Source organism: Salmo trutta, chromosome 18 (genome assembly GCF_901001165.1).
Source record: "Salmo trutta chromosome 18, fSalTru1.1, whole genome shotgun sequence".
In the NCBI taxonomy this organism is placed as follows: Eukaryota; Metazoa; Chordata; class Actinopteri; order Salmoniformes; family Salmonidae; genus Salmo; species Salmo trutta.
Window position 1 is genome coordinate 26697711 of NC_042974.1, and position 72089 is coordinate 26769799.

At 42.5% G+C, this 72089-nt stretch overlaps 1 protein-coding gene across 1 annotated transcript; it reads right to left on the bottom strand.

The window, feature by feature from the left end:
* Positions 1-7303: 7303 nt before the first annotated feature.
* LOC115153089 (extracellular tyrosine-protein kinase PKDCC-like) lies at positions 7304-47060 on the bottom strand. Its single transcript, XM_029698142.1, has 7 exons — positions 45680-47060; positions 36528-36650; positions 30908-31173; positions 20779-20858; positions 18462-18569; positions 8926-9099; positions 7304-7558 (listed from the first exon to the last, which is right to left on the bottom strand). Exons 1-7 carry the CDS (start codon positions 46478-46480, stop codon positions 7473-7475), a joined length of 1638 nt encoding a protein of 545 aa, XP_029554002.1. The 5' UTR covers positions 46481-47060; the 3' UTR covers positions 7304-7472.
* Positions 47061-72089: the final 25029 nt, after the last annotated feature.

The window sequence follows — 72089 nt, forward strand, 5'->3', positions numbered from 1 at the left end:
GGGCGTGCTCGGTCCTCCTTTTCCTGTAGTCCACAATAATCTCCTTAGTATTGGCTACGTTGAGGGATAGGTTGTTATTCTGGCACCACCCCGCCAGGTCTCTGACTTCCTCCCTATGGGCTGTCTTGTCATTGTCGGTGATCAGGCTTACCACTGTTGTGTCGTCAGCAAACTTAATGATGGTGTTGGAGTCATGCCTGGCCATGCAGTCGTGGGTGAACAGGGAGTACAGGAGGGGACTGAGCACGCACCCCTGGGGAGCTCCAATGTTGAGGATCAGCGTGGCAGATGTGTTGCTACCTACCCTCACCACCTGGGGGCGTCCCGTCAGGAAGTCCAGTATCCAGTTGCAGAGGGAGGTGTTTAGTCCCAGGATCCTTAGCTTAGTGATTAGCTTTGAGGGTACTATGGTGTTGAACACTGAGCTGTAGTCAATGAATAGCATTCTCACATAAGTGTTCCTTTTGCCCAGGTGGGAAGGGGCAGTGTGGAGTGCAATAGAGATTGCATCATCTGTGGATCTGTTTGGGCAGTATGAAAATTGGAGTGGGTCTAGGGTTTCTGGGATAATGGTGTTAATGTGGGCCATTACTAACCTTTCAAAGCACTTCATGGCTACGGACGTGAGTGCTACGGGTCTGTAGTCATTTAGGCAGGTTGCCTTTGTGTTCTTGGGCACAGGGACTATGGTGGTCTGCTTTAAACATGTTGGTATTACAGAGTTATTAATCAGGGACATGTTGAAAATGTCAGTGAGGACACCTGCCAGTTGGTCAGCACATGACCGGAGCACACATCCTGGTAATCCGTCTGGCCCCGCAGCCTTGTGTATGTTGACCTGTTTAAAGGTCTTACTCACGTCGGCTACGGAGAGCGTGATCACACAGTCGTCCGGAACAGCTGATGCTCTTATGCATGCCTCAGTGTTGCTTGCCTCGAAGTGAGCATAGAAGTGATTTAGCTTGTCTGGTAGGCTCGTGTCTCTGGACTGTCACCTTACAGTCCATTAAGTCTTTGTTCATTTTGGGCAGGATCTCTCTCCATGCTCACTCCACATGGACCCATGTCACACTCCTGAGAGAAAAAGCATGAGAGACAAGGCAGTTGATAGCTTCTGGATGCTGTGTACAGGTTGCTGGCTCTGACTCAGGTCTCACATTAGAAGTGGTGAAGTACCATATTGAAGGTCATTTTAGCCATTTTCAGCTGGTTAGAGGGGGCGTTGAGGTTCACACTGTTCTTGGTCGAATTGTCTTCCATGCATCTAGATACCATCTGTGGCCACCTTCACCATAACTTCAAGAGAGGACAGACCAGAACAACAGTTTAGTTTAGAATAACAACACACAGTTGAAACCATTTTTTGCTCCCCAAAATTGGGTTATACTCCCCTATGATCTTGGTGATCTCACTGCAGAGTTACAGGTCAGAGAGTCAGAGGACTAATCCTCAGGGAGAAATCCCGACCATCCAGCAGACCCAATCCGGTGAGATTTGTTTTGAAGCAAGACAAAAACAAACAAAACAAAGCAAAACAACAACAGAAATACACATATATCACTCGAGGTGGGGAAAACTTGAATTCATTTGGAGTAGCAGTCATCCATTACCAACATCTCTTTTTTCCTTTTACAGGCAGACATGTGAAGAAAAAACATTTGCATATTCACCAAAGGGCCCCAGGGGACTGGTAATTCCCCCTTTGGAAACATGACTCACATTGTGATTCATGCATATAAAAAAAACCCATTCACCGCCTGTTAAATCAAAAATAAACATTAGAACAACACATCAAATTATCTCTTAATAACTCCATAAGGAAATAATTGTATCCCATAAGGGAATGGTAAAATATACTCTCTCTCTCGCTGTCCTTCTCGTGGTCCGATCACACATTAAGTTTATAATGTGTGGTCCAATCACACATTATAAACTTCTTCTTAATTATTTGTTTTTACATAGCCCATAAAAAACAAAACAATGTCTGCTGTCTTTCTAGTGAGGGTGATCAGGCCTCACCAGGAAGTAAGAACAGAGGTCAGAGGTCAGTCAGCCCTACTAAGTGAGTGCTTGTTTTCCTGTACCTCAGATATTATTTGGATGAAATACTGTAACTTGGAATGGATACCCCCTTTATATGTCAAGTTTGCATCCAATATGTTGTGCATAGGATATGAAAAAGGATGAATATATTTGTGTTAAGATAGGAATGTGATTTTAGAAGTCATAAGAGATAATTATATCCTTTGCACAGTAACTAGCCACACCCTGAGTGAGGTCAGAAAAGTGTGTCAGTGTGATGGAACCGCTCTTTTCGACCAGAGTGCTTAAAATGACTGGCTAAGAATGAACATATCAGACCAGAAAGACGTGAGACCGTGGTCCACACGTTTGAAATGGTTGAAACTCTCAACCTCAACACAAGGTGAAGAAAATGACCTTACCAGACCAGGATATTGCCAGTCTGCGGCTAAATTGGTTTGGAACTTTGACTATCTGCCCTAGGAAGAGGAGAAGAAAACTCCCCTCTCAGACAATCACTGGTATGGCTAAGTAGCTGTTCTTTGGAAACAGCCCATAGGAGACTGGAAAACTAAGAAGGACATTGTGATCTCTGGTGGACAATCAAAGCATGTACAAGTAGCCCACAGGAAAGGCTCACCAAAACAACATTCTTCCGAAGGAGGGCTCTTTCCGACAGAGAAACGGCGAACGGCATTCAACACGTAAATACATTCATTACTTCTTATTCCAAACGGGCGGCGGTTCGTGTGTAAGTTATATGATTAATGTGAGGACAGTCCAATAATGTATCCACTATAAATGTCCCTTTCTTTTCTCCACCCCCTCTCCATATGTGTGACAAGCCGTCCTATCTTGTCAGTCTATTAGGGACCTTTGTCTCATGTAAGTTTGTATGTGTATTCTGTCTTATTATTTAGTTAGCTAGTAAATAAATAATTAAACAAATTTGTGTAGTACTAAATAATGCTCAAGGCTGGGGTTTTTGCGGACCCAGGAAGGTTGCGACCATTCAGATTATGAGACTGATATGAGGTAATGATTAATAAGTGACTGTTATCGACATATAACTTATATATCTTATATATCTATACATCTAGTTTAATTCGGGAGATGGCAACTCGTTAAACAACTTCTTCCGTGGTGCCCCAAATCCTAATGAGTTAATTTTTACATGATTAATTTGAGTAACAATTAAACATTATGTATTTAATCCACTAACTGTCATCAGATTAATGAAAGTAAAGTCACGACAAAAGTGTTTGTAGAATATTATTGGTGCGATGTCGCTGAAGCCAATACTCAAGTTCCCTGTCTCAACCTGCTGCATTTAATATAGTAATAGTAGTTTATTTCATTTTTACATTTAGGCCATACTTGGCAGCTAAAAGCTGAATTGCAGTACAGAAGTAAACCAAAACAAAAATAATATTACATTGCTTAAACGTAAAACAAACAAGCATCAAGTCTATATCTTCAGAGGGTGAAAGCGTTTGGTGAAGGCATCTACCAGTATTCTGCTTGCAGTCTACTTCGATGGTAGCCAAGTTGTATGGTAGGGACAAGGTTGGTGATGATAATGGTGGTGGTGATGGAGTTGGCTCACTGGAGTTGTCCTCAGACGTTGTTTTCATCAGTCCTCAGCTCTCTGTAGCTACTGGACGACTCCTCCCCCAGCGACGTGTAGTACCCACTTGGGTGATGCTTTTTCTCCTGCCTATTCTGGAGCTTAAAGCTCACCACACATACGTCCAATGTATAAAGTAATCCAATAAGGGAGCCCTCTTCCATCTCCACACTGCAGTCCTCACACTTTGGATGGTGAAACAAGAAGCTGTGTCAAGAATGTGTCTTTTGAATGCAAACAGGCAGCTGGCTAGCTAACATGCTAACTAACTAGCTAAGCAAACCAAACAAATCAACCTCCAATCATTTCTGCAACTCCCATGAGCAAGACAAGTAGACATTTTGGATCAAAATGTTGAATTAGCAATAAAAAAAAACCAGATTTCGAATAACAAAACAAATAAACTAAAATCAAGTAAATATGTACAATATTTACAGGAGTCTATGCTGTATTTGCAGCATCATGGCAACCAAAATAAAAATGTTTTACTGTAACTCAAATAAACACACACACAGATGACTCACTTGCCACAAGGTTTTTATTTTTTCATATAAAAATAGCCATCTCATCGTTATCATCAAAAAGTAACAATGAACAATGGACACAAAGTATTAATGCTTTTGTAGAATTCACTTTTGATTCATTCTTTTCACAAGGAGTGCTTTCACTGAAAGCAATGTCTCTTTGATACTGTCTGTTGAAGGTTAATATCACATTTCCTTAGGAAATTAGAATACAGCGAGATTACGTCCTGCTTTGTTCGCTCTAAACCCAGGGTCATATACATTACTGTAGCAAAGTTTCTGCAATGTAAATTGAAAATGAGTTTTTATTGGACAAGTTTGGGTAGGTCCTCCCTGTTTTAGTCAATTTTCTTCCGTTTGGTACCTAATGAATACGACCCAGGAGTGGCACACACTCTCAATAAATACACCATAAAATACACCATAAAAATGTACCCTCTCAAGGAGGTCTCTACACTAAATTACATTTGGTCAACATGCAAAATCAACAATGACACAATATTCCAAATTAGTCCTTGATTTGCCGATATGAAAACAATTTCTTAATTTCCATCAACATTGGATTGAAAAATAATATTTTATCTGATAACTCAGATGTAACAATCATCTGTGTTATAAACGCAGATTCTTCATTCACTAAGATTTGGAATCAATCACACTTTCTGAGATGCTTATTGAAAGCATAGAGAAACCCTGGTTGAAAAGAGAAAGTGCTGTGGGTCTAATACAAGACTGAGGGAGGGAATGGAAACAGAGAAAGAGAGACAGGTGAGGGGATAAGGGAGGAGGGAGAAAGTCTGAGTAACACTCAGCATGAGAGAATCTAAAAATAAGGGCTGAAACATCAGTCCTTTGCCAATACCTTTGTTTCCATCTGGAAAAAAGCCTGAGCATTGGTTTGTATAGAGGCTGGCTTGAAACCTTCACAGACAATGATAAAACATGCTACAGTACTATAGGGAGATCCTTTTGACCAGACTCCATGGAAAGGTACAAAAGTATGTGGACAGCCTTCAAATTAGTGTAGTCGGCTATTTCAGCCACACCCATTGCCGACAGGTGTATAAAATCGAGCACACAGCCATGCAATCTCCATAGGAAAACATTCACAGTAGAATGGCCCGTACTGAAGAGTTCAGGGACTTTCAACGTGGCACCGTCATAGGATGCCATCTTTCCATCAAGTCAGTTAATCAAATTTCTGTCCTGCTAGAGCTGCCCTGGTCAACTGTAAGTGCTGTTATTGTGAAGTAGAAACGTCTAGGAGCACCAACAGCTCAGCCGGGAAGTGGTAGGCCACACAAGCTCACAGAGCGGGAAAGCCAAGTGCTGAAGAGCGTACGCATAGCGCATAAAAATTGTGTCCTCGGTTGCAACACTCACTACCGAGTTCCAAACTGCCTCTGGAAGCAACATTAGCACAAGAACTGCTCATTTGGAGTTTCATGAAATGGGTTTCCATGGACGAGCAGCAGCACGCATGCCTAAGATCACCATGCCCAATGCCAAGCGTCGGCTGGAGTGGTGTAAAGCTCGCCGCCATTGGACTCTGGAGCAGTGGAAACACATTCTGGAGTGATGAATCACGCTACACCATCTGGCAGTCCGATGGACGAATCTGAGTTTGCCGGATGCCAGGAGAACGCTACCTGCCCGAATGCATAGTGCCAACTGTAAAGTTGGTGGATGAGGAATAATGATCTGGGGTTGTTTTTCATGGTTCGGGCTTGGCCCTATAAGCCGGATGTACACAGATTTAGCTGTCCCAGACAAGTTGTTGAGAACAGAGACAAAATCCTCATCCCTACAAAGGGGCGCACAGCAGTCACCGACGCTCGTTTAATGTGAATGGGTCAGAGATGCAATCTGAGGGCTACTGATCTCGTCTTTGAGCAGTCCCAGACGTCCCCATATTTTCAAACATGTTTGATTTTATCAGCACAAAATCTGAAATGCTCTTGTTGTGTGCGATGTGCAATGAAATGTTTTGAGAACGGTGATGAGCAATAACCAACGAGAGCTCGCCACAGAAGAAGCCAGTGAGATGATGACGTTGTTTAGCGTCACCCAGAATGTGTAGACTCTCGGGAAGGTGTGATGAATACTACTAGTATGCGTTTGCACTTGCCTTTAATCAACGTCTCAAATCATTACAGCTCTGAAGTTCGAAAGCAATGTTATTAAATTAGATATTTCAACTCTGTATGGCAAGCGTGAAAAGATTTGATGCTGCTTTGAGCCACAGCTCGTTATAGCTACATTAAATCTAATCACATCATTGTTTTCGCGAGACAATGTGGTATCGATAATCCTCAAGACCAAGTGAAGAATCTTACAGTGTGTGATCCACATCTGTGCAACATCATTTTGTGTGCGCACCACTACGTGGGCAAGACAACAAAAAAAACGACAGGAAAGATGGTTGTTCAGTGTGAGAGGTTTAGCGATGTTAGGATTTTGAAAGTCGTGTAGTGTACTTTAGTTCCAGTGATTGGAAATCGTAATGCTACAGCATACAATGACATTCTAGACGATTCTGTGCTTCCAACTTTGTGGTAAAAGTTTGGAGAAGGCCCTTTCCTGTTTCAGCATGACAATGCCCCTGTGCACAAAGCGTGGTCCATACAGAAATGGTTTGTTGAGATTGGTGTGGAAAAACTTGATTGGCCTGCACAGAGCCCTGACCTCAACCCAATCGAACACCTTTGGGATGAATTGGAACGCCAACTGCGAGCCAGGCCTAATCACCCAACATCAGTGCCTGACCTCACTAATACTCTTGTGGCTGAGTGGAAGCAAGTCTCCGCAGCAATGTTCCAACATCTAGTGGGAAGCATTCCCAGAAGAGTGGAGGCTGTTATCGCAGCAAAGGGGGGACCAACTCCATATTAATATCCTTGATTTTGATGAGCAGGTGTCCACATACTTTTGACAATGTAGTGTAGTTTAGGGGGCACAGGAGGGAAATCTCAGGCGTTCACTGTCACCCTTCTTAGCGAGGAGTGTAACCCCACTATACCCTGAGCTATAGCCTTGCACAACCCAGCATTTTCCTTTGGAGAACACATATGAAGAGCAATATTGTAAAATTGTTCTCCAAGTGATATTATTGCACTTCAGTGTGAGCTGGTTTGGGCTTCTCTATGCCCCATGGAGGGTGTTGTCTAGGATCCATCTTCAACTCTCTCTGTCCGACCCATCCAATGGGGTGACTCACTAAGCCGTGAGGGCATGCCCCAGGAGCAGGTTAGCCAATCAGAGCGAGGTTTGGCAGTTAAGTCTCCTCCCCCTCCATTGATTCAGCTGCCCACTCTGACGTAGGTGACATGTCCCTTAGCAGAGCTCAGACTGGCAGTGCCCGTCTTGAAGAATACAAGCTGGTGACCTGGGGACAGAGAAGAAGAAAAAGAATGTCAATAAATGTGAATAAAAAGTGGAAAAGTAGAAGAGACCGTAAGAGGACGACATTGTGTTAAAACAGCTGAATGCGTACCTTCTACAATGTATTACCTGTTAATTGCATGAAAGCCATGACAATTGTACAATGCCAGAAATGGCCCAAAAATTGAGAGACTGAAAAGAAAGAACTGCGGTGTGTAGAGGAGGTAGAGACAGAGACAGATACTGTATGGTGGGGGAGAGGAGGACGAAGAGTGAAGAGAAGGAATATGAAAGTGCTGTGGGTCTAGATGTGCCTGGTTCAATAAATAGTGATTGCCATGCTGATGTGCTCCCCTCAGACTATGCTCTAATGAAGTGTGTGTGTGTGCCACCTACTAGAAAGGAGAGGTTAGTGATGAGAGACGACGGTACAGTAAGCCCTGCCTCTGTTTGATCAGAGAGACGTCTGACAACGCTGGGTACTTTACCTCCCACATGCACACAAACACACACACACACACACACGCACACGCACACGCACACACACAGGGTACTTTATGGACAAAAACACAGACACAGACACACACAGGCAGCCACACAAATGCAAGCCACACATTGTCTTCAACCATACAATGATAACACTGTAGCGTGAACAAATATTCACTTGCTGTTGGCTGGGCTCCCCGCTTGTGCCATCCAACCCCTGCAACTTATCCAGAACTCTGCAGCCTGCCTGGTTTTTAACCTTCCCAAGTTCTCTCATGTCAACCCGCTCCTCCGAACACTCCATTGGCTTCCAGTCGAAGCTCGCATCCACTACAAGACCATGGTGCTTACCTACGGAGCAGCAAGAAGAACTGCCCCTCCCTACCTTCAGGCTATGCTCAAACCCTACACCCCAACCCAAAAACTCTGTTCTGCCACCTCAGGTCTCTTGGCCCTCCCACCCCTACGGGAGGGCAGCTCCCGCTTAGCCCAGTCCAAGCTCTTCTCTGTCCTGGCACCTCAATGGTGGAACCAGCTTCCCCCTGAAGCAAGGACAGTCCCTGCCCATCTTCCGAAGTCCTCCTCCCCTTCCTCCTCCTCACCTCGACCCCCCTCCCCCGAAAAAATATCTAAATATATATATAAAAATAATAATAATAATAATTAACCGTTGATTAATGTGCACTGTCCCTGTAACAAAAAAATAAATAATAATAAACCCTTGTAGCTCTGACTCTACTGATAGCTATGTTAAGCAAAAATGTACCTTCTATTCCTGTGATATGTGCTTGTCCCACCTAGATACCTTAAGATGAATGCACTAAATGTAAGTTGCTCTGGATAAGAGTGTCTGCTAAATGACTGAAATGTACATTTAACTCTTACCTGTCCAGGTGGTCTGATTGGTCAGTACAAATGCTTGGCACTGGGCGTGGCTCTCACACACACCAATAGCCTCTGTGATGCTGAAGACTGATAGCAGACATCCATCGTGCTGATAGGATGGCCAGCAGCGGTAGTTCTCATCAGGAATAGAGGCATCCACCACATGCTTATAGTCTGGAGAAGACAAGGAGAGAAGTAATTTAGTTAGCAAGGAAGGGTGTGTGTGTTTGTGCGTGTGTGTGCGAGCATGTGTGTGTGCATATTTGTCCCTGGCTGGGGGAGATGCACTGAGGGTCCTGAAAAAGTATTTGATCCCCTGCTGATTTTGTACGTTTGCCCCCTGACAAAGAAATTATCAGTCTATAATTTTAATGGTAGGTTGATTTGAACTGTGAGAGACAGAATAACAACAAAAAAATCCAGAAAAACGCATGTCAAAAATGTTATAAATTGATTTGCATTTTAATGAGGGAAATAAGTATTTGACCCCCTCTCAAGCAGAAAGATTTCTGGCTCCTAGGTGTCTTTTATACAGGTAACAAGCTGAGATTAGGAGCACACTCTTAAAGTGAGTGCTCCTAATCTCAGTTTATTACCTGTATAAAAGACACCTGTCCACAGAAGCAATCAATCAATCAGATTCCAAACTCTCCACCATGGCCAAGACCAAAGAGCTCTCCAAGGATGTCAGGGACAAGATTGTAGACCTACACAAGGCTGGAATGGGCTACAAGACCATCGCCAAGCAGCTTGGTGAGAAGGTGACAACATTTGGTGCAATTATTCACAAATGGAAGAAATGCAAAAGAACTGTCAATATCCCTCGGCCTGGGGCTCCATGCAAGGTCTCACCTCGTGGAGTTGCAATGATTATGAGAACGGTGAGGAATCAGCCCAGAACGACACGGGAGGATCTTGTCAATGATCTCAAGGCAGCTGGGACCATAGTCACCAAGAAAACAATTGGTAACACACTACGCCGGGAAGGACTGAAATCCTGCAGCGCCCACAAGGTCCCCCTGCTCAAGAAAGCACATATACATGCCCGTCTGAAGTTTGCCAATGAACATCTGAATGATTCAGAGAACAACTGGGTGAAAGTGTTGTGGTCAGATGAGACCAAAATGGAGCTCTTTGGCATCAAGTCAACTCGCCGTGTTTGGAGGAGGAGGAATGCTGCCTATGACCCCAAGAACACCATACCCACCGTCAAACATGGAGGTGGAAACATTATGCTTTGGGGGTGTTTTTCTGCTAAGGAGACAGGACATCTTTACCGCATCAAAGGGACGATGAACGGGGCCATGTACCATCAAATCTTGGGTGAGAACCTCCTTCCCTCAGCCAGGGCTTTGAAAATGGGTCGTGGATGGGTATTCCAGCATGACAATGACCCAAAACACACGGCCAAGGCAACAAAGGAGTGGCTCAAGAAGAAACACAATAAGGTCCTGGAGTGGCCTAGCCAGTCTCCAGACCTTAATCCCATAGAAAATCTGTGGAGGGAGCTGAAGGTTCGAGTTTCCAAACGTCAGCCTCGAAACCTCAATGACTTGGAGAAGATCTGCAAAGAGGAGTGGGACAAAATCCCTCCTGAGATGCGTGCAAACCTGGTGGCCAACTACAAGAAATGTCTGACCTCTGTGATTGCCAACAAGGGTTTTGCCACCAAGTACTAAGTCATGTTTTGCAGAGGGGTCAAATACTTATTTCCCTCATTAAAATGCAAATTGATTTATAACATTTTTGACATGCGTTTTTCTGATTTTTTTTGTTGTTATTCAGTTCTATTCAAAAAAACCTACCATTAAAATTATAGACTGATCATTTCTCTGTCAGTGGGCAAACATACAAAATCAGCAGGGGATCAAATACTTTTTTCCCTCACTGTACCATGCCAATAATTATTATATCAAATTACAGAGAGAATGACAAAATGCTCAACATTGTTTCAACCAGATTCAGGGTTCCCCTAAGGATCCACAAACATAATGAGTGTGTTCGACGGACATTTAATAAAAGCAAAACAGAAATCGAAAAATACAAAATAAATAAAATTAAATAGGTTCGCTTTGCCAAGGCTCATAACAAAATACTGCTTCTAGCCAATAGCTGTATGTTGTAGAAAATAGAATAGCCTGTTTTGTGTCCTGGGTTTTATGCTCACTAGAGCAAGTCTTATTTCTCAGAGTGTTGTCAAGTGGAACAATAACTCCATAGATATACTGTACAACCACAGTAAGTTACTGATTAAGCCTGACCAGACATGGTTAGCTGGATCTGATGTGGAAAATAGAATCTTGAGTGCATGGCTACCCAACTTAATTGCAACTAACCATATACAAGTATCAATAAGTAGTTTTAATCGTCAGACTTTTGAATTTCAACAATGAATATGATAATGTGTAGTATCCTGTATATAACACAGTCATGATCTTGATTTAAGTGGGCTAGGGTCATGTGGGGTTTTGGTTGGTGAGTAGCTTGATTGACGTGTGGCAATTGTCATTTTCAAGTATAATTAACAAAAATATAAACGCAACATGCAACATTTTCTAAGATTTTACTGAGTTACAGTTCATATAAGGAAATCAGTCAATTGAAATAAATGAATTAGGCACTAAAACTATGTATTTCACATGACTGGGCATACAGATATGCATCTGTTGGTCACAGATACCTTAAAAAAAGGTAGAGGCCTGGATCAGAAAACCAGTCAGTATCTGGTGACCACCATTTGCCTGATGCAGCGTGACACATCTCGTTTGCATAGTGTTGATCAGGCTGTTAAATGTGGCCTGTGGAATGTTGTTCCACTCCTCTTGGGTGTGCGAAGTTGCTGGATATTGAGGGGAACTGGAACACGATCCAGAGCATTCCAAACATGCTCAATGGGTGACATGTCAGGTGAGTATACAGGCCATGGAAGAACTGGGACATTTTCAGCTTCCATTGTGTACAGATCCTTGCCTGCCCATGCCATAACCCCACCACCACCATGGGGCAAACTGCTCGCCCACACAACACCATACACATGGTCTGCTGTTGTGAGGCCGGTTGGAGATTCTGCCAAATTCTCTAAAATGACATTGAAGGCGGTTTATGGTAGAGAAATTAACATACAATTATCCGGAAGCAACTCTGGTGGGCATTCCTGCAGTCAGCATGCCAATTGCACACTCCCTCAAAACTTGAGACATCTGTGGCATTGTGTTGTGTGACAAAACTGCACATTTTAGAGTTGCCTAAAACAAGGTGCACCTGTGTAATGATCATGCTGTTTAATCAGCTTCTTGATATGCCACACCTGTCAGGTGGATGGTTTATCTTGTCAAAGGAGAAATGCTCACTAACAGGGATGTAAATAGATTTGTAGACAACATTTGAGAGAAATAAGCTTTTTGTGCATATGGAACATTTCTGGGATCTTTTATTTCAGCTCATGAAACATGGGACCAACACTTTACATGTTGCATTTATATATTTGTTCAGTATAGTTAAGTCTAACGAAATACAGATTTGTTCTATGCTACGTTCTCTAGAGGTAAGCAACATTACTGACTATGATTACAATTATTGGCTATTGTAATGCTGATCTTTGTATGCTAATAGTGAGGTTTCCCTGGTTTCATCCCAAATGGCTGTCATTACGCTGTGGTTCTGATGACTAGAAACTACACTCTACAAGGTCCAGTCAGCAATATGGCTCTGTGTGTGCGTGTGTCTTTCATCCCAAATGTGCTTACTTGTACAGTACTACACCTACTCATTCAATGGTTTTTCTTTATTTTTACTATTTTCTACATTGTAAAATAATAGTGAAGACATCAAAACTATGAAATAACACATATGGAATCATGTAGTAACCAAAAAAACGTGTTAAACAAATCAAAATCTATTTTATGAGATTCTTCAAAGTAGCCACCCTTTGCCTTGATGACAGCTTTCTCTCAACCAGCTTCATGAGGAGTGCTTTTCCAACAGTTCTCACATGTGACTCGTTTCAGGAAACTAGGCGAATGTCGCGCATCACTACTTCACAGGAGAGCAATTTGAACAGAATTGCCTTCTCGAACATGTGAACGTTCATGTGCCTTAATAACAAACTTGTATGGCACCTGTAAATATTAATAAAATTGTTAAATTACGAGCCTAGCTGGTTTATCCACATAAAAAGACAGCAACATGATTGGCTGAGATGAGTGTGCTGGACATGCCGAGAGATGAGTTCAGATTGGTCTGCCATGTAGAACGCTTCTGTCTATTTGAGCGTAGTAAACCTGCATAACTGTTGCACTCCACTTTCTGGAGGACCGAGTTTTAAATTCAGTTGAATTAGACTATGATAGCTAAGGAGATGGAGAAAACACTTGTCTCTGGATTACGTCTTCAAACTAAGGGCAACCATAGCATCCGTGACAGAGAGCGAGAAGAGTACATCCATGTATATGGGTAAGATACATTTTCAGATATTAAACATTTCTAATGTTGTCAGAAAGTAGTTTTCATTTCAAGTTCAAATGTACTGTTAGCTAGCTAACATTAGCTGACTGGCTCATTAGCTAATGTTACGTGTATGATCTGTGTAGTAATATTATTTGTATATCAGAGCCATTTGCTTTGCTAGTTGTAGCCTAATGTTAGCTAGCTAACATTGAACCTGGTTGGTTATCTACCTTCTGATTCATGCATGGTAGTAACGTCATGAGTTGGGATTAATGTTCATTGTTTAGCTAGCTACATGTCTTAACAAAAGACTCTATTATGCAAGTATCCATTTCAATAGAATGTTCATGATGTCACTGCGACAGCTGTTGATAGACGTAGCTGGTAAATTCGCTCTGGCTATCTACTCCGATTTCAGAGTACTCTCCTCTGAGTGTGCCAGAGCGCAGAATATCTGACACATTTATGAATGCTCAACACCCATTGAATATGGCCAGTGTCAGTAAACGTTGGCAAAAAAGTGTAAATTGTTACCAACAGCACAGTTGCAGTCACCAACGCTCTGGATAACATAAAAACAGCCCAACCAGCTCTGCAAGGGCGAGTAAAATGGTCAGAGTGAGCTGATCTCTCATTTGTGTCTGGAAGTAGCTAGCAAGCTAGCCAACTTTAGCCAGCTAGCTTGGGTGCTTGACTGCTGTTGTTATGACAGAACGCTCGGATCAACCCTTAAAGAGATGGGTGGGCTAAAGCTTAAGAGAGTGTGAATGATAATGAATGGATGTAGACAAAGAAGAACTCTCCAGTAGGTGTACCAACACATTCAAAGGCCATTTTCTCAAAAGTGAGGTTACAAGTTTATCAACTTTCAAAGCAGAATTACTTTTCCATTGTTCCTCACCTGTAGTGTATGATATACCATTTTCTAGCTCTGAGTCTATACTTTTATCCAATGTAAAAAACAACATTTCAAATGTTGCTTTATAAGACCGAATCGAGCTGGTCAGTCACATATGCTAAGCACTTGTTGGATGCTTTTACTTCACTCTGTGGTCCAACTCATCCCAAACCATCTCAATTGGGTTGAGGTCGGGGGATTGTTGAGGCCAGGTCATCTGATGCAGTACTCCATCACTTTCCTCCTTGGTCAAATAGCCCTTACACAGCCTGGAGGTGTATTTTGGGTCCTTATCCTGTTGAGAAACAAATGATAGTCCCACTAAACACAAACCAGATGGGATGGAGTATTGCTGCAGAATGCTGTGGTAGCCATGCTGGTTAAGTGTGCCTTGAATTTTAAATAAATCACAGACAGTGTCACCAGCAAAGCACCCCCACACCATCACTCCTCCATGCTTCACGGTGGGAACCACATGCAGAGATCATCCGTTCACCTACTCTGCGTCTCACAAAGACATGGAGGTTGGAAGCAAAAATGTAAAATTTGGACTCCTCAGACCAAAGGACAGACCAGTCTAATGAATATTGCTCATGTTTCTTGGCCCAAGCAAGTCTCTTCCTATTATTGATGTCCTTTAGTAGTGGTTTCTTTGTAGCAATTCGACCATGAAGGCCTGATTCACACAGTCTCCTCTGAACAGTTGATGTTGAGACGTGTACTTGAACTCAGTTTACTTGAACACAGTTTACTTGAACTCTGTGAAGGATTTATTTGGGCTGCAATCTGAGGCTGGTAACTCTAATGAACTTATCCTCTGCAGCAGAGGTAACTCTGGGTCTTCCTTTAGTGTGGCGGTCCCCATGAGAGCCAGTTTCATCATAGTGCTTGATGGTTTTGGCGACTGCACTTGAAGAAACGTTCAAAGTTCTTGGAATTTTCTGGATTGACTGACCTTCATGTCTTAAAGTATGATAGACTGTCGTTTCTCTTTGCTTATTTGAGCAGTTCTTGCCATAATATGGACTTGGTCTTTTACCAAATAGGGCTATCTTCTGTATCCCAACCCCTACCTTATCATAAACACAACTGATTGGCTCAAATGCATTAACAAGGAAAAAAATTCCACAAATTAACTTTGAACAATGCACACCTTTTCATTGAAATGAATTCCAGGTGACTACCTCATGATTATGGTTGAGAGAATGCCAAGTGTGTGCAAAGCTGTCATCAAGGCAAAAGGTGGCTACTTTGAAAAATCTCAAATATAAAATATATTTTGATTTGTTTAACCCTTTTTTAGTTACTACATGATTCCATATGTTATTTCATAGATTTGATGTCTTCACTATTATTTTACAATGTAGAACATACTAAAAATAAAGAAAAACCCTTGAGTAGGTGTGTCCAAACTTTTGACTAGTACTGTATTTGTATGATAATGAGCATGTGTCCCGATTCAGGAAACTAGGCGTATGTCGCAAGTCACGACTTCACAGTAGAGCCGTTTGAACGTAAAAATGCATTTTGGCAGAAATGTCTTCTCGAACATGTGAACTTTCATGTGCCTTAATAACAAACTTGTATGCCATCTGTAAATATGAATACAATTGTTAAATTATGAGCCTTGTTGGTTAAGTCACAGAAAAATACAGCAACCTTCCAACTAGCCATGATTGGCTGAGATAATGAGTGGGCCGGACATGCAGAGAAAGGAGTTCGGATTGGTCTGCCATATTGAAGGCGTCTGTCTAATTGAGCTCGTCAGTCTGTGTTGGTAATAAGTGTTGCTGTGGTTCATTGTTTACCTAGCTAGCTATATGTCTTAAGCTAAAGTGTACTGTAAGCTAGCTAGCTAACGTTAGCTGGCTGGCTCCCTAGCGGACATTATTATTCATTTCCCAGAGCTGTTTGCTTTTCTAGTTAGAGCCTAATGTTAGGCAGTGTTGGCACTTTGTTCATGGTTGTTTAACTAGCTAACGTTAGCTGGCTGGCTCGTTAGCTAACGTTACGTGACGTGTGTACAACACCCGTTGAATATGCCAGTGTCAGTAAGCGTCTGCAAAAAAGCGTAATGAAATTGTTGCCAGCGGAGCTGGTTAGGCTGTTTTCATGTTATCCAGAGGTAAACAAATAATCGGCCAGAGTGTCGTGTGGGCTCCGAGAGCAAAACGAGATGGGTGGGGCTAAAGCTTAAGAGGGTGTGAACGATGCTGAATGGGTGTAGACAAAGAAGAGCTCTTCACAAGATACCAAAACATTCAAAGGCTGTTTTCTCAAAAGTGAGTTTACAAGTTGATCAACTTTCAAAGCAGAATTACTTTCCCATTGTTCCTCAAATGCAGTGTATGATATACCATTCTGTAGCTCTGAGTCTCTACATTTATCCAATGTAAAAAAACACCATTTCACATTTTGCTACATAAGACCGAATCCAGGTGGTGAGTCACATATGTGAGTACTGGTTAGTGTGTGACCCATGAATCAGCAAAGAAAAAGATGTTTCAGTAGCCCGTAGGTTGTGTTTTTAACTGAGACAGACACATATACCATGTACATCAAGCAGTGTAAGCATCTGTACTTATCCTACACAATCAGGATCCAGTTGTCCTATGGTCTGTGGGTTTAACTAAGCTTCACAGGACTGTGACAATGGGCCAGATGAGAAGAGGAGGGCAGCTTCAAAGCAAGTCCCCACCCCCCTTTAAAAGCCTCCCAGCCTGTGAATCATTGAGTCCGTTTTTCCTCTTTCTCTGTTACTTATTCTCTTTCGTCGTCTTGGAATCTAGTACTTTTAAAATTTCCAGACTACTCTTTTTGGTGTTGGAATAAGGAATAGACATCACAACACTGCTCTCTCTCTTTCTCTGTCACTGTCTCTCTCCCCCCCTCAATCTCTATACTGTATATATATATATATATCAGTGTCATGCTTGGCTGGGCCAGGAGTAGTCCTGGTGATTTACAGGGAGGGTTTACACACCTGCTTGAAGAGGAAGAAAGATGGCAGGAGGGGAGCAGGACAGAATGTCTCTGTGTACGACCTCTTCAGGATTTACTATGTGGAAGTACACACACACGCATGTACGCACTCACACACCCACGCGCCGGCCCCCCTGCATGCGTGGCAACAGACAGCAGTGCTCCGGGTAGTAAATAACTACTGCTATTAGACGCTTTATGGCTGTAATTAATGCTTTATGGAGCGCTCGCTTTCTCTAAATGCAGGACTTAAAAGCTCCTAGAAATGGCATGATGGGGAGAGAAAACAAGGAGAGCAGGGGAGGAGGAGGGGGGCTGAAGGGAAGCATGCACAGGAGTGTAATCGCGGAAAAAAAGCACATGACGCAAGGCCACATTCCACAAGGAAGCCCTGCATGGGCGAATACTAGCCACTGAGAATGACCCTATCAGTGTTCCTGTGTGATCGTGCTGTTCTGTGTCAGTGAAAGAGGAGCTCAGGTTGGAGACGGGCGAGTGAGAGGCCTACTGGAGCAGCAGTGTCTTTGTAAAGGTTAAGCAGACACTGTGTTCGGCCCTTGGGCTGTGAGCACTCGTCGGTCAACAACTGTCTGGGTTTACTTTACACTGCCAATGGAGCGAGGCGAGGAGACACCGAGGGAGGCCAGGAAGGGAGAGAGAAAGAACATGTGAAAGTAAAAGACGACGAGCAAGGGGCACCAAGTGAATGTAAGACAGTGAAAACAGAATCCTCCAGAATGGAATGGAAAAAGGTGAAAGGACAGAGAAGGAAAGCTGTCGAGCAAAGATGAGAAGGAGATGGACTGAGCGGGAGAGAGAGAGAGCTCACACGCACCTCTCTCCTCCCAATGCACCCTGCAATTAGAAGACCTGTCAGTCTCTCCCATACCCCATTGAGTTCCCTCCCGTTATATACATTTTCATATTTTTAATCTCATTACTATTATTTGTCTGGAGTATATCTGATCATAGCTCTCTCTCTCTCCCCATCCCCTGGGCACGCACACACACACACACACACACACACACACACACACACACACACACACACACACACACACACACACACACACACACACACTTCTTTAACTATCCTTGTGGGGACCAAACATTTGATTTCCATTCAAAATCCAATTTTCCCTTACCCCTACCCTAACCCTTAATCTAATCTAACCTGAACCTGTGTGTGTGTGCGTGTGTGCATATTTACCTGTTATGTGTGTCTGTGTGCTGTTCTGCAGGTAAAATCCATTTCTGTACAGGTGCAACACTTTCTCCAACTGAAGCAGCGTCTCATCTATCCCCCATATCAGCTCTCCTGAAACCAACACAGGAAGTAACATTCAGATAGTGCAACACAGTTTAAACTCTACACGTCAAACAAAATTCCACAGAACAAAGGTTATGACTTATTATTATAGCGACATTAAAGCATACCATTCAACCAAATCTGTGAGGAACAAAAATGGCGTACAATAGCACAGACAAAAGAGGCCCAGCTCAGTCTTTGAACATGGATCAAGGGACATGAGGCAGTGTCTGTGTTTGCTTCCCTTATAGTAGACACTGATCGGAGGTCGTTAAGCGCTCTGTCTGACTAGGAGAGATAGGATCACCTGACCCATCCCCCAGTTTGTACACACACGCACAAACACACACAGATGTGCACAGATGCACATACACACACACAGCCCGCCCACGCGGCTTGCATCTTCACGGCCTGTTGTGTCCCAGTAAAACAGATCTCAAACACCCGGCTGACATACCAGCACTCTGATGAGAAGCCCGATAGGAGGGAGAGGAGTGAGGAAAAGGAAAGAATGAGTGAGTGAGTGAGTGAGTGAGTGAGTGAGTGAGTGAGAGATCCATCTCAGGCATATAACATGGATAGCACTGAGCCAGTCTATGTATAGTGGTAGCTGGTAGCTTCATATCTTAGCAAAACAGTAACTGGTGAGAAGCAGTGAGAGAGCACCCACACCCACTGGGCACAACCTGGTTGAATCAACGTTGTTTCAACATAATTTCAACAACAACAAAATGTTACGACATTGAATCAATGTGGAAAACTGATTGGATTTGCAAAAAGTCATCACCATCAGACATTTCACGATTTCTTGTCTCTTTTCACCCAACTTTACCCTAAATCCAGTGACATGGTTGAAAGTTTTGCTGATTCACTTCTAATTCAAGTTAGTTGACAACTTAACGAAATGTACACTACCGTTCAAAAGTTTGGGGTCACTTAGAAATGTCCTTGTTTTTTAAAGAAAAGCTAATTTTTTTGTCAATTAAAATAACATCAAATTGATCAGAAATACAGTGTAGACATTGTTAATGTTGTAAATGACTATTGTAGCTGGAAACAGCTGAGTTTTAATGGAACATCTACATAGGTGTACAGAGGCCCATTATCAGCAACCATCACTCCTGTGTTCCAATGGCACGTTGTGTTAGCTAATCCAAATTGATCATTTTAAAAGGCTAATTGATCATTAGTGTCTAGTTTGAGAAACAGACGCCTCACAAGTCCTCAACTGGCAGCTTCATTAAATTGTACCCGCAAAACACCAGTCTCAACGTCAACAGTGAAGAGGCGACTCTGGGATGCTGACCTTCTAGGCAGAGTTCCTCTGTCCAGTGTCTGTGTTCTTTTGCCCATCTTAATCTCTTCTTTTTATTGGCCTGTCTGAGATATGTTTTTTTCTTTGCAACTCTGCCTAGAAGGCCAGCATCCCGGAGTCGCCTCTTCACTGTTGACACTGAGACTGGTGTTTTGCGGGTACTATTTAATGAAGCTGCCACTTGAGGACTTGTGAGGTGTCTTTTTCTCAAACTAGACACTCTAATGTACTTGTCATCTTGCTCTGTTGTGCACCGGGGCCTCCCACTCCTCTTTCTATTCTTGTTAGAGCCAGTTTGCGCTGTTCTGTGAAGGGAGTGGTACACAGCGTTGTACGAGATCTTCAGTTTCTTGGCAATTTCTCGCATGGAATAGCCTTCATTTCTCAGAACAAGAATAGACTGATTAGTTTCAGAAGACAATTATTTGTTTCTGGCCATTTTGAGCCTGTAATCGAACCCACCAATGCTGATGCTCCAGATACTCAACTAGACTAATGAAGGTCAGTTTTATTGCTTCTTTAAATCAGCACAACCGTTTTCAGCTGTGCTAACATAATTGCAAAATGATTAATGATCAATTAGCCTTTTAAAATGATAAACTTGGATTAGCTAACACAACGTGCTATTGGAACACAGGAGTGATGGTTGCTGATAATGGGCCTCTGTATGCCTATGTAGATATTCAATTAAAAATCAGCTGTTTCCAGCTACAATAGTTATTTACAACATTAACAATGTCTACACTGTATTTCTGATTAATTTGATGTTATTTTAAATGGACAAAAAAAAATAGCTTTTCTTTAAAAAAACAAGGACATTTCTAAGTGATCCCAAACTTTTGAACTTTAGTTTATATAAAAAATGTGACGTTGACATGACGTCTGTCCCCAGTGGGCACTCACCTGTGGAGTTGACTATCTTGTCCAGTAGGGGTCTTAGAGTGGGTGGGGCACTGTGAGGCAGCAAGTATGTAAAGAAGAACCTGGAAATTAAAATCAACACAGGAGTTAACACAATAGCTGTATTATTTGACTTCAGTTCTAGCCTGGTTTAGATCTTATCGGTATATTGGTTTGTTTTTGTGTATAGTTTGTCCTCCGACAAATCAAAGGTAAGTTTCGGGGTTCTTCAAGGTTCCATTCTAGGACCACTAATGTTCTACATATGCTACCTCTTATGATGTAATTTCGAAACACAATGTCAACTTTCACTGCCATGGGGGTGATATACAGTGGTACATTTCATTGAAACACGGTGAAGCCTCAAAATTGCCTACCCTGGAACCCTGTGTTTCAGACATAAGGAAGTGGATGGCGGATAATGTTCTACTTTTAAACTCAGACAAAACAGAGATGATAGTTTTAGGTTCCAAGAAATAAAGAGATCTGTTGTCGGATCTGACAATGAATCTCCAAGGTTGTGCAGTCGTCTCAAATAAATCTGTAAAGGACCTTGGTCTTACTCTGGACCTTGATCTATCTTTTGATGAACATAACAAAAATACTTTAAGAGCAGCTTTTTCCATCTTCGTAGCATTGCAAAATGCAGAAACTTTTTGTCAAAAAATTATTCAGAAAAGCTAATCCATTCTTTTGTCGCTTTAAGATTAGACTACTGCAATGCCTTACTCTCTGGCTACCTGGATAAGGCACAAAATAAACTTCAGCTAGTGCAAAATATGTCTGCTAGAATTTTGACTATAACCCACATGTTTTATATTTTTTTATATTATTCCAGTGCTAGCCACTGGCTCCCTGTTAAAGCTCCCATGCAGTCATTTTAATTCAATGTATTAATCATCACTGTATGTCTAATAAATCACTGTGTGTGTTTATTTCATTAAAATACTGTAACTCCAAATATACTTATAGCCCTTTCAGTCAAATTACCTAGTGGCATGGGTGGAATGATATTAATATCTTTCATAATTTCATAATTCATAAACATAAAAAAAGTCAGTGTTTCTATGTCAAACGGTTTTATTATATTTCAGTCTTCTGTGATATAGTGTAATATTGGGATGCAATCTCAAAATTGAATACATTTCAACTCTATATCTGACATGGTACAGGTGTCTTATTTTTTAAAGCCCATAACCATGTGTGTGAGGTGTATACTTTTGTTTCAAAGTAGAATTCTTTAAGACTACCAAGTAACACACTGTGACCCTGGTTTAGCCCACTGCAGTAAAAGGTTACCGTTTATTTCCCTGAGCCTCCTTTTGCCATTGAAATGCTCGGTCTAATCGTGTGCGTGTTGATACAAATGTTAATATATTTACAGACACAGCCCTGATTGGCAGATAGGATCATCTAGACTCTAGAGCAGGGGTCGGCAACAGGCCAAAACCGGCTGCAAGTTGTTTTTTGGGGCCCTCTAAAGTTTTTGTAAATAAATACTAAAATCACTGGAATTCAGCTAAAAATGTATTTGATTTAAATTTGTTTACCAAGTATTCCCACAAATAAAAAAAAGAGACATACAGTGCCCTCAGTAATTATTGGGACAGTAAAGCATTTGTTCTTCTTTTGGCTCTATACTTCAAAACTTTGGATTTGAAATCAAACAATGACGATGAGGTTAAAGTGCAGATTGTCAGCTTTCATTTGAGTGAAATTACAGTACTTTTTGTACATAGTCCCCCCCCCCATTTTAGCAGAGCAAAAGTATTGGGACAAATTCACTTGTGTATTAAAGTAGTAAAAATGTAAGTATTTGGTCCCATATTCATAGCATGCAATAACTACATGAAGCTTGTGACTCCAGTGAGTCAAGACCAATTCAAGACTAAGACCGGAGCAAATCGGGTCTGAGTCAAGACCAAGACCGGGGAGGGCAAAACCTAATCAAAAACCGAGACCGGGAGGGGGACAAGGATTCCGAGACCGAGTCAAGACCAAGACCAGAAAAATGCGAGTACAATTCAAGACTATGATTGTAATTTTGCCAAATCACCACCGTAATAAAAGTTCAAAATGTCCAGTATTTCTGTGTTCAAATTTCAGAACAACATATGGATTCTTTAGACATCGAGAATAGTGAAAAAAATGCATGCTGAGGGAATTACAAATGATTACTAACCCAAACAAAGTGGGGACCAAAGGGCCTTCTACACCTTCAGAGAAGTGCTAAGAATGTCAAAAATATTTATAAGAATAATAAGAATAATATTATTATTTTCAATGATCTGATTTAATCTCTTCAGTTTTTGTTGGAAAGGAAAGGGTTAACATTGACGCTCTGATTCAGGGGGGTTGGGTTAAATGCCAAAGACACATTTCATTTGAATGCATTCAGTTGTACAACTGACTAGGTATCCCCTTTTCCCAATCAGAGCTACAGTATGCCTTTACACAAACAAGCCATTTGCCACACGGGCCTGCCATCATTCACTTTGAACTGGACTGTGTGTTTACAGGCAGTTGTAACAGCGCAACTTTAGATCATTAGAACACATTTTTCACAAGCGTAAAAATACACCTGAATGGATTTCATTCATAAACCTTCTCAAACTTTTTCAGGTAGTTGGCCATCAAAATTGCACTGATAAACAACAAGGAATTGTATCCTCCTTGACTTCTGCAGCTTGCTGCCAATGTATGCTTGTCCCAACCAAGCATCCAAGCTAACTGGCTAAAGTTGGCTAGCTAGTTACTTACTTCCAGACACAAATGAGAGAACACCTCACTCTGACCATTTTCTAATTGCACTGTCCAATTTACAGTAGCTATTAGTGAAATAATACCATGCTATTGTTTGAGGAGAGTGCACAGTTTTGAACATGAAAAGTTATTAATTAACAAATTAGGCACATTTGGGCAGTCTTGATACAAAATGTTGAACAGACATGCAATGGTTCATTGGATCAGTCTAAAACATTGCACATATACTGCTGCCATCTAGTGGCCAAAATTGAAAAAAAGGGGCAGATTCTTTAGAGGTTCAACTTTAGGTCACTTGTTACTTTGTGAAATGTTTTTTTGCAATGGGAAGTATACTCTAATGGTTGTGTTTTTGTATTCTTATGATTGGGACCTACTGGCTTATTATGTCTAAGTTTATGGACTGCTTATCCTTTAACATCATGCTGAGCAACTGCTGTCTTTCCATCGGCCCTATGCACTGGTGTAGTGGGTATACTCTAATTTTGCCAAATATTTTACCATCTTTATTGATTTATCAAAAGCATTTGACTTAGTTGATCATTCTATTTTACTCTGAAAACTTCAAAACATTGGTTTCTCTAATAGATCACCAAACTGATTCCATGCATATAGCAATAGAAAAAAATGTGTTTCATACAAGGACACAAATCGCATCTTCTTGGACTCAGAAGTTCAGTATTTGTTCCCCTTCTTTTCTCTATATTCATAAATGAATTGCCTCCAATTTGTCAGAATACAGATGTTCACTTGTACGCTGATGATAAAATGCTCTAAACATCAGGTTCAAATATTTTGCAGACACAAGCAACTCTCCAAGTAGATTTTAACACTTTATAAAAATGGTCTCTAGCAAGTAATTTGGTTTTAAATCAAACAAAGTCCTATATCATGCTGTATGGTACACAGCAAAGAATAAACTAATTGCACCATTACTGCAAAGGCAAGTGGAAGGGGGAGCAAGTAAGGAACTTGTCTGTCGGCCCTGCATTAAAGACCAAAATTGGTTAAAGAAAACTGCGATGAATAAAAAGGTATACGAATTTCATTTAAGGTCCAAAACATGTACAGTTGTGCAATATAGATTGCTAAATACACTGCTCAAAAAAATAAAAGGAACACTAAAATAACACATCCTAGATCTGAATGAATGAAATAATCTTATTAAATACTTTTTTCTTTACATAGTTGAATGTGCTGACAACAAAATCACACAAAAAGAATCAATGGAAATCCAATTTATCAACCCATGGAGGTCTGGATTTGGAGTCACACTCAAAATTAAAGTGGAAAACCATACTACAGGCTGATCCAACTTTGATGTAATGTCCTTAAAACAAGTCAAAATGAGGCTCAGTAGTGTGTGTGGCCTCCATGTGCCTGTATGACCTCCCTACAACGCCTGGGCATGCTCCTGATGAGGTGGCGGATGGTCTCCTGAGGGATCTCCTCCCAGACCTGGACTAAAGCATCCGGACAGTCTGTGGTGCAACGTGGCGTTGGTGGATGGAGCGAGACATGATGTCCTAGATGTGCTCATTTGGATTCAGGTCTGGGGAACGGGCGGGCCAGTCCATAGCATCAATGCCTTCCTCTTGCAGGAACTGCTGACACACTCCAGCCACATGAGGTCTAGCATTGTCTTGCATTAGGAGGAACCCAGGGCCAACAGCACCAGCATATGGTCTCACAAGGGGTCTGAGGATCTCATCTCAGTACCTAATGGCAGTCAGGCTACCTCTGGCGAGGACATGGAGGGCTGTGCGGCCCCCCAAAGAAATGCCACCCCACACCATGACTGACCCACTGCCAAACCGGTCATGCTGGAGGATGTTGCAGGCAGCAGAACGTTCTCCACGGCTTCTCCAGACTGTCACGTCGGTCACATGTGCTCAGTGTGAACCTGCTTTCATCTGTGAAGAGCACAGGGAGCCAGTGGCGAATTTGCCAATCGTGGTGTTCTCTGGCAAATGCCAAACGTCCTGCACAGTGTTGGGCTGTAAGCACAACCCGCACCTGTGGACGTCGGGCCCTCATACCACCCTCATGGAGTCTGTTTCTGACCGTTTGAGCAGACACATGCACATTTGTGGCCTGCCTGGAGGTCATTTTGAAGTGCTCTGGCAGTGCTCCTCCAGCTCCTCCTTGCACAAAGGCGGAGGTAGCGGTCCTGCTGCTGGGTTGTTGCCCTCCTACAGCCTCCTCCACGTCTCCTGATGTACTGGCCTGTCTCCTGGTAGCGCCTCCATGCTCTGGACACTACGCTGACAGACACAGCAAACCTTCTTGGCACAGCTCGCATTGATGCGCCATCCTGGATGAGCTGCACTACCTGAGCCACTTGTGTGGGTTGTAGACTCCGTCTCATGCTACCACTAGAGTGAAAGCCCCGCCAGCATTCAAAAGTGACCAAAACATCAGCCAGGAAGCATAGGAACTGAGAAGTGGTCTGTGGTTACCACCTGCAGAACCACTCCTTTATTGGGGGTGTCTTGCTAATTGCCTATAATTTCCACCTGTTGTCTATTCCATTTGCACAACAACATGTGTAATTTATTGTCAATCAGTGTTGCTTCCTAAGTGGACATTTTGATTTCACAGAAGTGTGATTGACTTGGGAGTTACATTGTGTTGTTTAAGTGTTCCCTTTATTTTTTTGAGCAGTATAGTTGGGAAGAGATTTGATGTACTGATTCCATGGAACATCTCAAGGATGATCAATGGAAACACGATGCACCTGAGCTCAATTTCGAGTCTCGTAGCAAAGGGTCAGAATACTTACGTAAATAAGTTATTTCTGTTTTTTAATTTCAATAAATGTGCAAACATTTCTAAAAACCTGTTTTCGGTTTGTCATTATGGGGTATTGTAAGTAGATTGGATAGAAAATATCCTCACTTTACAATAAGTCAAGGTGTCTGAATACTTTCCCGAATGCACTGTATATACAGTTGAAGTCGGAAGTTTACATACACCTTATTCAAATGCATTTCAACTCAGTTTTCAAAATTCCTGACATTTAATCCTAGTAAGAATTCCCTGTCTTAGGTCAGTTAGGATCACCACTTTATTTTAAGAATGTGAAATGTCAGAATGATAGTAGAGAGAATGATTTATTTCAGATTTTATTTCTTTCATCGCATTCCCAGTGGGTTAGAAGTTTACATACACTCAATTAGTATTTGGTAGCATTGCCTTTAAATTGTTTAATTTGGGTCAAACGTTTTGGGTTAGCCTTCCACAAGCTTCACACAATAAGTTGGGTGAATTTTGGCCCATTCCTCCTGACAGAGCTGGTGTAACCGAGTCAGGTTTGTAGGCCTCCTTGCTCGCACACGCTTTTTCAGTTCTGCCCACAAATTTTCTATAGGATTGAGGTCAGGGCCTTGTGATGGCCACTCCAATACATTGACTTTGTTATCCTTTAGCCATTTTGCCACGACTTTGGAAGTATGCTTGGGGTCATTGTGCATTTGGAAGACCCATTTGCGACTAAGCTTAAACTTCCTGACTGATGTCTTGAGATGTTGCTTCAATATATGCACATAATTTTCCTGCCTCATGATGCCATCTATTTTGTGAAGTGCACCAGTCCCTCCTGCAGCAAAGCACCCCCACAACATGATGCTGCCACCCCCATCCTTCACGGTTGGGATGGTGTTCTTCGGCTTACAAGCCTCCCCCTTTTTTCTCCAAACATAACGATGATCATTATGGCCAAACAGTTCTATTTTTGTTTCATCAGACCAGAGGACATTTCTCCAAAAAGTATGATCTTTGTCCCCATGTGCAGTTGCAAACCGTAGTCTGGCGTTTTTATTGCGGTTTTGGAGCAGTGGCTTCTTCCTTGCTGAGTGGCCTTTCAGGTTATGTCGATATAGGACTCATTTTACTGTGCATATAGATACTTTTGTACCTGTTTCCTCCAGCATCTTCACAAGGTCCTTTGCTGTTGTTCTGGGATTGATTTGCACTTTTCGCACCAAAGTACATTCATCTCTAGGAGACAGAACGCGTCTCCTTCCTGAGCGGTATGATGGCTGCGTGGTCCCATGCTGTTTATACGTGCATACTATTGTTTGTACAGGTGAACGTGGTACCTTTAGGCGTTTGGAAATAGCTCCCAAGGATGAACGAGACTTGTGGATGTCTACAATTATTTTTCGGAGGTCTTGGATGATTTCTTTTGATTTTCCCATGATGTCAAGCAAAGAGGCACTGAGTTTGAAGGTAGGCCTTGAAATACATCCACATGTACACCTCCAAATGACTCAAATGATGTCAATTAACCAATCAGAAGCTTCTAAAGTCATGACATCATTTTCAGGAAATGTCCAAGCTTTTAAAGGCACAGTCAACTTAGTGTATGTAAACTTCTGACCCACTGGAATTGTTATACAGTGCATTATATGTGAAATAATCTGTCTGTTAACAATTGTTGAAAAAATTATCTGTGTCATGCACAAAGTAGATGTCCTAACCGACTTGCCAAAACTATAGTTTGTTAACAAGAAATTTGAGGAGTGGTGGAAAAATGAGTTTTAATGACTCCAACCTAAGTGTATGTAAACTTCCGACTTCAACTGTATTATAGCTCATTCGCTTTATTAGTTGCATTAGTAGTTGTAACAGTAGTTTTTATTAGTAGTTGTACAAAACGTATTTATGCCGTTAAAATGAATGTCATTTTTGAAATGACTATTACTATTTAATTGTTATTATAATTATTAGACAGTAGTTGGCATAATATTATTGTTACTAAGTATAGCTTTAGTTTTTTTTCATTTAGACACTTGAAAACGAGATGGTGCATCTCAAGAGATTTCATCCTGCAAATGTTTTCATAAATAAAAAAAATAATCAAGGTATGAAATAATTGACATTTTCAAATAGAATCTCTTTTGGGGCTTAGTTGTGGTCAATTGGCAGTGTACCATCCACTCTTAAAAAATCGTCCCATGGCTGAATCTAGTTGCCTACCCCTGCTCTAGATCCTACCCCTCTTACCCCTTCAAAGTAGGAGGATACATATGCAAATAAAAGATGACTGGTCATTGGTCAGAATAATCAGATCAGATTGTGATGTCATGCTGTGAGCCAAAAATGCCATCCCACCTGAACAGGCTTTTTTTTTCACTAAAAGGGGATTATCATGACTGCACTGCCCCGTTACGACTAGGGCTGAATTCAAGCCCTTGCTACATATCTACATGGCCCATCCACATTTCTGCAAGCCCACACATTAAAGATTTCTGGCTACATCCCAGCACAGGCCTCCTTTCGAAGCAAGCAGCTGGATGGAGGGCTAACTTGTCCCTCGAAGGCGCATCATGTCATGCCAGCCTTTTTTCGCTATACTCTACTTGAGTGGGTTGAGTCACTGACGTGATCTTCCTGTCCGGTTTTGCGCCCCCTCGGGCTCATGCGGTCGGGGAGATCTTCGTGGGCTATACTCGGCCTTGTCTCAGGGTAGTAAGTTAGGTCTGTTGATATCCCTTTGCTGGTGTGGGGCTATGCTTTGGAAAAGTGGGTGGGGTTATATCCTGCTGAGTTGGCCCCTTCCGGGGGTAACTTTGGACGGGGCAACAGTGTCCCCTGATCTCCCGTCTCAGTCCCCAGTATCTATGCTGCAATAGTCTATGTATCGGGGGGCTAGGGACAGTCTGTCCTATCTGAGTTTGAGTTTATTTTTACAGGGACAATGCACAGTAATCAACGTTTCAGTAAAAGTGCCGGTTTTAGCCAGCTGGCTAATTTTCAACCGCAGTCCCTGGACAGGTTATTGGTATACTGTGTGATCTCAAATTCTCATGTCCTGTCTGGGGCAGGTCCTGATCTTAGGCATGCTCCCTCTAATTCTCCTCTCTCTCTTTCTCTCTATGTCTCCCCTCCTGCAGGCTCTAGTTTTGTCTTATCTTGATTATTGTCCAGTCGTGTGGTGGAATGCTGCAAGGAAAGGTCTAGTTAAGCTGCAGCTGGCCCAGAACAGAGCACCACGTCTTACTCTTCATTGTAATCAGAGGGCTGATATAAATACTATGCATGCCAGTCTCTCTTGGCTAAGAGTTCAGGAGAGACTGACTGCATCACTTCTTTTTATAAGAAACATTCATGTGTTGAAAATCCCAAATTGTTTGCATAGTCAATTTACACACAGCTCTGACACACACACTTACCCCACCAGACATGCCACCAGGGGTCTTTTCACAGTCCCCAAATCAGAACAATTTCAAGAAAGTGTACAGTATTATATAGAGCCATTATTGCATGGAACTCCGTTCCATCTCATGTTGCTCAAATGAACTGCAAACCTGGTTTAAAAAAACAGATAAAGCAACACCTCACGGCACAACGTCTCTCCCCTATTTGACCTAGATAGTTTGTGTGTATGTATTGATATGTAGGCTACATCTGCCTTTTGTAAAAAAAAATATATATATATATATTATATATATATAATAATATTGGTGTAGTTCTGTCCTTGATCTGTTCTTGTCTATTAATGTTCTATATTATGTCATGCTTCATGTTTTGTGTGGACCCCAGGAAGAGTAGCTGCTGCTTTTGCAACAGCTAATGGGGATCCTAATAAAATACCAAATACCTCCCGGAAGGACCTGAGCCCTAGGACCATGCCTCCGGACTCCTGGCCTGACGACTCCTGGCTGTCCCTGTACCAATCCATCTGGTCGTGCTGCCGATCCAGTTATGCCTCTGGCTATGGAACCCTGACCCGTTTCACCGGACGTGCTACTTTGTGTGTCTCTCTCTCTCTCTCTCTCTCTCTCAATGCTTGGCTATGAAAAGCCAACTGACATTTACTCCTGAGGTGTTGGACTGTTGCACCCTCTATAACCACTCTGGTTATTATTTGACCCCACTGGTCATCTAAACGTCTTGAAGAACGATCTGGCCTTAATGGCCATGGACTCTTATAACCTTCACCTGGCACAGCTAGAAGAGGACTGGCAACCCCTCGGAGCCTGGTTCCTCTCTAGATTTCTTTCTAGGTTCTTGCATTACTAAGGTGTTTTCCTAGCTACTGCTTCTGCATCTGCATTGCTTGCTCTTTTGGGGTTTTAGGATGGGCATATGTGTATAACTCTTTTTTTAGCAATTGCTGACATAAAAAGTGCTTTATAAAATACATTTGATTGAATTTGATTGATTTCAACAGAACCACTCTAATCATACTATGATGTAACTAATTCAGTGGATGCTGATGTCCCTTTAAATCGGAGGAAGAGCTCATTGTCATGGCTAAAATGCAATTAACCCAACCCACCATCCGATTTCTCCCTCCCCACCAGCCTCCACCTCAAATAAAGAGATTATCCTTTAACATGGCAGAGGTCTTGCTCCTCCTCACCTGTAGGCGTTGTAGAGGTTGCGCTTCTCGTTGATGCCCAAGCAGCGCCCTCTGCTGCAGGGGAGGGTGAAGTTGCGGGCGGGAAACTCCATGACGCAGTCGGAGGGCGAGCAGGGGGCCTCCTCTGTGCTGGCGTCATCCAGGTCTGTGACTTTGAGCTCCCCCGCCACCAGGACAAACTGGCGAGGCCTGAAGTCCAGCAGGGTGACAGAGCCCAGAGGGGAGTGGGCCAGGTAGTGGAGCAGACGCACCAGACTCAGACAGATCTGCAGCAGACCGAGAGAAAGAGTTTGTGAGTGTAATGTTTACTGTTCATTTATGATTCACTTTTGTTTATTTATTTATTTATTTTCACTTGCTTTGGTCATATAAACATATGTTTCCCATGCCAATAAAGCCCCTTTGAATTTAGTTGAATTGCGAGAGAGAGAGAGAATGGTGGCTCCATATCTAAATCTGTTCAGGGTACATGCATCTACTTCTGTGCCAAATGTGGAGCCCTTATCTTATAACAGTCCAGTTAGAGTATCCGCCCTGAAATTGTAAGGTTGGAAGGGTTTTAGTGTAATTCTGTAGCAGATAAGAGAAATGACAGTGGAGATGAGTCAGTCTGTCATTATTTCCCTGATTCCATCTCTCTATTCCATCTCTATTCCATTGCATTGTTCTCTTTTCCACTGCATTATTCTCTTTGGGGTTGACAGAGAGCAACCCCCCCCCCCCCCCATTTCCTCTGTGAACACTCATAAATCCCTGAGAGAACCACATGAGTCTGTGTGTTTGTGTGTGCCCCTCTCCCATTGTGTGTGTCCAGGGGTCGAGGGTAAGGGCTGAAAGGGGCAAGAGAACGCGTGAAAAGGGCAAGGAAACACGTGAAAGGGGAATAGACACCTATATTATACAGACTATAAACCAAACATCTACGTTCCCAAGAGCAGAGAGGGGAGGGAGACAGAGAGAAAAGACGAGGAGAGGAGGAGGAGCTGAACAGCTCCTTTCTTTTCAAGCGAGACAAAAGCTGTTTTTAATGTACTGTGGATTAAGAGTGAGTGGGAGAGGTGAGACACAGAGCACTGAGGCATGAGATAGGGGCTGGAGTCTCTTTCTAACCCTAGTGAAGTAACAGTAGTGCTGGAGGAATGCAATACTATGTCACACTATGCTTAAATGGGCAATTTGCAGTTGCTACATACATTTGTGGACTTATAGATGAATTATATGTATATAAAAAAACACTGTTCAGCCTCAAAACATGGTAAAAACTATAATGTTGATATCATGGATGGTCAGTCCTTTCATCTATAGCTCTGTCTATGAATTTGGGAGTGGTTACATTTCTCCAGCACCATCCCTCAGCTTTTTACTGAAACAGTGGTGAGGAATTAGCTTTCTTGTTGTTTCAACTGCTGATTGCCCCTTTAAATACTGGGTCATTTTTTTATTGATTTGATTGATAGCCATGGGTTTTTAGAGTACCCTAACGATTCTGTCATTCTATTTGACCATACTGCGTATTGTAAATACTGCAATACAGGTTCGATAGAATGTATCTATAATTTATCATTTCCATAAATGTAAATGAGCCTGACGTGAAGGTTGACAGACAGACTGCTGGGTGGGTGTGGTTAGTGAGGAGGGAGGGGTTAAAGGGGATATGGGTGTGTCTGTCTCACTGACAAGGGCTGCAGGCCAGGGCCATCAAAGCCTTTGTCAACGCTCACAGGAAATGGTTACAGACCTAAATGGAGCATTTGAAATTCAGTGGGTTTACAGCGCGCCTCCCTAGAGTCTATTAATGCCTCATACGAATTGCAAATGCTCAGAGAAAAAGCATATTTTTCTTTCATTTCGCCCTCCACATTTCAAGGGAAGGATCTTGGGTGACAAGGGAGGCAGACCTGACGCTTATGTTGTGGGGAAACAAAGGAGCAACCAAAAAACAGCACACACTGATGCTGCATGAACACACACAGCACACACTGATGCTGCATGAACACACACAGCCCACACTGATGCTGCATGAACACACACAGCCCACACTGATGCTGCATGAACACACACAGCACACACTGATGCTGCATGAACACACACAGCACAAACTGATGCTGCATGAAGACACACAGCACACACTGATGCTACATGAACACACACAGCACACACTGATGCTGCATGAACACACACAGCACACACTGATGCTGCATGAACACATACAGCACACACAAGATCCAGAGATAGTAGGTGGTGACACTCCATTGAAACAGTATTATTATATTTAGGTAATAAAAATATTAAAATAAACATCTAATTGAATTTGTCTAACCTCATGCTCTGTTATTGCGTTACGGTAAAATCGAGTTACATAGACAAAAACCAAGACATCTTGTTTGAAATGTGTGTCTTCATGGTTTCTCTCAAAGCTAGACAAAGTCCTTTTTCACTGTGCTTCAGAACCACTGACTGAACCACAAAGACATTTACAGAGCCATTCATAGAAAAGCAACTGATTTCTACGTGCAACTTAAACTCAAAAAGGAACAAGCACTAGGAAGGAGTCTTTAAAAGCATGGTCGCTGTTTAAAAGTGGGAATTATTTCAATTTTACTTGCACTAAGCCAGCGTTTCCCAAACTCGGTTCTCGGGACCTCAAGGGGTGCACGTTTTGGTTTTTGCCCTAACACTACACAGCTGATTCAAATTATCATAGCTTGATGATTAGTTGATTATTTGAATCAGCTGTGTCCTGAGGACCGAGTTTAGGAAACCCTGCACTAAGCACTGGGTATTGTTCTCTGTGGATGTACTCACAGGCTTGGAAACTTGTGTGGCTATCATTCAAGGCCCAGGAAATCAAAGTGGAAAGTTATCTCAGTCGATTTATTTACCAGAAGGCTGATGTTCGGTGGCGGTCGGTGCCGTTTAAGATGAGGAAGGACGATTTTTGTATTTTTATGAGCATGTACTTATTTCTATTAGCTACAGCATACTGGATAACTGTCATTCATATTCCATTCACCCAGCTCAATGTAACATCGATTGGTTTAGGCTACTACATGAGTCACATTTTCCCTAAACCCATCATGAGGTTGCTACAAGCTAGGAGGTTGAGGGAAAATTTTGAGTAATCAAGGTGACAGACAGTGACACATTCAATACCACCTTGCACACTATTTGCTGCATCTATCTGATCTAGGGTGTGTAATCATTAGTCGGAAGTTGCAAACAAAGGTTTCTATTGGACAAATTCAGTTATGTTTTCCCCGTTTTTGTTCCGTTTTCTTCCATTCAAGAAATGTTTTTCAAAAGACTTCGGCAGAATGAATACACCCCTGATCATCCGCAAACGCAGTTCACTTTCATAGAAACCTTTCCAAGCCAAACCTTCATACCACATCCAAACAGCATCGTCACTTTGATCTTTATATAATTCCTTCTGGCATCTACGCACTCTCCTCATCTCACCTTTTCCCTTCGCTTGTGGACTTCAGTGCGCAACACAAAAGCTGTCTGTGACCAGGCGAACAAACCTTTCCAAACCTTCATACCATAACCACTAACTTCTACACACAGCCTACATCATTGTCAGCATATTAGCTAACATCATAGTCAACATACTAGAACTAACATGTTCGTAAACCCACTACAATCATGTAGTACAGTGTACAGAATGCAGTTTAGCAGTTCACCGGCAGGCCCTGGTGGCAAATTAATAAACTCAAAAGCTTACCATGACTTGGAAGAGTTCCAGTGTTGGGTAGCCATAGCCAGCTAGCTAACATAGCATCCTTCTCTGTTTGTGCTGGGTGTTTGAGTAGGCTAAACTTGCTAGCTGCATTCATTAGCTAAGTAAGTGAAACTGAAAGTGAAAACACACAAAATAGAGCTCGCTCTCGCTTCTCCTTCATTTTTGATTAAATTAATTCATTCAAAACTGTTCTACTATTGTCTGTCTTTCTCTTTGAGTCAACCACATGTTATGCACTGCAATGCTAGCTAGCTGTAGCTTGTGCTTTCAGTAATAGATTCATTATTTGATCCTTTGATTGGGTGGACAACATGTCAGTTCATGCTGCAAGAGCTCTGATAGGTTGGAGGACGTCCTCCGGCAGTTGTCATAATTACTGTGTAAGTCTATGGAAGTGGGTGAGAACCATGAGCCTCCTAGATTTTGTAGTCAATGTACCCAGAGGACGGAAACTAGCTGTCCTCATGCTATACCATGGTGCTACCCCAGAGAGTGCTGTTGAGGCTACTGTAGACCTTCATTGCGAAACAGATTGTTTAAATCAATTATTTGGTGACGTGAATATATTCAGTATAGTTCTATCTAAAAAGGATAACTTTTTAAATATTTCACAATTTTTATTTTTATGAAATTTACTGAGGAGGATGGTCCTCCCCTTCCTCCTCTGATGAGCCTCCACTGGCTGATGTATTTGGTGTGGCGAACTACACTATGAAGCTCCGTGAGGGAGCTCTGACTGGTTAAAGGCCGCCTCTCCATGACAAATACAGTGTTGATTAGGGATAAAAACAAAGGATGCTTTAGGAGGTCATAGACTAGTGTGATGACATGTAGATAGGCTTAATGTGTAGTGTTATAAATGACAGTGACGGCACATCCAAGGACGTGTTGAGCTGTGCATGTGTCAATGGTTACACTGGGAACTCTTTAACTAACTTCCCCATGCCCAATTCCAAACCCACCCCTAGCCCTACCCACCAGGCACTTGTACAAATCTGAAAGGATTGTATAGATGTAAATGATATGGAAGCTCAAGGCACTTAAGGAAGCCCAAGGCCTATCAGAAGGCATTGTGAAGCTATTACTACGTTTTTTATATATATATATCTATCCATTCCTTTTCTGGTCCATGTCAACAGATATAGGTTGATTTGAAATTTGGCAACAATCTTTCCCACCCTGTATTCATCATCACAAAACGTTTGTGTTGAAGGATCTCTCAGTAGAAGAGCTGACTGTCTCAGTGAATCTCCTCCAGTCTTGCCAGTGAGGAAAGGAAGAAAGGGAGAAAGGAAGAGAAGAAAGGAGGGGATAGAGAGAAGAGAGGAAGAGAGCACTTGCTGGTGATTTCATGCATCGAAGCTCTTTCATCCTCTGTGTGGCAGGCGGGTGGACACTCCCCCGGCCACAGGAAGCAATAGGAAATAATTAGAGCGCGGCTCTGTGGCGACAGTGATCGGCAGACCCGGCCCAGTGGCACACAGGTCCATGCTACCCAGCTAGGGAGGCAGGAAACTGGGCAGGAGAAGGGCCCTGGAAATACCATCCGCTATACCAGTAGTGTCCCTATAAACCAGGTTAACCAAGCCCATGTTTCAGCCAATTCGCTCTACATTCTGAGTCAGCCTGTAATGGGTTTGAGTCACAGGCCTTAGTATCTACTTACGCATGTGATCTACCCTCAGTCCCTCAGTAACACCTACCAGAATTCAGCCTATTCTGTTGACTCATACATGTTGCACTCTGTTCAGTGAGAGAGAGAAAATCACAAGACGTTCACAAGATAATGATAATGTCAACATAGCATTTGATTAAAACACTGTTTTAAGTGAGGGCCTGTGTTTAAGTGAAATGTGTGTGTTGTCCGCTAACACTCACCCTGAAGCGTTCCTCCCAGGAGGTCTGCAGTAGTTGGATCATCTCCAGAGGACTTCCCAGCTCTGTGATGGCTGTCACTGTGTCCTGGATGTCATTGCTGTCTTGGTAGCAGTAGCCGTACAACTGGAGAGGACACAGAGGAACACTGGTTTTTCATCTAGACACACACGATATACACTGAACGTACAAAACATTAGGAACACCTTCCTAATATTGAGTTGCACGCCCTTTTGTCTTCAGAACAGCCTCAGTTAGTCGGGTCATAGACTCTACAAGGTATCAAAAGCGTTCCACAGGGATGCTGACCCATGTTGACTCCACAGTTGTGTCAAGTTGGCTGGATGTCCTTTGGGTGGTGGACCATTCTTGATACACACGGGGAAACTGTTGAGCGTGAAGAACCCAGCAGCGTTGCAGTTCTTGACACACTCAAACCGGTGCAGCTGGGACCTACTACCATACCCCGTTCAAAAGCACTTACATCTTTTTTCTTGCCGTTCACCCTCTGAATGGCACACATACACAATCCATGTCTCAATTGTCTCAAGGCTTAAAAATCCTTTAACCTGTCTCCTCCCCTTCATCTACACTTATTGAAGTGGATTTAACAAGTGACATTAATACGGGATCATAGCTTTCACCGGGATTCACCAGGTCAGTCTATGTCATCATGAAAAGAGGTGCTCCTAATGTTTTGTACACTCAGTGTAAATCTGAGCCATCAATGACAAACAATCTCATTCAGAAGATTGAGTTACTGTATGTCGGTTGCATGCATTCTGATGTTTTTAAATGAAAACGCAATGAGACATGCGAGAGCTTTGGCACTCATTAATGTTTCTTTTGGTCGATTGAAGTAGTTTACTCTCCTCTTTATTGCTATGGTAAGTGCCTCCTAGAGATGCCGGCCCTTTGCTTGCGTAAACATTTGTGTAAGATAATTTGTGCCAGAAGAACTGGTTAAAATAAGTGGGCATGAAATTCAATCTAAAAGCATAACAACCAATATGGCTGTCAACCATACCATCAGGGAAAACACTGACTATGCAAAACAGAGGTGGCATTGCATGTTGTTTATTGGTTAATAAAAGGCTTTTACAAGTGAATGATGTGAGAATGTAGCATTGTCTGAGAGTAAAGTAGTGGAGGCTTCTCTCTGAGGGTGACTACTGTTTGTTAGCAGTTTGGGTGTGTCTGTGAAGGGCGATGCAGAGACATTTATAGCGGTGCTGTGTGATGGGAAATGTGAGGTGCCCAGTGGGTGCCAACCTTGTGGGAGGAGAGGAGGTGCCTGTGGGCAAGACTGGCTGAGTGCCCCCTTACCCCACCACTGGGTGCAGCATGACAAACACATGAAGAAGACTGCACTTATAGAGCTTAAATCAGCCCCTTTTCCTTGTGCAGTGAGAATGCATGTATGAACTGAGTTCAGTTGAGGTTAAGTTGTCGAGTGTTGTAGAGCCTCTTTATTTCTCTCTGTAAAAATTGTTCTGTTGAGTACGTGAATCTAAAGTGCATTTTTGCAGTAAAAGAAGAATGGTGTTTTTTTTATATATATAGGGCCATCAATACAGGACTAACACCTTTTTTGGGGGAGTGAATGTGTGTGAGTGTGTGTGCGTGCGTGAGCGCGTGCGTGCGTGTGAGATTGCCCTTGGCAATGCCAGAGAAGCTTTCCTTGGGGTTGGAGTGTACGGAAAGTTTTGTTATCTGAGATTGAATTCACAGTAATGACTATTATCAGCACATGCCATCTCCAGGTTGTGTGTACTGTATGCACCACGTCTGCAGCCAGCGCTGAAGTTGTTGGTATTGTGTGCAGCGGAGGCATTCTTGTGCGAACACGACCGCATCAGGGCAGTGTTTTCCCTCCATGTCAGACTAGACTCATCGGCAGCTAAGGCTGCCCAGAGTGAGATAGCAGCTGTACGCATGCTGGAGCAGTGTTTTGTGTTTGCTTTGAATCTGGTGCCATTTTGTCTGACTGTGGATCAGAGGTCACTCACCTCGGTCGTTTGATAATGTCTTTTTACTGAGAAAGGCATGACATCATTGAAGTGTTTCCGAGAAATATTAATCTGTGCAAATTTATTTATATATTTTTTGCAAAGGGATTCTGAACGGTTCTGTTGTGAGTGCTGTTCTGAGTTCAGAATCTATTCTGCTATTGTGAGTTCAGGTCTTGATGTGTCTCTGTTTCTTCTGTACATAGCGGTCTATCTAAGTGCATCTTTGGATGGGTGTATATAGAGTATGAAAGAGCGTGGCCTTAGTGAAAAGGCTGAGAAAATCTGAGGTGAGGTAAGTGTGAAAAGGCAGGCACATTAGGAACCAAGCCTAGTAGGCCAATCTCCTGGCAGTTCACCACTTTCCCGGCCAGAGGCAGGAGTGAGTCAGCATGCCATGGCACGGCATGGCCTCACCGGGAACAGAGAGGGGGCCAAGGGCCAGGGCTACAAACACACACCAGCCCAGGGACCAGTCACACTCACACAGGCCAAACCCCCACTGGCCAGTTGGCTGTACACACAAGAATTGAGTTGAAGGAAGTTTGGAAGGTCTCTCTATTCTTACTAAACTAAATGTAGGGTAGCGGGAATGTGCATTTCAACTGAGACCGGTTAATAATGCTGAGAGTTGAAGATGGACAAAGAGAATGAATCCATGCTTGAGGTGAGGCCGGGTAACCAGGGTAGTGATCAGAGTGAGACGGGTCTAACAGCCAAGAGGGGGTGCTGCTGATGGAACGGTTGCCCTGCTCTAGTAGCAGATGAAATAGTCGAGAACATATGCTATGCGCGTCATAATATGCCAACGCACCGGTGCTCCACAAAAGCATTTCTGTGTGGGACATTATTAATGTGTAAATAAACGCCGGGGTCGGCAGGGCAGTTAACTCAGTCACCACACGCTCTTTAACGAAGGCCTCCTGGCCCCCGATCAAACCGGCTCCAGGGCGGACATGTTTGTCCAGAGATGAAATCCCCAGCATCTGCCAGAGCACAGAGCACACTGCTGCTCTTCTGTTGGACAGGGTCACTGCAGGACTGAGTGTCAGTCAAACAAGAACACCTCTATCATACCAACTGGATTCTCTCTGGATCGCTGCTACGGACTGGGTGGGGACTTACTGTAAGCCTAATGACAAAAGTAGAGCTTTTAATTTCACTCACAAATCAGGTAATAAGTAACATACTTTGAACTATTATTCATGAAATTGTATGAAATGCATGTTTGAAGTGTATCCATGTGCAGCGTAGGGGTTTAACTTAGTGCTCGCGTGTGTGTGTGTGTGTGTGTGTGTGTGTGTGTGTGTGTGTGTGTGTGTGTGTGTGTGTGTGTGTGTGTGTGTGTGTGTGTGTGTGTGTGTTTATCCTTGTGGGGACCAGAAGTACTCACGAAGATAGAAAAACAAGGAAAACTCTGAGAAGTGGTGACATTTCACCGTTCCCAAAAGGAAAAAGGCTATTTTTGGCATAGGGGTTAGGTTTACAGTTACAATTAAGGTTAGGGTTAAAATTAGGGTTAGTTTAGGGATTTAGGGTTAAGGTTAGGGTTCATGTTAGGGTTAGGTTATGGGGAAAGGTTAGGTTTAGGGTTAAGGAAAATAGGATTTTGAATTGGAATCAATTGTTTAGTCCCCACAAGGATAGAGTGTGTGTGTGTGTGTGTGTGTGTGTGTGTGTGTGTGTGTGTGTGTGTGTGTGTGTGTGTGTGTGTGTGTGTGTGTGTGTGTGTGTGTGTATCGAATGACACTAATGGTTGGATTTGGTATGCCTTGTTTTAATCAGAGACTTGGACCAAGTGCAACTGGCAGAAAACCCTCTGTCATTTTCCTTTTCCATGTGAATTGATCCTTGTACATTAGATGGATTTGAGACTCATAATGCATTAAATAGAGGAGGGTGAAATTGTTAAAACCATAAGTTTGGGTGCATAAAGGGGTTTAAACGTTTTGAGTTTCGATGATTACACACTCCGTTTATTACTTTCCCCTTATATAATTTGCATGACTTCATAGGGTTGAAAACAAAGTCTGGGAGCAAGCGTTCTGGAAGAAAATATGTATGACTGCTAACTTAGTACTTTTTGGATGACTAAAATCGATAGATTTTTTTTTTTTGCTGAAATAGGGAAGGAAGCATATGGAAACAGAAATAGGTTTGTTGAGTAAGAACTCTCATCAACGTGTTTTCTCCAACTGCTCAGTAGAAATAAACATTTCAAAACGGTGTCGGAGGAGAGGGCTGCACACAAGGTGTTTTGAAGAAAGAATTTACTCCCAATACTCTGGAGTGATATTCATCTTCTCATTCCCTCCTTAAACACATCACAGGGTTTGTCAAATCAATACCTGACCTTCAGACTACCAGTTAACAGGAGCTGTGCATGAACTCAGAGTGAAATAAATCGGAGAAGTTACAGAGCTTCAACTAATGCAAATGATGTGGGAGACTCGCTGGCCATATCAAATAATGTTTCACACGAATGTAACTTTATCCGATCAAATAATTGTTCACATTTCTCTTTTAAAACTGGGGGGACTTTTTTATTAATGTTCTTTGAGCACATGCACAACAGCCCATATTCAACTTCAAAACTGTACTTTCCTTGACTTTCTTTATCTGTTACTTAGAAGCGTTGACGTGCCTGTATTGTATATTCTCGGAAAGTTTCAGAGCAAGAAGACAAGCAGAAATGTCCTATGTTTATGTGGTGAGGGTCTGGGGTTCTGGGGGTCATGAGGGCACCCTGCTCTCCATGTAGAGTGTGGGGGCTGCAGGGCTGCTGATCCCCCAACATACCTAGGGTAGGGGTTGATCAGAAACAGGGCTGAGGGCTTAGAGAGGCAGGGCAGGCCCTGGACAACATTTCTCTGGGGTTCTCTTCCCCCCCCCCCCCCCCAGCTTCCTTCCCATGGAAGTCGGAGGTTAAAGTGTTAACCCTGGCTTAATTGCAACTCTGTCTCCAGTCCACTCATCCTCAAACTGACCCCAAGGCCCACAGACACCGAGCTTTCACATTAACACAACCTGGTTACTGATTCCCCAACTAACAGAGGAGATCTACTGAGCAGGCCCTGGGGTAGAGAGGGAGAGGCTGACAGAATGACACGCTTGTGTAAACATAATCCAGCTACACAGCCAGAAACCGGCCAAGATCCCTGCAGCAGCCCAGAGGTCCCACCACTCTCAGATCATCTGTATCCACCACATATACTTTTGCTGACAGGTAACCCTTACATTCATGTCATTAAGTAGACACTTTTATCCAGAGGGAATGCATAGATTTTCATCATTTTCTTTTCTTCCATACTGGTCCACCATGGGAATCAAACCCACAACTGTGGTGTTGCAAGCACCACGCTCTACCAACTGAGCCACACAGGCCCTCCTCCCCTCATTCCCTCCATCCCCCACACCCTCAGCCCAGGCAGGCAAGCAGCCCCTCTTTTTATCTCCCTCACTGATCAGCTCAAATTCCTATTATTCACACTCGTTCTAACATGGACGAGGGCAGAGAAAGGTGAACGGCGCCTGCCGTGCGTGCTGGTGTAAGAAACATGTGTCCACAATCCACCTCGACCTCCCAGTCAGTCGCCCACTACTCCTCTCCTCTTCGCAGGAGCGTCCCCCATCTATCCTGGACAAGCCGTATCAGTCAACGTGGCTATTGACACCAAAAGTGTGCTGAGTTAGGAGAACAGAGATGAACTGCTTTGGTTTCTACCTCTGATCCCACCCTCTCCAGTGAGAGAGCCTGGGCCTCTGTCGCTCCTCTCATACCGAGGACTCAACCAGAGGCAGACACTAAGCAGACAGTGTGTTGTAGACTGTTTTGGTCAGACAGAGCCAGACTTCATTACTCTAACAGGATATATTGGATCAGCGGAGCTGAACATTAAATACTCTTTGGGATACTAAACATACTAAAACGTTTACTTGCAATCAACCAGTTGTTTAGTTTGCACAATTTTTCTTGTAAATGATGCATTGATGTCAATGGGAGATTTACGTGAATAATATTGTTATACATACAGATCTCAAGTTATGGTTCTAGTAAGTCAAATTAATATCAACCTAAACCAGCTAAAATAAACATTTGTTTTAGTAATGGAGATATTGCTTTAATTCAGTCTTAAAGTTAATATATTATTTATTCCTGTGATTTATTCTTTCTAACGGGCTAGTGGAGCATGCCAGTAAACTTTACCCTAGAAGTCATTCAGGCATTTTTCCTGGTGCACAAAAAAAGTGCATGTATTAGCCTTAAGGCCAGTGTGCTCATGTTCATAGAGGAATGAAAAAGAAATAATATTTTCCCTATGATTAGAGAGAGAAATTCCATACCATTTCCAGTTTATGTTAACATTTTCTAAAGCAATTCCTGTAATCCCTCAATGTAGCTTCCATGCCAGAAAATGAATTTTGTTATTTTTTATGTTTATCCTGAAATAAATCATCTTGGTATTATTCACTTATGACAACGATGATAGAGTGGGATAGCCAGAGTGCACTTCCCAGTCACACAAATGCTAGCATGTATACGCCTATGTGTGTGTGTGTGTGTGTGTGTGTGTGTGTGTGTGTGTGTGTGTGTGTGTGTGTGTGTGTGTGTGTGTGTGTGTGTGTGTGTATTACACTGGGATGGACAGAAAAGTCTGAGTGGACACACAAACCGAGACTCCAGTACCACAAAAAAGTTTTCAAAAATGTTACAAAAATAAACACTCCTGTATTATAGTCAATATTAATGTAAGTCTGTACCTATCACAACATGGACTAGTAAGTGAGCGATGAGAGATGGGCAGCTACTATATTGGGCTCCACTCCCCCCCTGACTCCGCAACGGAACTTCTATAACGAAAAGAACTTCCTACTGATGAATAAACCAAGTAAAACATTAGAAACTGTTCAAATGTATTAACATGCTGTAGTGACATGTTCAATGCGGTTGTCAAAAAAGAATGCCTGATTAAAGTTATAGCTTGGCCATCAAGTTTAGAGGAGAGTTTTGATATGAGTTAATAATGTGGATTATTGAATGTAAATCAATTGAAAGACACCCAGTTAGTTATAAGTTATAAGTGAAAGATTTAAATAAGTTACAAAAAGTGGCAAAGGCCTAACTCCCCATATAGCCTTACTAAAGTCTAGAAATGTCAATTAAAAAATATATATGTTTTACATACATTGGTTTTATTTATTAATTTTGAATTTTAATTCAAGGTTAATGTGGGTTTAACATTGTTTGACAATAATATGTGCTTTACAATAATACACATTTTGTAAGGGTGTGATATTGTTTTATTGTTTGCAATTGAAATCTTGATAAGAATGTAAACTACCTGTAAAGCTTCATACAGTGTAAATAACTTGATTATGGGCCAGATATTCACTTGTATCCTAGGCTAGGGTATAATTCTTCAAAATCTTTCTACATTCACCATGCAAACAGAAAGATCAAGTCTGATAGATGTGACTCAAAATATGTATGACACGTTTAGTTTAAATAGATTACTTCCAGTTTGGCTATGCTAACAAAATACTTACGTATAGCAATTCTGATCAAAAGATCACAAACGTATAATATTGTCCAGAAAATGATTTTATGGAGCATAATTGATTACATGTATTGTATTTGAATAAATGTTCTGTATAGACTATTTGGCTACTGTCTTGATTCTGTTGTACCATTCCTATAAAACAAGTAGGTCTATCTTCAAAACGTGACACTTTTTACTTAAAGTGCAACTATTGTTTTACCTTAAATTAGCCTACCTAATTTTAAGTTAGGTTATAATAGCTAGACTACACTTGATTTCAAAACAAAACGGCACGTTTTTCCACTGGTTTGATGACTACTTATCTATCTATCCAGCAACAGTTACGATGAAGGCATGAAATGCCCTCAACAATGTCGTTTGGATTGCTGTTGTTTGGATATTTTAATTGGGCCTCATGCGGTACATATTACTGTAAAGCACAGATTTAGGCCTATATGCTGTAGCCTATAAATGCCACTTTAACCAGTACCTCAAGGCCATATATTTTCTCAAACAGTAGCCTAACATGTGAAACATTAGAAGAACATTCTTCAAATATAGGCGCTATATCAGAAAATGTGAGATGCGTGAGTATAGGCTTGCAACTGTTCTCGTGCATAAATCTAGGGATACGTGTACAGGCATTACTATTTGTAGACCTACATTGTAGGCCTATATGGATTATACATGCTTTATTAGTGTGGATATTGATAAGGCTATTTGGCCTAGGCTACTTATCTCCGTCTGAATTGTAAAATCCTCCTTTACGCATGCATGCATTTATTTTGGTGATGTTATGGACAAGCTACTTAAAGACGAGCTGTTAATATAACGTAATTAAAAGGCCTTCTGACTTTTTTACACAAATGTATTATGATTTACCCGCGTATCGGTAGGCTACGCCACAGATCTTGTGTAAATGCAAATAAAATACAAGGTACAATGCGGCAAAGCCTCGGGCGTCTCACCGCTCACCGGCTCTTGTGCCATGCAGATCCAGCAAACCGCTGAACGGCTTAAACTCGACAGGGTGACAATGAACTCTAAACTATTAATCATCCACTAAACGGACAACACATCGTCCAAATGGCAATATTAATAATAGGCCAACCATGCACTTATTTCACGTTGCCTATTTTGTTTTCACTGCACTCTGGACTGATTTCTCAAGTTATCTCGTGGAAATGGAATACACACCAATGTCCAAAGTGTTCAGCCCATGTGTCACTTTTGACACGCCGAGAGGCTTAAATGTAAAGTTTCACACCTACGGTTATTCAGTCATTAGGGAAAGAATGATTCACGGTTTGGCTGTTGGCATATGACAAAATGGCAATTAACTAACTTCGATACTGCGTAAAGAGCACAAATGGGGTTACATTTGAAGACTTAAATGATTTATAGGGCCACTGCTACAAGTTATAATGAAATGAATGGATTTCAGATAAAATCCTTTAGGCAATAGGCAACAAAAACATACCGCATCTTAAATAGGTCTGTGTGTGATACTAGGCCTACAGCGAAATAAATAATTGTGCAACAGAAATGGCTAAAAGACACCGGTCAGTAAGGCATCAATTTGTTAGCTAGCCTAGATATAGATTACCTTTAAAATGTTGGGGTGCTGTAGCCTTTCCATCAGCGTCATTTCTTTCACTATTTTGAAGGACGCCAGTCTGTAGCAGTCTCCAGGTGAACCATATTTCTTTACGCAATTTTCCATATCGTGTCCCCCGAAATCCACCGATTTCAGAGCCACGGACAAGCTGTTGTTGAGAGACGCCTTGTAGACAGCCTTTGTGTAGCCTGAGCCGAGGTACTGGACATTGGTCACGTTGTCTATGCTGCTGCAGCCAAGCATCGGAGTACCGTTAACGCTGCTCAAAGTCATAGTGAAATCTTTCCGTGATGCTGTGTGCATGTATATGGAAGGTGAAAGTCGATTTTGAAAATGCGTCTGTCGGTTATCGGTTCGCTCAATTACTTTGATAGGGTCCCAATTGTCCCCTGGCTCTGAATCCATGAGCCTCCGTCTCTCCAGCTGGCGGACTGGGTCTCCGGTGCCAGACCCATGTGCTTGGTGCTGACGGTACCGCACAACCTCATCGAATCTTTCTCGTATCTGCAGCAGAAGGTCCTGATGATGCCTGCTTCCTACGGCAGGTTTACTACTGGACTCGGCCATAGCTTTAGTGACTGACCCGCCGACTTGAAGCTGTGAATCGCCTGTAACCTGCTGCTGTTTTTCGTGGTTGTACCGATGTACTCTATGGTCGTGGTTCTGATGGTGCTCAAACCCTGGTATATACAGCAAATTCATCAGTGTACCAAGGAAGAAGGCAAGACAGAAGCCTACCGCAACCACTATCCTTCTGCGCTTCATTGTGATCCGTTTTACTAATAACATTAAAATATGTCTGTTTTCGCCTCCAGCCCCCGCCTAGCAGTCTACCACCTCTGTAGCCGTGCCCGGAGTCCACGGTTCTATCGTGCGCGTCAGAACTTAATGGTATACCGATGCCTCGAACGATGCCGAAAGCGTTATGATCACGTCTTCATCTTGATTAGGATTTATGCAGCCAAGCAGGTTGAAGATCCTCCCCATATAAGGTTGATCATGGTGATACACTTGCCTTCACAGACTGCAAAGCCCACCACTTGTGTAGCCCATGCGCGCATCAGGCAGAGGTCCTCTCTCGTAGCCTACTAGAAGCCCCCTGAGCGACTAAACAACCGTGACGCCACTGTGATTGACAGCATACGTATATCGTGCAGCTGTGAGCACTGTAGTTCTCCAGGCAGGGCAATTCTCATGAGGGTACGTCTTACATAGAAAATATTACAACCACATTACCCATGATGCAATGTGAAAAATCCAGACACTGGACATTGAGTTCCAACAAACCAGCAGCTGTGGGGCGGTGTTTGATGGTTCTTCGAAATGCCTTTTCGAGTAATGGCACGCGCAAAAGCTGACCACTGAAGCGAGTGATGAAAGCGTATTAGTTGATTGATGGACATTAATAATAATATCTAGTATTGCTCTTGATGGATGAATCTTGTTTTAATCACCATTTTGAAAGGCTAGGCTTATATGTGTTTCAAATGTTGGCTTAATTGAATGTTTGCAAAATCCTTTCTGATAGGGGCCTACGCCTCAGCAAAAGAAAAGGGGATGCCTAGTCAGTTGTACAGCTGAATGCATTCAACTGAAATGTGTCTTACGCATTTTACCTAAACCCTCTGAATCAGAGAGGTGCAGGGGGTCGTCTTAATCGACATTCACGTCATCGGCGCCCGGGGAACAGTGGGTTAACTGCCTTGCTCAGGGCAAAACGACAGGCTTTTACATTGTAAACTCCGGGATTCGATTCAGCAACCTTTCGGTTACTGGACCAACGCTCCTACCTGCCAGACTACCTGGTCACTCCTTAATATATGCCAATTGGTTATGTCATCCATATTATAAATTGGTACCTATCTAGTAGATTTTCTTCTGATGGTCTATTGTTACACAACATGACAAGTAGGTAAGTTGAAATGTTTTCAATTAATAATGAGCATTGCCCTTAGAAGAGACAACAAAAAAAATGAGCACAATGCTTTTCAGCAAGTAGTGCATTTAGCTAACACTTTTGGATTGCTTTAAATCTACTACCTCGGTTTTAAATTGATAGAGAAGTTCAGACTCCTTGCAGGCTGAAGTTATGCGAGCCCCTCTGTTACTTGGAAAGAAAAATGTGTATAATTATGTCTCTGGGGTCGGAGAAGTAAAACTAAACTAAAAGCAGACATTACAAAAAAAAGCAGTATAAATAATCAAATAATAGGCTCCAATAAGGCTTTGTTAAACTCGGCTGAGATAAGCATTCCTCGAATGGAATCTCATGTTAGCCAGCACCCCCCGCCCTCCTAAATAAATCCCGTGGTGTTTGTCTACTGTAAATACACTGTAGCAGTGCCAGCGACGTTTAAAAAAATGAGCCACGACCCCTTTTTAGTTGGCCCAAACAGAGTTCACGCAGGGGTCTCGCTCTCTATTGTGGTAAACAATGATGAACTTTAAAATAATGTTATTAATAATAATAATTTATTGGATTACTTTAATGACAAATGAGTTATTTCTGGTGTTGCAGAGGCGAGACCGAGCGGCCTATATGGCTTCATTAGGCCCCCAAAAAATCAGCAGGATGCCGCGGCGAGACCAGTCTAAACCCTGCTGGGGCTCCGGATAGTGTAGACCTGAATGCTAGTGACACGTCTATCCATCAAACCCACATTACCATGCTGTTAGCAACTAATTAACACATACAATCAACCTGGAAACTGAACAAACAAAGCGGAGACAGGGGGTGGGGGGGGGGGGGGGGTGAGGGGTAGGGGGTAGGGGGCTAGCTTTGGTTAATATATATTAGTCTCTGTTTAAAAAGGTCAGAGTAGTGTAAAAATTATTATATTACATACTATTATATTATACTATATTAGCCGACATTAAATTATATATTAGGAACCATTGGGCCTTTGACAGATTGGTAAGGATAATTTTGGATGGAACTGCAGTGGAGCTGAAGCGTTATAGTAACTATACCTCATTATAGTAACTATACCACTGTATCCCACACTAAATTGTATAGTGTATGGAGCAGTTCTTGTCACTTTAAGACTGTTTTATGTCCAAAGTGGCATAGCTGTAGAGAAGAGTTGCTTAGGAGGATGATAATTATACAATAATAGTGATTTATAATAATAATAATCAAATAATTAACAATTTGTGTATTTGGCGTTTCTGTTTCTTTACTTTGACACACAGTGATTGCATTCAGTCATTGTTATCTGGCCATATAAATGGCTCATTAGAGAATGATTGGTTACACTTATCTAGGCCTATTTAGCAAAGTCATCCTTACATTGTGATGTAAATTAGAATTTAAAAAATGTAACCTTTTATTTAACTATTTAGTCATTCTTATTTACATTGACGGCCTTCCTGACCAGACCTGGACGACGCTGGGCCAATTGTGCGCCGCCATGGGACTCCCAATCACAGGCGGATGTGATACATCCTGGATTCGAACCAGAGACTGTAGTGACACCTCTTGCACTGAGATGCAGTGCCTTAGTAAATACATATTAGTTAATATTTAGGCCTATTTTTGCAGCCCAACTGTCAACAGGTTTTGACTTGTGCAAGATAGCCTAATCACCATAACGCTCTGACACAAAACATTTAGAATTCTTTTTTTAACTGGATTTTTGAGTAACAGGAGTGATGTGTAAGGAAATTGTATTTTCCTCATGAGTGGTGCAGTTGTTGCTGTAGTATTTCCGATTCCTTACTAGAAGGGTGGAGAGGTCATTTATTTGTATGGCCTGGTTTGGGGCGTAGGCCTACAGCTCTGCGGGTGGGGAGGCCCAGTGCCCCTCAGGGGAGCTATCACACATTAATCCCACTTAAATAACTTCATTTTCTTGAGGATTTCTGGGGGACAATAGCCAAACATAGTATTCTTATAACCACTGTGCTGTGGGGCCTAACCTTTTAAGGTTTCCATTAACCGGCCGTTTACATGAGAATCCTCACAGAGGGAGTGGTGGTTGGCTGGCTCGGGGGGTGACGGATTAGCCTGCTGCAGTGCAGGAATGTTTAGCCTTTGCTGTCCCTTTGTGATTGGTGCAACCTACGGCTGCATGTGACTGAGCTAATCCTTTTACCTTCTATTTTCTGAGGGTGATAATTATAGCCTATGCGTCGGTTACTGTAAGCCACACATTAATTAAAATGGTTATGGGGGGCAAAGGTTGACCATTCATTGTGTGCTTAAGTAGGCCTAATATGTCACCCAAAGTAATGGCATGTGTCAATCAATCAAGTGTGAGCCGGAAATAATGATCAGCAACCTCCAAATGTGAGAGGTATAAATATATCAGCTGTGAACTTCTAAATGTTGTTGCAAGGACCCAAAGGTCAAAAAGAAATGAGCTAGTTTCTTGGATAAGCCTTTTTAGACAGAGCCATTTCTGAACTTCAATTTACAGTGGAGTCAAGTCAACTGGAGCTGTTTTTAATCAATATAATTAATTTCTGAACAGTGTCTTGATGTTGTATCTATTACATTTGCTGTGTGTCTTATTCATGGTTTTGATTTTAGAAATGCACTGTACATGTATTTAATTTCCCACTTTGGTGCCAAGCTTTTTTATGGTCCGTTTAAGTTGAAACTGACTCCATTTCCATCTGGACCTCTAGTCAGGAGTTTTGAATGGTTTTCTTCTTCCTGTCCTCTTGCTGGCTGCTGTAGAAAAGTGGAGTAAACCCATATCAGTGTCTGAGACGAGAGATTTCTTTACTCCGTAAGAGTTATGTTTTTAGAGATTAACTTCTGGTCCTGTTTAGTGGAGAAACGAGGAAGTTGGCGAGAAAGAGAGAAAGGAGGAGAGAGAAAGACCGGGAGGAAGGCCTGTGCCGCCCACCAACACTCAGTCCCACTTTGAGTTTATGAGCCTCAGACTATGTGTGAATGTGACCTTGAAACAAGCATGTGCTTTGGTAGGAGCCATTAGGAAACGTGTCAGTGGATCAAGCCCTGGCCACGGCGTGCGTTCGTGTGCACGCATGTGTGTGTGTGTGTGTTTATGCATGCCCCTCCTTACCAACAACCCTGTGTATCAGTAAGATGATAAATGCAATGCAGGTGATGGCAGACACTTATCTCAGTAAGACAGTGTAAATGTATGTGTTTAATAAACACAGCTACTCCACAGGAACTACCCCACTACCTGCCATGGGGGTCAGATACACTTTATTGCATTTATCCCATTTAGCTTTGACTGAAAGCTGCATGCAGCGCTCCATTTTTCACTCCAATCTTCCTATTTAATTGCAAATTAGTATATCTAATGAGTTGTAATGTGGATCATGGCTTGGAGCACAATGCGACACTTGTCTACATTTGGCCAATACAATGCTATCCAGCTAGCACAAAACGTTCTGAGAACAATTTGTTTCTTAGACCTGGGTGAAAGCGTGGTTGTCCTATGGTTGTCCTATGGTTATTTTGCATATGGTTATTTTCCCACAACATTCTGGGAATGGTGCAGGATATTTGCTTGCTTTTGGAACATTCTCATCACATTTAAGGAACTTGGCAATTTTTTTTCATTACTTTAACAAAACATTTACTAAAAGTTCAAGTATGGTTACATTTAATTTCAGCCAAATGGTTTGACATTGGGAATGTTCTCAAATAGTTCCGAGAACGTTAAGAAACAATGTTTTTCTGTGGGAATTTCAGTACTTCCACAGAAGTTCCCATGTGGTTCTATTTAATGTCATATTTTTACTACATTCTGGGAACGTTCTCAAAAATGGTGTGAGTGATGCTACGTTCACGTGCTAGTCAGAATTAGGAAACTGAAATCTCTGACTTGGAAACTCATTGTAAAAACATGAACTCCTAGTTTCCAACTTGAAAGTACCAGTCTCAACCAAATAACTTACGCTCATTTGAACTCATAGGTTCCGAGTTTCGATAGCACGTGAACGCGACATTAAGCAATGTTCTCAGAATTTTCAGAGAACGTATGGTTCTCTTTTAAGTCAGTTCTTGACAATATTCTGGGAATTAAAAAATATATATATATTCTACACATTAACAAGCTCTAAATTCTGTTAGAACAAACAAAAATGTTCCGTAAAATCACAAGAAAACTTTAGTAATGTTTTAAGAATGTTATTTAAAAACATATAGGTTGTCATCAATAAAACATCACAATAAGGTGCACATCGTTCTATTTGCCTTCTGGGGGGCATGGAGAGCCCGCAGCTCAGTTAAAACCATTGACAAATCTGTGACATTTTGAAGGGATTATTAAATAAATATGAACTACTTCGTTGTAATATCATCACCCCTTGAAGAGTATAGCCAGAACTACAAATTTCAGGTTATTCCATGCAAGACAATTGCGTACATTTAGCTCTATCATCAGAGTTATAGGCCTACAGCAAGAAGGCCTAACTGCATGCTTTTCATGATCAGTAAACAATTGATCAGGTCAATTCAGAAACGTGAGGGTAGCCTCACGATATTGCTCAATATTGACCACCATTAATTGGATATTTGAGTGATATAAAATAAAAGTGAACTATACCTGACAAGTATGAGTGCTCTAGGTTAATTTCCCAAACTATTGTAGGGTCTGCCTGTCAAGCAGCAGAAGGGCGCATTTTGCCGATGTAACGTTGCTGTTGGCTGATAATGTTTAATTTGCAAGTTACCAGTAAAAAGTTTGTATAGTTAAACATAATGGTTGGTAAGTAGACCTAATATACTTTTTTTCTCCAACCAACGTAGGCCTACATAGTGTTGGACCAAGTCAAATTGGCTAGCTAGCTAATAACATATCACGTCAATATGGCTAGTTAAAACCTCTTTGGGGTAGGGGGCAGTATTTTCAATTCCGGATGAAAAGTGTGCCCAAAGTAAACTGCCTGCTACTCAGGCCCAGAAGCTAGGATATGCATATAATTGGTAGTATTGGATAGTAAACACGCTACAGTTTCCAAAACTGTTAAAATAATGTATGTGAGTATAACAGAACTGATATGGCAGGCAAAAACCTGAGAAAAATTCATCCAGGAAGTGGAATTATATTCATCTGGCTGTACTTCAACTCAATGCCTATAGAGAATCCAATGGGTTAGGAATCAGATTGCAGTACCTATGGCTTCCACTAGATGTCAATAGTCTTTCGACATGATTTCAGGCTTTTATCTTGAAAAACGACAAGTAAAAAGCCATTTTAGTCAGAGGACCACGGAAGTATACAGTGCTGGTTTCGCTCGTTCCCGTGAGCGCGCAGCTCGTTGTTTTTACTATCTATTGAAGACGCTTTTGTCCAGTTGAAGTATTATTGATTATTTAGAGAAAAGACATACTGAGGATTGATTATAAACATCGTTTGACATGTTTTGACGAACTTTACCTGTACCTTTCGGACTTTTTGTCTGCCTATTGTGACCGCCTCTGAGCCTGTGGATTACTGAACAAAACGCGCCAACAAAACGGAGGCTTTTGGATATAAAGAGGGACTTTATCGAACAAAACAAACATTTATTGAGTAAATGGGAGTCTCCTGAGTGCAACCATATGAAGATCATCAAAGGTAAGTGATTCATTTTATCGCTATTTCTGACTTGTGTAACTCCTGTGCTTGGCTGGTAAATGTTTGTAATGATTTGTCTGCTGGGCGCTGTTCTCAGATAATCGCATGGTATGCTTTCGCCGTAAAGCCTTTTTGAAATCTGACACAGCGGCTGGATTAACAAGAAGTTCATCTTTAAGCCGATGTAAAACACTTGTATATAATGTTTATTATGAGTATTTCTGTTTTTGAATTTGGCGCTCTGCATTTTCACTGGATGTTGGCCAGGTGGGATGCTAGCGTCCCACCTACCCTAGAGAGGTTTTAACAAGCTAACTTTCAGGGGATAAACTAGATGGCTATATGCAAATATTATTTGATTTGCTTGCCATCTATAGTGGTGATGACATTAGTCTGACTGACAACTTTACCAGGACGATGTCAAGCTCTTGCCAAAAGCCCAGTCTCTGATGAAGCAAGCTAAAAGACACATGTTGCGATTTCTTTAGCTAGCTAGCATGTTAGCTACATGCCAATGATGTTTACTGATTGATGTATAACTCTGATGATAGAGCTAAATGTGGAATAATCGGGAAAGGGTAACTCTAACTATGCTCTTTAACGTGATGATATTAAAACCAAATACTTATAACATTTATTTAACAATCCCTTGAAAACGGCACGCACTGTAGTTGTCAATGGTTTTAGCAGAGCTGGAAGTCTCTTTGTTCCCCAGCAGCTAAATGTTTTCTTGATAACGACCTATACATTCTGTTCTCAGAACATGAAGAGAAAAAAACACGAGAAAACGAGTAACATTCAGAAAACATTCTAAGAATGTTATTTAAAAAAAATACACATTCTGTTCTCAGCGTCTAGAAAACTCTCTGTCCTTTATCTTGTTAAGTGTGTTCTGCCATGTTTGCTGCGCCCACTAATTGGCCACACTTGATCTTAATGAGTGCTTGTTTCCTTGGAAATGGGGTCTGCTTGAATAGACAAAAATTAAAAGCTTTGTATGAGTAAAAAAATATTGCATGCTAGCTCCAGTGGACTAATTCCATGGATAGAGAACAGAAGATCGTAGGTTAAAATCTCCCTGATGCCCTGTCACAATAGAAAATAAATGTGTTTGCATGATGAATGTCTAAGCAAATTCATTTCCGTGTGTCCTATCTCTGCTTGGAGTTTTACATTTTTTTACCCAAAATAAGCTAGCAGTATTATTAAAAGTCTTATTAAAACATTCAGTGAAAGTTAAGGAAGTTATTCAAAAACCTCCAAACAACCTTTCATTTTCCTAGTTAGGAATTAAGAAAAGTTTCAATAATAACCATAAAACTTTCACAATATTTAGAGAATGTTATCAGAATGTTATTTTATTACCTTTAAATACCCTATAATTTCCATTCTCAGAGCATTAATAAAACTTCCCAGGAAAACTTTCAAGGAACCAAATTGAAACATTCTCAGAACCTCCCTGCAATCTAACAATAAACGTTCCCAGAACAGGCAACATTTTCAGTTCTGTTCTCAGATTTTGCCTTTTCAATTTTTTTTAATCAATGCTCATTATTAACAAATGCTAGCGGCCATGACTGGAGGCAAACGAGAGTTGTCTTGGGGGTTTGATGTGGGTGTTGTTGCCATTCAATCACAAAAAAAACAGTAGTGAGTACAGCGAGGTAAGCTAAGCTAGCTTTGTTATGGAGAGAACAAAGTTTTGAAGTTGAGGACTTATCCCCTCCTGACTGACTCTACTCATACTTGAGTAATAGTAAAGATGCTTTAATAGAAAATGACCCAAGTAAAAGTGAAAGTCACCCAGTATAATCCTACTTGAGTAAATGTCTAAAAGTATTTGGTTTTAAATATACTTAAGTATCAAAAAAAAATGTAATTGCTAAAATATACTTAAGTATCAAAAGTAAAAGTATAAATTATTTCAAATTCCTTATATTAAGCAAACCAGATGGCACCATTGTCTTGTTTTTCTTTATGGATAGCAAGGGGCAATCTCCAACACTCAGACAATTCACAAACGAAGCATGCGTTTAGTGATTCCACCAGACCAGAGGCAGTAGAGATAACCAGGGATGTTCTCTTGATAAATGTGTGAATTAGACCATTTTCCTGTACTGCTAAGGATTCAAGATGTAACAAGTACTTTTGGGTGTCAGAGAAAGGCGGCGCACAATCGGCCCAGCGTCGTCCGGGTTAGGGGATGGTTTGGCCGGCCGGGATTTCCTGGTCCCATCGCGCTCTAGTGACTCCTTGTGGCGGGCTGTGCGCCTGCAACCTGACCTCAGTCGCGAGCTGTACGGTGTCTCCTCCAACACATTGGTGCGGCTGGCTTCCAGGTTAAGCAGGCAGTGTGTCAAGAAGCAGTGCGGCTTGGTAGGGTCGTGTTTCCAAGAACGCATGGCTGTCAACCTTCGCCTCTCCCGAGTCCATAGGGGAGTTGCAGCTATGGGACAAGACTGTAACTACCAATTGGGGAGAAGGGGTAAAAGTCAAAAATAACAAATTGTAAAGTACTTTTACTTAACTACTTTACACCACTGCTTCTCAGCGCACTTTTGTGTTCCAGTTCAACATTTACCTGCTTTGCCATAGTCTACCAGTGAAAACCATTGAAAAGACGACACACAGAGGTTGTGCTATTTGTATTTGAGCAATATGATTGGCCATTCATTCAAGCACCACTACGTTCCCGCAACTCACAACTTCTTGAGCAGTACAAAAGTTAATAGCTACACTCCCACAGCACACTAGCTGTCTTGAGCAAAAAGAGGCACCCATCAATCTACTCAGTGAGCATTTTTATTATCATTTTTGTCTCGTCTCTCCTTATGTCTGCTGTTAGATCTTTCCTGGGGGACAAATCCCAGAACTACTAATATCCCTACAACAGGTGTAGGCTACATGTGGACATTGTACAAACATCTCAACGCTGCTGAGCACTTGTTGGCTTCTTTTCCTTCACTCTGCGATCCAACTCATCCTAAACAATCTCAATTGGGTTGAGGTCGGGTGATTGTGGAGGCAAGAACATCTGATGCAGCACTCCATCACTCTCCTTCTTGGTCAAGTAGCCCTTACACAGCCTGGAGGTGTGTTTTGGGTCATTGTCCTGTTGAAAAACAAATTATAGTCCCACTAAGCGCAAACCAGGTGGGATGGCGTATCGCTGCAGAATACTGTGGTAGCCATGCTGGTTGAGTTGGCCTTGAATTCTTAATAAATCACTGACACCAAACAAAGCACCACCACACCATCACCTCCTCCTCCATGCTTCACGGTGGGAACCACACATGCGGATATCATCCGCTCACCTACTCTGCGTCTCACAAAGACACGGCGGTTGGAACCAAAAATCTCAAATTTGGACTCATCAGACCAAAGGACAGATTTCCATTGATCGTGTTTCTTGGCCCAAGCAAGTCTCTTCTTCTTATTGGTGTCCTTTAGTAGTGGTTTCTTTGCAGCAATTCGACCATGAAGGCCTGATTCTTGCAGTCTTCTCTGAACAGTTGATGTTGAGATGTATCTGTTACTTGAACTCTGTGAAGCATTTATTTGGGCTGCAGTTTGAGGTGCAGTTAACTCTGATGAACTTATCTCCTGCAGCAGAGGTAACTCTGGGTCTTCCTTTCCTGTGCCGGTCCTCATTCATCATACCCCAGCAAGATAGAGAAGTGCTGTGGCATGCTACAACACCAGTATGCATTTCTTTATGTCAGATGGCTACTGCGTCTGCTATACCGATAAATATGTACTGGAGGGTAATTCGTACATTTCAGATAAACATTTTTTGTTTCAAGATAAGCGTTATATTGTTAGATCATAGGAGTAACTCTGGTAGGCCTGAAACAGTCTTCCTCACCTCAAGTTCAACTGTCAGAGTCAGTTGGAGCGCCAGGGCGCACTGCCTTCATATCATAGGCCTGCAGTAGCTAAAGCGTAATAATATCCACACCGTAGCAAACCTTCACAAACGTTTCTAAACTTTATTAGGGTAATATCAAAGTAAGTCAAGCCATTGATTACACTGTAAAATATGTTTTTATGATAAAATACGAGCAGAAGAGCAAATGTAAACCAGGGAATCCAAATCAAAAATAAATTTTGACAATCCGCCCCTATTTTGGTTTCTAAACTTTATTAGGGTAAAATCAAATGTAAGTCAAGCCATTGATTACTTTCACCATAAAGACTTTCACCATACGGTCATGGAAGCAAACAATAAATACATGGTTGAACATAGCCAATCAGAGATCCTGATTCACAGCTAATTCATAAGGGACACGTGCCAGCTTGGCACTGACTGGTTGGTCTTACTGACTCTGGCCCAGGAATAGTCCATTGGCACAGTGGCACCTACTTACAACATACAAGACAAAGGACAGACAGTATTTTGACCATTGACCAGATCAAATGTGACCAACCTGATTCAAGTGTCCTCCATTACTCTGAAGTGGGACTGGAGTCTGGCCACTGCCTCAGCCTCCTGATATAGTAAGGGTGTTTCCACAATGATGCTGAAAAACAAATCCACCAGAAATAAAATGTCTTCACTCAATAACCATATAGTGAGAAAAATAACTTTCTCTAGTTTGGAAGTAATTTATATCCAATAGAGGGACTATAACTACAAAATAGATTCAGGCCGGTGACGCTGACACCGTGTATGCTGCTGAATGCTTGTTGATACATTTGCTATTTGCTGCCAGGGCCATAGCTATATTTGTAGTAGACAAGGCCCATCATTCATTTATTTTTGCCCTAGAAAATCCACAATAAACATTTATGAGAACAGACATGTTGTTTTAAGTTAGCAGACGAAGCCTCTGAATTCTAGCCAGCTAGCCAGCTACCTAACTTGTAACTCTGGGTTAGTTATCATATCTTTGTCCGAGTTGAAATGAGTTAGGTAGGTAGCAAACATTAGCTAGCTAGCTAACATGCCAGTTAGAGTTGAAACATTATTGAAAGCAAGCTGGCTACATTCTATGATTAGCTAGCAAGCTAGTATCCAAGTGCCTGCACTGTATTGACCCTAAATGCCAATGGGTTACAGTTAGTTGTTGTTAGCAAGGTAGCTAACTAACGTGAGATATGCTCATCTTCCTCTGACAGGATACATCACATTACACGTTAGCTTGATGTATATAGCTAGGTACAGTATCATTCCCGTTTCATCTGTGGTATCATAGCTAGCCTGGCTCATTAGCATTATCAAATAATGTTGTATAACCAAAATTAGCTACTAACTAGATATACACTTAGCTAATGTCCTCACCAACACCAGTGGTTTGACATTGCCCGGCAGCAGAAGTGACCGTGTTGTTTTACCAGTCAGTAAACGTATGGCTTTGTTCACACAACCAATGTGAAACCAAAATCATACGTTCCCACACCTTCCAAGGAACCAAATGTGCTATGTGGTTAATTAGCTTGAGAGAGGTGAAATACAGGTCAAAAGAGAAAACAACATTCCTGGACTGCGTTCCACTGTGAGATCTCAGGGGCCAACAGCGAGAGAGCACTGACATTTGGGTGTGTGTATGTCTGTGTATGTTTGCCATGCAGCTGAGCAGCGGCATGCAAGCAATGCCTTGGAGTGGAGACGCTAGTATGCTGCACTCCTCCCGTGTTTCATACCCCTCTGACATCAGCCTGCTAGCACACCACCACATTCCACCTAGAGATTCCTCCTCAGACCAAAATATCTGCTTCCTGGAGAGAGTCACATGGCAGACAAGCAGGTCACATGTCTTGAGTCGGTATTGACACATTGATTCAGTGTGTCAAAAGTAAGAAGTTTAGAATAATAAAAAAGTACAATACACATAATTATGAATTCTATCTACCTTCATACCCGAATGCAATTACCTGAATTACATGTTAGAATAGTCTTATTTATATTAGCCTAGAGTCCAGTCACATCAGATCAGTGAAAGGCCTGAGCTAGCATTCGCTTCGGTAGTGTCATTGCATGGCTTACGTCTTGTTGCCAAGCAAACTTTCTGTGGAAGATAATGCGCTGCGTACAGTATCTTCTTTATTTTAGGGCATAAATGAACCAATATGAGAGCCTTCAGACATTTTTAAACAAGTTTCCCCTCTAATATAGGCTTTATAGATAAAATGTTTCAAGTTATTCACCCAACCCTGTTTTATGTATTCTTTCTAAAAGGAAGGAATCAAATACAGTGAATTTGTACATTTGTATTTTATACAATATTATATATAAATATTCTGCCACCAACCAGCAGTCGTTCCCCAGCCAATCATCCACACACGGGCGCGGCAGACAAAGAGTAACTGAAGAAGGAGTTTGCTTCTGCTGCAACCTTAAAATATAACACGTTGCAGCAGTGCTTCGCATTTCATGAGCTGTAAATGACTTTCTCCTCTCCTCTCACCTCACCTCCCCTCCTGTCCTCTTTTCTCCTCTCCACAGGTCTAAATTCTTCCGTCAGTTCCAGACTGTGGGGGCGGGGCCACAGCTGCTTCTAATCATGGACGTCTAATAAAGAAGGCTTGCAGGTCGGTCCAGGTCACTGTATCTGCACACCATATCATTTCAGACTGCTAGTGGGGCAGAAAATTGGATGAATTGCACCCCCCCCCCCCCACACACACATTTTATTGTTCCTTTCTTCAGAAGTCTCTGTCCTGTCATTTGTCTCCTCAGACTATCTGTCCTCCACATTTCTTGCTCAATACACAGTGGCAGCGGGTCATTTGATTCCTAGGCATCAATGCTCTGCTTGTTTCTAAGTTACCGTTTAACCCACTTTTGATGACTGTGAAAAACAGCTTGATAAAGCAACTCTAAACTGTGACTTTCATTAAGCAGTAAGTACATGGGAATTAACGTCAACCAACAGACCCTCAAGGTCTTGACTTACACAGATAGCCCTTAGTGCACTGACTGGGATGTGCTCCTGTCATGACCATGGTTTGTAAACCAGTGTTGACAGAAGCATGTTTGCCATCTACTGATAGTCCTGCTGACTGGGATATAAAAAGGCACAACACGGGACAAATGGTTATTAGTGGGTGAGTAACGTGTGTTTGGAGGGTTAATAAATGGTTGTAAGAGTTGAAAGGCTTGGCTTGGGGTGGTTATCTGGCTCTTAGCAGTAGATGATGTTAATGTGTGAGGAGACCATGGGTTAACCCTTTACAGTGAGGGAAAAAAGTATTTGATCCCCTGCTGATTTTGTAGGTTTGCCCACTGACAAAGAAATTATCAGTCTATAATTTCAATGGTAGGTTTATTTGAACAGTGAGAGACAGAATAACAACAAAAAAATCCAGAAAAACGCATGTCAAAAATGTTATAAATTGATTTGCATTTTAATGAGGGAAATAAGTATTTGACCCCCTCTCAATCAGAAAGATTTCTGGCTCCCAGGTGTCTTTTATACAGGTAACGAGCTGAGGTTAGGAGCACACTCTTAAAGGGAGTGCTCCTAATCTGAGCTTGTTACCTGTATAAAAGACACCTGTCCACAGAAGCAATCAATCAGATTCCAAACTCTCCACCATGGCCAAGACCAAAGAGCTCTCCAAGGATGTCAGGAACAAGATTGTAGACCTACACAAGGCTGGAATGGGCTACAAGACCATCGCCAAGCAGCTTGGTGAGAAGGTGACAACAGTTGGTGCGATTATTCGCAAATGGAAGAAACACAAAATAACTGTCAATCTCCCTCGGCCTGGGGCTCCATGCAATATCTCACCTCATGGAGTTGCAATGATCATGAGAACGGTGAGGAATCAGCCCAGAACTACACGGGAGGATCTTGTCAATGATCTCAAGGCAGCTGGGACCATAGTCACCAAGAAAACAATTGGTAACACACTACGCCGTAAAGGACTGAAATCCTGCAGCGCACGCAAGGTCCCCCTGCTCAAGAAAGCACATACACATGCCCGTCTGAAGTTGGCCAATGAACATCTGAATGATTCAGAGGACAACTGGGTGAAAGTGTTGTGGTCAGATGAGACCAAAATGGAGCTCTCTGGCATCAACTCAACTCGCCGTGTTTGGAGGAGGAGGAATGCTGCCTATGACCCCAAGAACACCATCCCCACCATCAAACATGGAGGTGGAAACATTATGCTTTGGGGGTGTTTTTCTGCTAAGGGGACAGGACAACTTCACCGCATCAAAGGGACGGTGGACGGGCCATGTACTGTCAAATCTTGGGTGAGAACCTCCTTCCCTCAGCCAGGGCATAGAAAATGGGTCGTGGATGGGTATTCCAGCATGACAATGACCCAAAACACACGGCCAAGGCAACAAAGGAGTGGCTCAAGAAGAAGCACATTAAGGTCCTGGAGTGGCCTAGCCAGTCTCCAGACCTTAATCCCATAGAAAATTTGTGGAGGGAGCTGAAAGTTTGAGTTGCCAAACGTCAGCCTCGAAACCTTAATGACTTGGAGAAGATCTGCAAAAAGGAGTGGGACAAAATCCCTCCTGAGATGTGTGCTAACCTGGTGGCCAACTACAAGAAACGTCTGGCCTCTGTGATTGCCAACAAGGGTTTTGCCACCAAGTTCTAGGTCATGTTTTGCAGAGGGGTCAAATACTTATTTCCCTCATTAAAATGCAAATCTATTTATAACATTTTTGACATGCGTTTTTCTGGATTTCTGTGTTGTTATTCTGTCTCTCACTGTTCAAATAAACCTACCATTAAAATTATAGACTGATAATTTCTTTGTCAGTGGGCAAACGTACAAAATCAGCAGGGGATCAAAAACTTTTTTCCCTCACTGTACATTAGTACCTGTTAACAGGTTGAAAATGGTAGATATGGCTATCTGTCTAAGTGGCTGTACAATAACGTGCTATACATGACGTCAGAGCTCCGGCTCTGCGCTTCCCAGCGCTATATGGGTTTTGATTGACAACTGTTCTGAACTTGAGCACCACACACGACAAGAAGTGCCCATACCTGGGCAACTTTTGCAAACGCTTTGTTGTCTGAGTGAGGAAAATGCTGTAAATTAAGATGACTTGATGCATTTTGAAAGATGAGATGTTGAGGATTATAATAAATGCCGCTGACGTCATACAAGCAAACCAAACAAGTGTGCGTCCAAGTTAACACGTCACATCTCTAAATCATAGAACTCATGTCATATACAGTGCCAACGTTTATGATCACTATGTTTGGTGTACAGTTACAAGATCACGTCGTCATACCCTGGGTTGTTTTGAACAGAATCAGTCTGTTTGTTTACTGTGAAGAAAATCTGCCGCGGCACACGCACTTGAATGCACTCATGAATCCTTTCTATGAGAACCAAAATTACAATCTGTTTCTCTGAATTGCCTTGTGAAAGCCTATCATTATGATATCATATTTCATAACTTAGCTAGTCATGCTGGCAATAGAACAAGCTTTCAAATCATACCCACCTGACCCAGAATGAAATTTATAATGGAGCATTTTTTGTTTACTGTTGTAAAAAACAACAGTAATTATTTGATGGCAGTCATGCAGGGTTGTGTTCCGAACAACTACAACTGTGATTGCTTTAGTTCCTCAATAACGCAGCTAGAAGAGCTCAAAAAAGACTGTTCTTTGAGTCATAAAAGTGCATTGAAATTGCTTAGGAACTGTGCACACTTTGGAGAGGTGTGTATTCACTTGGAGACACCAGTTAGTCCTCTCACTCAAACCCTTGTCATTTTTGTTGTTGTCTTAAATTGTACCTACCCCACATTTTCCAGGAATAGTCTTATGATGTTACTGAATGTATCCAGAGTATTTTCAGATTTCATTATCGACAAATGAAGTGGAAATTACAGTAAATGTAAAACGCACATACACTCAACAGTGGAATGTTGTAACGGGGTAGAACCGTCAACCTATTATTTGGGCGGCAGGTAGCCTAGTGGTTGGAGTGTTGGAGTGTTGGACTAGTAACCGCAAGGTTGCTAGATCAAATCCCTCAACTGACAAGGTAAAAATCTGTCGTTCTGCCCCTGAACAAGGCAGTTAACTCACTGTTACTAGGCTGTCATTGTAAATGAGAATTTGTTCTTAATTGACTTGCCTAGTTAAATAAAGGTTACATTTAAAAAAAAGAAGAGAAATAGTCATTATTATAAATGTAGTGTTTTTAGGCATTGGTTCCCATATTCCAAGAACCTGTGTTATGTTTAGCTTAGTCCTGAGGACCTCACGTCACGTATAAAAAAAGAAAGAAAATGGTGGCATAGTAATCAAATCAAATGTATTTGTCGTCACATACACATGGTTAGCAGATGTTAAAGCGAGGGTAGCGAAATGCTTGTGCTTCTAGTTCCAACAGTGCAGTAATATCTAACAAGTAATCTAACAATTCCCCAACAACTACCTAATACACACAAATCTAAAGTGGTGAATGAGAAAATGTACATATAAGTATATGGATGAGTGAAGGCCGAGCGGCATAGGCAAGGTACAGTAGATTGAATAACATACAGTGTATACATGTGATATGAGTAATGTAAGATATGTAAACATTATTAAAGTGGCATTATTTAAAGTGGCATTGTTTAAAGTGACTAGTGATCCATTTATTAAAGTGGCCAGTGATTGGGTCTCAATGTAGGCAGCAGCCTCTCTGAGTTAGTGATTGCTGTTTAGCAGTCTGATGGCCTTGAGATAGAAGCTGTTTCTCAATCTCTCGGTCCCAGCTTAGATGTACCTGTACTGACCTTGCCTTCTGAATGAAAGCAGTGTGAACAGGCAGTGGCTCGGGAGGTTGTTGTGCTTGATGATCTTTTTGGCCTTCCTGTGACATCGGGTGCTGTAGGTGTCATGGAGGGCAGGTAGTTTGCCTCTGGTGATTCGTTGTGCAGACTGCACCACCCTCTGGAGAACCTTGCGGTTGAGGGCGGTGCAGTTGCCGTACCAGGCTGTGATACAGCCCGACAGGATGCTCTCGATTGTGCATCTGTAAAAGTTTGTCTGGGTTTTGGGTGACAAGCCAAATTTCTTCAGCCTCCTGAGGTTGAAAAGGCGCTGTTGCACCTTCTTCACCACACTGTCTGTGTGGGTGGACCCTTTCAGTTTGTCTGTGATGTGTACGCCCAGGAACTTAAAACTTTCCACCTTCTCCACTGCTGTCCCTTTGATGTGGATAGGGGGGGGGCTCCCTCTACTGTTTCCGAAGTCCATGATTATCTCCTTTGTTTTGTTGACGTTGAGTGAGAGGTTGTTTTCCTGACACCACACTCCAAGTGCCCTCACCTCCTCCCTGATGGCTGTCTCGTCATTGTTGGTGATCAAGCCCACTACTACTGTTGTGTCGTAGTACGGCTACAGGACTAGATATGTACTGTATGTGTATTTCCCCCACATTATATAATGTTTGGTTAACTTAACTTAACTTGTCAGGTTAACTTATGTACACACCTTTTGTCTAATAATTTCCTCATTATCTCCAAACTGTTCCCTTTCAATTGCTACCATGGTTATGCTAATGATTTTCATATCTCTTGTCTAAGAAACATTTCAATTTATCCCTATCCATATAGACTAATTCCCACGACTGTGAAGGGTTAAACTGATTCTCTAGCACCTGGCCCTGTATCATCAGTAGCTAGCCTTAGTCTATCCCCCTGACAGCCCCGTTTAGCTCCCTGTAGACCCCACCCAGAGTGGCCCAGTGGAAAGTGATCTGGCCCGGGTGCTGAGAGACGGACATGGAGCACTTTATACTGTCAGATGGCCCTGACCGCTGAGCCATGTCGGCAATACAAGAGCCCGTCTTCCTGGGACAGTGGCTGATGGGAGGGCCGAGAGGACCGGGGCGGGGGAAGAGGGTGAGCGAACCCGATCTGGCGGGATGCTTCCCAAGTGTGGAGTGTGATTGCAGGTGCCTGGAGAGCAGATGCCTTACAATGGAGCTGTTCAGCAGGGGATCGGGAGGATGTTCCAGCCCAGGGCCCGGGGAGAGAGGGGGCCATTGTCACCCAACGCACAGGCACTCCAAGAGAGAGGGGTGGAAAGAGAGATGGGACAGAAAAGAAGGCAGGGAGGAGGGAGAAAGGGCAGGGGCATGATCACAGGTTCGCAGGGAGTACTTGTGATGGACACTCTGAATAAGCATGGAGGAAGGTAATAGAATGTTAGAGATAATGTAATGATTGGTCAGTGAGAGGCATAACAAGGAGAATGAATATGTCTGTCTGTCTCTATGGGAGTCAGTAGGAGTAAGAGAGTGTGATCAGGGCAGGCAGAGGGACCCTTCTAGCTCAGAGCCAATATTGAGGCGCACCGTGTGTGTCATGTCAGCTGGAAAACACAGGTGCTGAAGGGGGAGTCTGATCTCTCACCCCCATAACTCCTCCTCCCTCCATCCCCATCTCTGCCACACTGCACCACATTCAGGTCATGAAAGACACTGCAAAACAATGGCTGAGATTATCCACAAAAACTCTGCATTTGGTTGGCACCTCCAGTCACCAGGCCCTGTATATCTGCATGTACAAGCGTCCAGTCTGACGCCAGTACTGGCGGGCTCCACATCTGGCCACAACATGGCACCCAAATCAGCCTAAGCCACTGCAGTGTGAGCTCTCAAGGTGCCCAGCGCAACGCCAAGCCCCCCTCGCACGCCCAGTAAAGCCTGTCTCCATCTCGCTATTCCTCAGCGGTGGGGCTGAAATGCTTAACGCCAGAGCTGGGCTGAGTTTACAGGTCAGAGAGAGACGCCCCCTCTCTTCTCTTCTCTCCTCTCCTGCCTTACTAGAGTTGCAGGGGAGCGCAGGGGCAGTGAGACGAAATAGGCTTAGCTGCAGGCTCAGCTGTTGAGATGGCAACAGCGCCACCACTCACGGCAGGAGCAGAGATGTACTGCACTCGACTGTTACTGTATGCAGACAGGGTGACACATCAGAAAGGATGACCACACCAGTCTCAGACAAGGCGGAGGTTTTTTCTCCTGACTCTCAACTTTTTTGTCAATCAGATTTGAAGAACCTGTACTGCTTCCAGTGGGTGTTTCTCTTTAGGTTGAAGCAGTGCGGAGGTCAAAGATGCATGTGGCACAGCTGGGGCAGAAGGGTGAGGGCCCGGGGTGACTGTCGCCTCCGGGCTGGGTCCTGGGGGGTTGAAATGACATGCCCTTTCTGAGCACAGGGCTACCAGGGAAAAAAGGGCCATGATGGATAACCAACATACCACAGGTCACTGCCAGGTCACTGCAGCAGGCGCTCACCGACGAACACCCACACTCTCTTATAGTGCATGTTGTTTATACATAAGCACGCGCACACCCAATTTTAAGATATTACAGTGTATTGCGAATTCACCCACTGTAGTCTCACTATAGACAAATTCAGCCATTTAAAAGATGCACTTTTCAAATTAAATGAATTCCTAACATGTAGGTCTATAGGAGACAAAAGGACATGCATAGACTCATTCTAGTGGTGGATTGAAGCCAGATTCTAGTATGGAGGAATTCAGGCCAATCATGAGCTGCTGGTCCATATTAAAGCCTAGCTATCTCCCAGACTAGCCTAATGCAAAGGGACAGACTCTACATTGACAGGAGGTGAAGTCAAACTAAGAGCTTCCCAGAGGTAATAGAAAAAGATTCTTGCCCATCCTGAAAAAGCACTGGCTGGATTAAAGCTTTGATTGGTGTTTTCAGCTCTGGTTAAAACCACAGCTTTGGATGTAATGATGCATGAAGTATCTGTAAGAGGGCCACAACAGGCCTTTCGACTACCCAGGATTTTAGAGTGACAGGTTGAAACCGGGCCAAGGAAATGGGGTGTGTGTGTGCATGGCAGCGGGAAGTATGGGTGCTGAAGACTGATAAATCTATATAAAAGATCAGAATTGTGCACGAGGCCTTCCATCGACTAAAAACATTCCCAAGACGACATCTTGCGGCCGTATGTGTGTGTGTTCGTGCGTGTGTGTTAGGTATTTAGACCATGGATACATGTGTGTGTTTGCACTGTGGGCGGGTGGATTTTCTGAATGTGGATTCTTCAGAATGTTGTGTCTAGTGTGGCTAAGCCAATCTGTGCGGAGTGTGTACATGCTTTATGTAAGAGCAGCATGCTGGTCTATGAGGGCATCCATATGGGGCTTCGTCTGACAGACTTGTTGACAACATATGAGCGTTTGTAGTGAAGAATCACAAGTGTTAGCCAACTGTGTATCATTGAGAAAGTGTCTGCTGTAAATCCATTTATACTGATGAATGTCTACTGTCTGAAATCCACCATTACAATTTCCTTACAGATTTCTTTCTCATCATGTAAAAAGGCTACAGACACACACACACACACACACACACACACACACACACACACACACACACACACACACACACACACACACACACACACAGAAATCAAAATAAACAGGTTGTCTGACAGTCTCCGTCCTGAGTTATGGCCCTGTTGTGTTTTAGAGTGGGCTCGATCATCTGTCACAATCAGGGGTCAGCCATGTGTTGGGTCAAAGGTCAATAAGGTACACTGATTAGGGCTCTCCTGCAATGTAGTATTACATACATCACGCTAAGGATCAATGGGCTGCAATGAGGTGGGTTAATGTCCCATAGTTAGAGGGCCTTTGGCATTTGTTGTGGTTACAGTGCTTTTACAATATGTGTGTCTTTAATTAAAGCATTACCACCCAGGATATAATTGATTCACAACATGAAGGAGCTGCTCTATTTCATGTCTGAACCACTGAGAAAGGTCTGCATTCCCTGAGGATTTATTGACATATCTATAGGACTGGATATTTTCAAAAGCTGCTGACTAAAGCACTCAGGTGGTTTTGACAAGTGAAATAACAAGGCATGTCATTCCATTGTTATGTCTCATCAACCAGATCATCAAATACTGTATGAATCAAGAATTACAAACACCATGTGCTCTGTCTGTCTGTCTGTCTGTCTGTCTGTCTGTCTGTCTGTCTGTCTGTCTGTCTGTCTGTCTGTCTGTCTGTCTGTCTGTCTGTCTGTCTGTCTGTCTGTCTGTCTGTCTGTCTGTCTGTCTGTCTGTCTGTGTGCGCATGTGAGAGCAAGCAGGTAGATCAACAGTGAAAAACTAAAGTAATTCTCCACTGCATTTCCAAAGCTCCTGTGTGGAGCTGAGGGAGAATTCCAGGAGTGGTGGGAGCAGTGTGCTTTGCCTATTTAAGCAGGCTGCTGTAATTTACTACCACAGCGATTCTCCCTCCTTCCCTGCCTGCACTGCTCTGGTCCCATTTTCTTCTCTGTGCTATCTCCGTCCACCTCCATCACTCTACTGTCTACTGCTGCTCTTGGACCAGGGGCCAAAGGGTGTCTCTTTCCGTGCCCAAGAGGCCCTCAGACACAACAGGGTTTAGCTGGTATAGAAAGCATAGACATTTCCCAATTTACATAATTTATTATGGTATGATATTTATTCCCACACAAGCGAATCATTACTATATGATGTTTATGTTGTCGTAAGCAAAGATGTTTGTTATTGGAATGTCAATGCATAGTTAATCTCAGTTAGCCCAGAATTAAAGTCTTTCATAATTGGTCAGCTGCTAGATTGAGTTCTGGGTCCAAACATGTTAAGAGAAGGGATTAAGAGATGCTAGAACGAGAAGCTGAAGCGGAACAATGTGCTCCACCCTCTCTCTTTGCAAGTTACGGGCAGGTCTATGGGCCGAATCTCTTCTCCCCTTCCGAAATTCGAAAGATGCTAACACATGAAATCGTGATTTGTCCAAATAACCAGTGACAAAAACCCAAACACCAGAACTACTGCTGCTCGTTATCCCACGCATCACATTCCTTCCCGACAGATTCTACGGTACCAGTTATGTTTATGTACTGTAGATCTGTCCATGAGAGAGTAATACATAGTGAAAGTGCATTACGTTTAAACAAATTATCCCAGGCAGTTAGTGTTTCCACAATGGCCCAAAAACTAATTTTCTCTCCCCTCTACCGTTCTATTGTTTCTGCCCAGGAGCATTTGTCGGACTGTTCATCATTTTTATGAGTGCTGCTAAGACTAGTGACATGCAAACAGACAAGACAACCCAAAGCAAACACACATCAATCTGGCAGCTCAGACACAAGGCCCTGTCTGTGTTTATGCAAGCATGTCTGTGACAACACACACTCATCAGACACACACACACACACACACACACACACGGAGGGATGCATCACATTTCACTCTCTCTCATGTGGGTGTCATGAGACTGTGTCCAAAGAACCTGACAAGGAATATGTGAACAAAGGGAATATGGCGAGTATATGGGAATGTAGAACTGTTCATTGTAATTCACTACTTATTAAAAGCTGTAACGGTTGAACTTTCATTTTTCTGCCAGTCTAAACTCAAAGCCTTATTTTCACAGCGTCCTTACCGCCCACCTCAGCGTGTCTGGAGGGTATACCCTTCTCTCCATTCCCCCAGGAGGGTGTTCAGGGCTGAGGGGGTCAATCTGAGGTCAGTTCAGCCCTCCAGGAAGCTGGGCTCTCAGGGCCTCTGGGTCTCCTGCTGTCTGTTTGGGTTGGAGGGTTCATAGGTTATGGCTGGCACAACAGGAAGGGCCCTCCTGCACTGACTGATAGGTATCAAGGGTCTCTTACAGCTCACACAAACAGGCCTGACCCTGAGGCATCTATCAGGGGGGGGTTGTGTGTGAGTGAGTGAGGGCATGCATGCGTGTGTGTGTGTGAACAAAAGAGAGTGTATAGAATTGCCAGTCAATGGGTTTCTGAGTGTGTGGACATGTATTGCGTTAGCCTCATAAAACAAAAATGCCTACATTTTTTTTTTTATATGTTGGACTTTCAGGTGTTTGCCTCTGGGAAGAGTCACCTTTACCCTGAGCTCTGCTGGAGCAGGGGAGACCGTGTTACAGTTTGCTTAGCCCGAGTTTGTAAGAGCTGCAGGTCAAATGATGAACGCCCGTCTGGTTTGAAAAGAGATCACTTGTTATGAGCTTATGGGTGGCGTACAGTGCTCATAACTCTGAACCTATTAGCAATGTTTTGCCTCCACATCTCACATGGTGGGAACATGAGTAAAAACACTCACAGCCTATTCCCACGAACAATGCGTCTCTGATTCCCTAAACGTTCCCCGCAACGTTCTCTCTACATTCCCTGAACGTTCCCGGCTGGTGCACTGGGGCTGTGGGGATCCTGGTATTCTCGAGGCAGGCAGCTCTTTAAAGACTGTATAGCTCCTGTGGAACTCGCCGGCAGAGCGTTTTAACTAGATATCTGGAGGCTCGTGGAACTCCTGGTAAAGCTATCAGCGTCAGTGCTGGCCTGGCATCCTCCTGCTAAGTGGACGGTTGTAAATATGAGAGTGACAGAGGGTAACCCGATACCCCCCCCCCCAACCCAACCCAACCGCAACGATGCACCGACGCTCACGTCCTTGTCAGGGTAATCAAGCGGGTGTAGCTTGATCACAGAGCAATGTTTGTGCATCGCCAGCGCACACACACACACGTACAGTAACACACTCGCTTGATGTCCTTGATTATTTTCGTACTTTTTACACACGCTTACAAGTCCACACAAATCTCTTTAGTAATTTGGTTAACCACATATTTCTCTCCTCTTTGTCTCTTCCTCATTTCAAAGCACCAAGCTTTGTTGTCTACTGGGGGTCATTGTGGGTCCCTAAAGCGTATGTATCCCTGTGTGATTGGGACTTCACAGCCCTTTTATCTTATTAAGAAAACACTGATTTAACAAACACACATTCAGAAATTAATATTTACACACTCTCTCTCGCGGATAAATATTCACACACACACACACACACACACAGCAGTCTCCATTTCTCTCCCAAACAGACCTTCTAATTGCATGCTACTCATTAGGTGGAAGAGGTTATTTAAGCAATAAGGCCTAAGGAGTGTGGTATACGGCCAACATACCACGGCTAAGGGCTGTTCTTAGGCACGACGTAAAGGGGTCCTGAGGTACTTACTGCTATTATAAACTGGTTACCAGCATAATTAGAGCAGTACAAATACATGTTTTGTCATACCCGTGGTTTACGGTCTGATATACCACGGCGGTCAGCCAATCAGCATTCAGGGCTCGAACCACCCAGTTTATAATTGTCAGTAATGGCTGTCTGTCATCGGCTGGAGGTTGATTACTACAGTTGTTGAGGTGATAATGGTAACAGAATATTATTTTCTCTTCTGATTGCCCAAACATAAATTTTTTTCACACCCTAAGAAAAAAAGGACTTGATTGAAAATGTGTGTTAGTGATAGCTATTTCAACCAGTGATTCACTATTACAGTTCATCAGCCTGTTTGGGTTAAAATGTACACTGTGTTTGTGGCTTAATTGATGCCATGTTGTTTTGGTTGGTGCTGAAATACAAAATGGCTGGATGTGTGTGTGCTTGTGTGTGTGCATGCATGCGTATGTGCGTCTGTTTGGTATGTGTGAGAGAGACAAAGCAGGAAAGATACACTACATGACCAAAAGTCTCATTGAACATCTCATTCCAAAATCATAGGCATTAATATGGAGTAATATGGAGTCCCCCTTTGCTGCTATAACAGCCTCCACTCTTCTGAGAAGGCTTTCCACTAGATGTTGGAACATTGCTGCAGGGACTTGCTTCCATTCAGCCACAAGAGCATTAGTGAGGTCAGGCACTGATGTTGGGTGATTAGGCCTGGCTCGCAGTCGACGTTCCAATTCATCCCAAAGGTGTTCGATGGGGTTGAGTTCAGGGCTCTGTGCAGGCCAGTCAAGTTCTTCCACACAAATCACAACAAACCGTTTCTGTATGGATCTCGCAGTTAGCTATCTAAGTGAAGACAATTCCCAGTGTTAGTGGCTGGGCTGGTTCTGTT

Bases quoted from the DNA above. Each gene is read 5' to 3' on its own strand.
- LOC115153089 (XM_029698142.1), bottom strand. From the start codon at position 46,480: ATGTTATTAGTAAAACGGATCACAATGAAGCGCAGAAGGATAGTGGTT. The intron at 36,651-45,679 runs GTAATCTATATC...TGTCCTCTCCAG, and splicing joins AGCACCCCAACATTTTAAAG to TTGTACGGCTACTGCTACCA. The intron at 9,100-18,461 runs GTAAATATGCAC...TGTCTTCTCCAG, and splicing joins CACACAGACACACATAACAG to ACTATAAGCATGTGGTGGAT.